Here is a 59,568-nt window from a genome sequence, read left to right as displayed (position 1 = left end):
GGCCCTCGGAGCTGCCAGGGTCTGCCACCCCTCACTTCCCCAACAGCCAATGCTTCAGCCTCAGTGGTTTCTTCAAAGAAGAGGCGACATCCACGTCGCCGCAGCAGCTGGAGGTTGGTGGAACTCTCGTTTCCTCTCGGACTCCGTTAATAATAGAGGTTAGTGACAATCTTTCGCCTCAAAGTCTTCCTAAGTTGCTGGAATGTGACTGTCATGAAGGGTTCGCAGACGCTCCAGAGATAAAGACAATTTCTACATGTGCTGGAGGAGCGATATCGACCCAGTGCTCCTCAACACCACCCATTCTCTTAATAAACGATGAAAGTATTGATCACGAGCTCATGTTTGGTGTGAAGGGTGGTGATATAACCTCTGGTCATGAGCGGTGTGACTTAAATAATGACACCCTGTCTGTACCCGGTGATCAACTTGACTGTTCCTCAGCTCATTCATCTTGTGACTCTACTACTTGCTATGAATTGTGTAAGACCAAATTATTAGGTAAACCAGAGGAGAACAATTCAAAGCAACCTCTGAGTGATGCTCTCACTCCTGTACTCAACAAGCACAATTCACCTGAGTTTTGTGTTCCAGGTCAAGAGAACAGTAATGGGAATGTGGTTTATGTTCTGAACTCTAAAAGTGAATTGTGCCCCCCAGAAGAAGATGGGGGACACATGTCTGAACCATGTAGCTCCAGCACCCCTCAGGGCGCAGTGAATGCTGAGGCTGAGATCTGGGCCTCCGATACTGTCTCTAATGATCATGTTTTACCTTCAGTTTGTGTAAATTTGGAATCATGTTCTTTTGTTTCTAAATCATTTCAGGATGGGGTGTTGGTTGGGAGTGCTACTGATATAGTAAGCTCACAGTCTGCACCACCACTGGCAGCCACAGCTCTATTAGACTGTGTTAGCTGCACCTCCATTCATAGATGACTCAGAGTCTCTGTCTAAGTCAGCTTCTGGTGGGGGGCTAGCTGGGGAATGCAGGCCTGAGACTGCCAAATACCAGGCCGAGCCGCATGATTCCTGTCAGTCAGAGCGTAATGAGGCTTCAATCCCCTCTGACAGCGTCACTTTTGATTTGTTTGTGCCTAATGTGGTCTCTGCTAAAGCTAATGGCTCTGTCAAACCAATCACAGAAGAGTTTATTCAGACTCTTGGCGTTAACCTAGTGCCAGCCATCCCATCAGAAGTAAGTGTAACTGCAGTATGTGTAAGCACAGACTCTGATCAGGTTACAAGTCCACCACATGACTGCAAAATGAACGTGAATGAGTCTTCTTTAACCAGTTGTGCCGACTTAATGGATGTCCAGGAACCTAGCCATGAACTGATTAATCATGTTTCTATGAACGGTTCAGTTATACATGCAGCTCATGTGGTCGAACTAGCCCCTTTGGTGACTGAAACCCTGTCACAGGTGGAGACTGTCACAGGAAGACAACGTGACGTTTCTTCAGAGGAAATGAACTGTACTGAGAGCCTTGGGGGTCCAACTTTCGAACAGGGTTTTTCCATAACAGTTAACTTGCTTGCTAAGAATGGCGAAACTTCCGCTAGAGCTGATGCAGAGACTGTTACTGATTCTGGGCAATATTATGGGGTAGATGCTGCCTGTGTGTCCAAGATTAATCTATGTAATTCTGGTGAGGGTGAGGCAGCCAATCTGAGTTTGTGTTTTTCTGCTTCTGAGTTAAAAGAACCAAAGACTGAGACTAAAGACTCTGTCTTTATGTTTGTGAAGGAAAATGAAAATGTGAATTTGGACAAGACCTCTGAAAGGAACACACACATAGTACTTGGCTGTGACACCACTTTTTCTCAGACTGCCATGGACATTTCTGTTCTGGGTTCTGAACCACACGGTGAACAAATGAATAATGTTTTCAGGGGCGATCTGGTGGGAAATGAATTGTGTGATGTTACATTAAATTTCCCAGAGAGTCAGCGGCATCTTTCTTCTGCCAGAGTAACGGCTCAGCCCCCTGTTCAGCTCTGTTTTGCCAGGGGTCTCCATAACTGCTCATCCTGCATCTGTAGCTGGATGCCTGGGTGTGCCACCTCGGCACCTTGCAGCACCCCCGCTGCTTCATGCCTTGTCAGCTGGAGGGCCCGAGGAGCCCATCCAGCCACCACCTGCTCTACCACCTGCGACTCCTGAAGGATATAAAAAAAACAACAACAGCAATAGAATAATATTAAACACAAAGTGAACCCGTCTTCCTTCATTAAATAGGTTCTTTTAGATGTTAAGGAGGAATTGACTTAACCAGGCTGGCGGAGAATGAAGACAACCGGACACCTGCAGCAGATGGGGAATCAGTGAACTTTTATTGAGACAGAGACAACCTCTCAACACAGCTCACATCAGGAGATTCCCAATATTTGCTGTGAGGATGGGTATATATTCTCTAAAACTTACAGGAGGGGGTTGTGAGGAAAGTGCTGCATTAGCAGAAAAACAACTCCATAAAAGGAAAGCGGCCTTGGGTGTTCTAGTCTCTTCGCTTGCAGATATCTTCCACCTGCAGGATGAGGCGATCGCTTCTTATCGCTCTCAAGGCCAAAGTCGTGAGCACACTTTTTTATTACACAGTTGCACAGTAACTTTAAAGCTGAACAATATTTAAAGCTGAATAATGTTTGATCAAATTATATTTTCTTCAAATCCCCCTTTTGACCCATCTTAAATGGGTCAACACACAAAAATAAGTAACATTCAAAGGAACACAGAGACGTGTCGAAGCCTGGCTCGAAAAACTCCTCGGGTCTTATCATTTGTCTTTATCTGTCATTGCAGATGAGGAGAAAAGAGTCCAGGCACCACCCTGCCCAGGGGTCGGCTGCAAGCAGTCTCGGTTCCCGACGAAAGCAGTAACAGCTGTCCTGCACACAAGGAATACAACGAGTCAGTGCAACCAGGGTAGTGACACAAAATTAACAGTTCCTGTAACTCAGCAACCAAAAAGCACAAGTAATGATAAAAATGTGGAGAGTACAGAGTATACTATAATAATGAAAGATATAAACGTGAAAATGTGAAAGAATAAATCAACCGTAAAATAAACCCAGAACGGTAACTGCTAAGGACATTCAAAAGTGAATATGGTAAAACGTGAGGAAGGGGTGTGGAAAAAAAACAATTTATATCCAGTGGTGGGAGTACACATTCGCTCAGGCTTAAGTCCGGAGACCCTGAGAACATCGCTTAACCCTCACAACCCGACCAGACACAGTTCAACCAGATATATCCTTCAAGAGGAAGTGGGTGAGGGAAACAATTAATAACAAACCTAATACAAAACACCACAGAGAAACAACCATTTTAGAAGAATTTAAACAAGAGAAAGACGATAATGGTCGTCACCCTCACGATCAGAGTTTTCATCATCCGTTGGCGAGGAGGTGGGAAGTTGACTAGCCAATAAAGGCATCTGCCGGGCGAGATCCTTATCCTCAGGAGTGAGAGCTGTAACAATCAGTCTCTGGAAGAGGGATCGAATGCATGGAATACAACAGCAACCGCAGGTGACTAGGATAGCAACAAAAACTGAGATGGAAACTAGGATGGAAGCTACAAGGGCCTTATATTTGCCAAACATGTTAAGCCAAGAGTCCCACATGGCAGTATCAACGCCCGAGTGTTCCTTCATTTTAACAGTAAGAGCTGTGAGACCAGTAATAGCTTTAGTGAGGGAACCATCAGGAGCTGTGTTATTGGGGATATAGGTACAGCACTCCTGACCAAAAAGGCTGCAGACTCCGCCTTTTTCTGCGAGGAGAAAATCCGTTGCGACCCTGTTTTGGAAAGCCATTAGGGAAGTGGCAGATAACTGTGCATGCACAGCTTCAAAACCATCTCGAGTGTAATTAGCCAACAGTTGCACATTAAAGTGAATGTAGTTAATTCTGTCTACATTCGCATTTATTTCAACCATCCAAAGTATCGAGGCCCATCCTGCTTTAACCTGGTCTCGCAGTTTATATTCATCGGGGACCCCACGGGGTATACCTACAGCATCAATATAGGTTGGATTATGAGCTGAACCTGGGATTAGAGAACGTTTAGAGCGGCGTTCAGAGGAGGATGGGAGGCCAACTTCGTGTACTTCTATAGAGAGATCTACTGGAGTGACTAAAACAGGTAAAATAAGAGTTATGAGAGCGCAAAGACCTGACGCATCCCGAGGGAAACCATCATATAACTTGTTATTGCCACACCACCACCACAAATCAGCCCTAGCCGTAGGTCGGAAGTTTGGTTTCATAACCGTCCTCTCAGTGCACCAAGAAGAGTTCAAGCTACCTAGTTTTACTGCATTGCCAGTCAGGTTAATACAAGTGAAATTGTTCACAGCTACATCTGAAGAAAAGAAAGGTGGTTTATTAGAGACCGAGCGTTGAGTTTTAGGAAAGTGGTTTTCCAGATATGAGCAATGACCTCGTTTTGTATTGTTCATAAGATGCAGGAGGCATGCACTATTGACTGGCGCCGGTACAACTCTTAAAGTGGGGCGGGCTCCCATACCAACTATGCAGTCGGAAGCCGTCTTGTCAGCAGCTTGTTCAGCTAGTAGTAACCAGTTGTTTGTTGCTCCAGAAATACCGGTTAGAATTTGGAAGAGGTCATCTTTAGACATTTTATTTGTGTCTACAATGCGTATTCGGCCGTTTCTCCCCCCGTTTGTATATGTCACCGGAGGGCCATTAAAGGTGGGGTTATCATCTTTAACTACAGAGCTTGGAGCTGCACCAACGCTAGGGCATATTTCCATTTGCCAATACAGGGCGGTGCGATCAGTCCAAGGGGCAAGTATAAATTGTTGACAGGAGGTCAAGGCCAGATCCTTTAGGGTAAAAATTAAGCCTGAAAGATCCGGTTTTTTTTGCTATTCTGAGCATATTTTGGTTTCTCCAGTGCAAAGCCTGACCCCTAGAGTGCTTGGACCAATCGAGGTCCGTTTCTGACACTAAACTGGACCACTTCCACTGATGCCAACCTCCCAGGGTTATATACCACACTGAGGAGGAGAGATGTACTGCAAGGTTAAAAAGATCCCCCCCTTGGTCTTTGGTGACGGGAGTGACTGGGAAGCTAGCGAAATCTATTTCAACTACCCAACTTTTATTGTTGGGGACACAGAGAGTAATCATTCTAGTCGTACTTGGGGTACAGGAGGTAACCGTGTCTCGTTTCTTTCTAACTCGATCGGGCGTGGGCAAAACTGGAGAGGAAGTGGTGGGCAAGACCCTAGGGGCTACATTTGTCAGATTGGGACTGTCAGAAGGGGGCGAAGCTTTTGAACTTGAAGGTGTCAGAAGTGTCGGGGGCCCTTCACAGATCAGGATTATGCCAATGGGAATGAGACCCAGGGCCAGGAAGCAAACAAAGACGCAACATCTTTGCCTGCCTGTCATTTCAGGGGGAAAGGGCCAAGACATGTTTACTTAGCTTGTATGTCTTCTAATACAGGATGATGGGGCACAGAAAGGTGGTCCAGTTCCCCCCACCTCGCCAAGGGCGTGTTCTAGGAGTTAAAGAGCAACAAAAAGTATCAGTGACACAACTTTAAATGAGCTTTCAGCGGTTAAAACTATTGCAATGTAAAATGTAAATCTTAAAAACTCAAGCCAATATAAAAGCAAAGTCATAAAAGATGTTAAAAATAGAAAAATAAAAATGTTTAGTTCAGTATGAAGAACACCCCCTTTTGTAACCAGCCGGCTTGTAGGTTGAGTTTTGGCTCCCTCAAGTGGTTGGTGATGCTGTTGCAGCTCCTTCTGACAGGTCCTTCTGCACCTCTCTCAAGGTTCTTCCTGGTTCGGTGGCAGCAGCGCACTGTGTGTAATGAAACCAGGTGTCACCTTTCCCTTCGAGCCTGACAGCGTGGGAGGTCCGCTCTGTTATGCGGTAAGGGCCTGTCCAGCGAGGCTCAGCCCACTTTCTCTTTGTGACTTTCAGGAGGACGTAGTCCATTCCAGGTGTAGCCGCCTCTTTCAGCTCTTGCTGGTTTCTTTCAGCGACCTGTGAGGAATACTGGGCAACAAAACTGCGGAGCATGTTATAATATGTCCTCGGATCGAGGTCTGAATCAGCTTCATCCGACATTAACAGGCGAGAGGAGGGGCCAGGAAAAGGCCTGCCATGCTCCAACTCAAATGGAGTGTAACCAGAGGTTTGATTTACTGAGCATCTTATGGACATTAATGCAAGAGGCAATGCCTTAACCCAATCTAATTTGGTCTGTGCACAGATTTTAGCCAATTTAGTTTTTAGAGTTTGATTCATCCTTTCCACTTTCCCCTGGGACTGGGGGTGGTAAACTGAGCCAAACTTATGTTTCAAACCTAATGCGGCTTCAACCCTCTGCAGATCGTGGTTCCTGAAATGTGAACCATTGTCCGACCTTATGACCTCGGGAAACCCATGCTGTGGTATATAATGATTAATCAGACACTTCACCACAGTTCTACTGTTTTCACTTGCTGTCGGCCAGGCTTCTGGCCAACCTGAAAATGCATCCACAGCCACCAGCAGGTACCTGTAACTACCTACTCTGTCCACCATGTCTGTGTAATCAATGATTATTTCTTTCCCTGGGCAAAGTGGGATGGGGAAGTACCCTGCTATTGGCTTGAAGGCGGGCTTGATTCCAAATTGGTTGCACTCCTTACAGGTTTTAACCATGTATTTTGTCATGTCTTTTAGATAAGGGTGCCACCAGGCAGCTAAGTTCCTCATCATTTGTGCAGGTCCCACATGCCCCACTCCATGTGCCTCTTCCATTGCTGTCTGTCTGACCCCTGGCGGTAGAATGGGCCTTCCATCTGGGCCACGCCACACATCTGTGTTTGTGGCCCCTCTTGTTACCCATAATGATTTTTCCTGGGGGCTGGCTTTGTCCTGTAACTCTCTGATTGTGGCTAGGCCTAGTTGTATGGGTGGTCTTTCTGGAGGGGGTGTGGCTTCTGGGTCCATTACCATAATCAGGGAGGGTAAGTAACCAGCTGTCTGCTTCGCTACTAAGTCGGCCTGTTTGTTACCTAATGCCACTAAGTCCAATCCGGCACTGTGTCCTTTGCATTTTACCACTGCCACCTTAACAGGTAACAACAGTGCTTCCGCTAATTCCCTCATTTCTATCTCATGTTTAATAGGCTTTCCGCTGGCTGTCAAAAAACCAGCTCTTAGCCACTGCTTGAGCTCCACATGCACTGCTCCCACAGCATAAGCTGAATCACTGTATATATTCACTTTCTGTCCCTTTCCCATCCTTAAGGCTTCAATCACCGCTCTCAGTTCAGCTCTCTGTGCAGACTGTTGTCCTGTCAACTGCTCTGCTTTCACTGTTTTCCATCTCATGTCTGTCTGTTCCACTATTGCCCATGCAGCCTTCAACATTCCACTTTCAGTTCTGAAACAACATCCATCTGTGAACCAATCTTTTTCTGCATCCATTAGAGGTTCTGCCTGCAAATCTGGCCTGATTTTCTCCTGTACCTGCACAACCTCTTCACACATATGTGGTTCCCCCGATCCCATGTGATCAGCCATGTTTATGCCTTCATGTGAGTAGGTGATGTGTGGTGCTTCCAAAATGGTACTGAGGCGTCTCTGCCTGAGTGAAGTGAGTGTGAAGGCCTGTGAGGAGACGTAGGCCACCACACTGTGTGATGTCAAAATTTTTAGTGGGTGGTTCATCACTATGTGTGCTGTTTTCTGAATGATTTTTGCAAGTCCAGAAACGTGTTGTGTGCACGGTGGGTGGCGTTTTTCAGTGTTGTCAAGCATTACGCTTACATATGTCAACACTTTTCTCTCTCCCCCTTTTTTCTGGAACAGGATACCATTGATATGGGTTCCAGTTCCAGAAACATCAAGATGAAAAGGCAAAGCATAATCTGGCACAGCAAGGTCAGAGGCGACAGAAAGCTGTTGTTTTAACTTTATAAACGCCTGTTCTGTTTCTGTAGTCCATGACAGGGGAGCAGACAGGTTTCTCATGCCTTGTTCATTTACCAAAGCGCGCAAAGGGGAAGTAAGGCCAACATAGTCTGGGACATAGGTCCTGCTGTAACCAGTCAGGCCCAAAAATGACAACATGTCTTTTACAGTTAGAGGTTTTGGATGGTGCAAAATGGAGTTCCTGTGTTCTGGGGACAAGGAAATACCGGACTGTGAGACCATGCGGCCTAGAAAAGAAACCTGTTTTCTTGCAATCTGTAGTTTGTTTTTGCTCACTTTAAAACCTGTGTTGGCCAGGTGGTGAAGTACCACTCTGGTGGCCTCCAAACAGATGTCAGCCGTGGGGGCAGACAGCAAAAGGTCATCCACATATTGTATTAACATACAGTCAGATGGTAGTGGGCTGGTTTGTAAAAGTTCTTTCAAACACTGATTAAACAGTCCTGGGGAGAGGGCAAATCCCTGTGGTAAGCGAGTGTAACGCCATTGTCGGCCTCTAAATGTAAATGAGAAAATGTCACGCAGTGACTCACGAAGTGGGAGGCAGAAAAAGGCATTAGCCAAGTCAATGCAGGTGAACCAGGCATGAGATGGTGGGAGGTTGGTCAAGGCAACATAAGGATTAGGCACAGGCAAAGTAGGAGTGCCAAGTAAGGCATTAATCCTTCTCAAATCATGTGCCATTCTGAACTTCCCCGTGCCTTTTTTCTCAACAGGTATGATGGGCGTGTTCCACTTAGAGCAGGAGGGCTCCAGGACACCGGCAGTGACCAAACCAGAAATTGTTTCTGCAATCCCAGCCTCAGCCTCCGGTCTGTGTGGGTACTGAGGCTGCCACAAAGGGGTAGCAGATGACAGTTGAAAAGAGACTGGCTCCACATCAACTAAACCTACATCTGTGGGTCCATGGGACCACAAACAATCTGGAAGAGAGTCGAGTAAAGGCGCAGCATCACAGTGGTCTGTGTGTTCTCTGCCATGTGACCCGCTGACCACTCTATGTTGCAGTGTTGAGGAATTAAAGCAATCATTTAAAATTTGGTATGTCTTGGTAGATGGAGAAAACAAAACCTGTGGGAGTTTTGTAGGTGTCCAGTCAGTGGCCGCAAGGGAACGTTTAACCATTCCACCCAGCTCCTTAGCCTGGTGTCCAGGATGTAAGGCCAGTGACACATGGGGAGCTGCCTCATCAGACATCATGTACCACTGTAATTGATCTGTTGTAAAAGTAACCGCTGCTGCCACTCCCTCCGGTGCCGCAAAAATGCACGACATGTTCAGAGACCAAGCCCGCCCCTCACACTGCTCTTGGAACATGTGCTGGTACCAGGTGGTGTCATGCCTGTCATAAAACAGTGTAACATGAGGTGGGTCAGGGGGAGGGACATAAGGATGCAGGAGTGAGAGCCACGGCCGCCATTGCTGAAAAGCAGTCCAAACTCCTGGTTCAGCAGGTGTTTCAACTTCCAATAATGCCCAGTAGATGTCAGCAGAGTCCGCCAAACAGGAGGAGGGTTGCAGCAGAAACTGACCACCTCCCTCTGGCCCATTAGAACAGGGAAGCACAACCCCGGTAGGGAGAGTCACAGTTAGGCCTTGTGAAGAGCAGAGTATTGTAGCTCCTAATTTAATCAACAAGTCTCTTCCCAGTAAATTCACAGGCGCCTGTTTTGAACAAACATAGCTGTGTAACAAAGTCTGATCTCCAACCGTTGTGGGGAGGGGCACGGTGTAAGGCAGAGTTTTAGGTTCCCCAGATATGCCCACCACTGTAGTCACTCTGTCAGTAAGTCTTTCACGAGCAACATCCTTAATGGTGGAGTACGTAGCTCCAGTGTCCACTAAAAAGCTGCTTCTTCTTTTATCTACAGTTATGGACAGCATAGGGTCCGCCGTTGTCCCTTCACCGTCCTGGGCAGTCTGTGGGGTGTCCTATAGCTGGGGACCACCCTCGTAGTACTCCCACCCCATCACAGGCATCTGTGGGGCCGGGGGCACTTCAACTAAAGCACCACGAGGTCCACCTCTGTGGCCAGGATGCTGATAGGGCCCACCACGGGCTCCCCTGCCTCTTCCAGCAGCCGGGTTCAAAGGGCACGCTTTAGCCCAGTGTCCAGGTTGTCCACACCGGAAACAAACATACATCTGGCCTCCCCTACCACCTCCCATCTGACCTCTTCCCCTGAAACCACCTCTGTTTCCTCCAAATGGGGAACCTCTCTGCCCATAAGGGGCCGGGGAGTGATAAGCACCATACTGGGGGGGCTGTGGATCAGTTGGCCATGGGTTCGGATACAAATCAGGGGCAACTGGACCAGGAGGGGGAGCCGCAGCGGCCACAAGCTGCTTTTTAGGCTTGTCACCTTTTCCACCCAGGTCGTTTTTAGCTTTCTGCAGCTGAACCTTCAACAGTTGCAACTGTAAATCTTCGACGCTCTCCGCTTTATCATCAGACTTAATCTGCACTTTGTTAAGATTAAAAATCAAATGTTTCTTCCAGATTGCAAAGTCACAGTCCTGCAAATCAGGATTATCCTCCATTTTCTGGCTTACTGACTCCGGAATGCCCCTCAGCACCGCCCTTCTAAACCACATGCTCTGTGAACAAGTCCTACTGGGGTGATGACCTGTATGGTTCACCCAGTCTTCAACAGCCTGATTTAGATAATGGGTGGGATTTTGCTTTCCCTCCCATTTAAATTTCTGTAAGGTGCCTTGATTTTTGGGTGGGAATTGTTTGCGCAGGGCCGGTCCAATAAACCTCAAGGCCTGCATTAGTGGCACCTCGTTCTCATGCATGGTAGTACCCGCATTTTGTTCCAGGTCCGCTGCCTGAGATCGGGATGTGCACCTAGTTATAATAGCTCTAAAATCTCCCAGTGCGAGGTCCTGTCCAGCTGTGTATTTATCCAAACCAGCCAACCAGGCATTCCCTCCCTCCATTATGTCAGGGAGTTTGTCCACTAGGGCCTGGACATCTCCGAATGAATAAGGTTGGTACACTGGTCTACGTTGCGCTTTAGTCTGGACCAGGGGAAACATGCCTGGAGGCTGAGGCACAGGGCCCTTAGATCTAGTCTGATATCCTAAACTGGGAGAGGTAGAGAGGGGTGTATTGTTAAGGTTACTGAGTTCATCATCAGTATCCTCAGTTTCTTCCCCGCCTGGTGGGTTAGCAGTGTCAGCAAAAACGTGGGCTAAACTCATCTGTGTTTCCGGATCCTGACGGCCCACCAAAGACATGGTAACTGTGACATTTGGTGAAGTGCCAGGCTCAGTTTTTGCAGTAGCGGTCAGATCTCCTTTAACAGCGACAGGAGTGCTGGCAAAGGGGTTGGACCGGGAAAGAGGGGCTGACGCAACACGATTATTCCCCTGGACCACTGACCTATGTTCATTTAAGCAGCTGCGTAATGCTGCTTCTAGATCAGTTAATTGTTGTTCAGTGGGTTCCTGTCTGTTCATTCGAACCGCAAATGGTGCGCTCGCAAATGGGTCAGTTAGGCCCTCAGATCCGGTTCCAAAACAATGGGACATAGAAGAGGGGGCTCTACTACTAGCTGAGGATGTCGCCGACAGAGAGGAGCTTCCTGGGCAAAAATGCTTGGTATCTATGGGAGTTGGAGCTACGGGCGGTTCTTCTCCAATAGTCATTATTCCACCAGAGATATTAAGTACCGGATATATGCCTGCTGAGGGAGGAGTTGAGGCAGAATAGGGAGGTGGCTGAGACCTATTTTTCTTCATGTGTGGTTTTGCAGTTTCCCATAAACACACCCAGTGATTAAATTTAGCTTTGCGGCCTGCGTGCTTATCTGCTTCCTTTCTGTGTCTCACCCCGCTCATCACACCTGCACCTGCTGCTGCTGAGTTGGCTTCTTCCTCTTTCTCTTTTGCCTGCATAGCCTTATTCTGCCAAATTATTCCCCAATTACCACTACTCCCCTCGTTCTTTCCCTTTTCTTTCATTAACCTTTCAGCTGTTTTCCTCAATGACTCTTTCTGCTTTTTTGCTTCTTTAGGCTGGTGTGTGGAGTTGATGACTGTCTCAACACATGTTAATTGTTCTCCCAATGTGCTAAGAATAACACCGGGACCCCAACCATCATCATTAGTTTCTCGATCTAATTCTCCATCCATTTTACTGTCAATGGAGGAGTGTTCTTTTATTGATTTTAAAGGAGAATTTGGGCCAGCTGGGTTTCTGCCTCTGTTAGGCACTAACAGCTGGGGCGCTGCTTTAAAGGTGAGTCAGCACTGAAATATCCCTTCAGGTGTTACCAAGCTTCTACCAAACCGGAGTCTGGCGGGTAACCTTGCCTAGAGCTTCCTGATAGGGGTGCTAGTTGGTTGTCACCTTGTTCACACGTCTCATTCACACTTCATACATTACCTGCAGTCACTCATTACCCTCCTTATGTATGTAATAAATGTGTAAAAAAAAAAAAAAAAAAAATTCTATGTGTGGTGTATTATTTTAACCAAAAGAGGAACCTAGTTCCTTTAATTGTGTAATCTGTGAACAACGGAGAACCAAACTGTCCTGCCCAGTGTTCCACAGCAAGCATTCAGCGTGTATTTATGTGTGTCCAATATCAAACAGAACATCAAAACATTTAAAACACTAAAATCATCGGGGTTTTAAGAAGAGATCCGTTTTCTCCTATTGATCAAAGGGACCCCTCCTTTGGACTCCAACCAGTACTTCTCCTTTTTAAGTTTTAGAGGATCTTTTCTAATAAAGTCCTCTGGGCCTTCCTAACCCTTCTGTAGTTTAGAGAATATTACTAAGAAATATTCTCAAGGCCTTTAACCTTTTAATTTGTTTAGAAAGGCGTTACTAATAAACCCTTTCAAGGTCCCAGACCTGCACTGAGGTATTTATCCGACACCGGAAAGCAACCCGTCGGCTGCAACCGTGGTCAGACCTCAGTTCACTCTTATCTTTATTCACTTATTCACTTATTTCTTATTCACTTATCTCTTATTCACTTGTCTGATTCTCAACAAGCCTTAAGTAAGCCAGACAATTTTGGTTATGAATTACTAGGAGTTTGGACACTAAGTATTTTTATAATGTTCAATATAGCAGAAATAAAAGGTCTGCTTACCTTGTTTTTGTGTGCACACAGCTTTTGTCCAAACTCCGTTCACTCAGACCACTGCCGATGTCCTCCCATCCGTTCCAGTTTGGCCTGGAGCGGATCCTGTTCGTGACGCCAATTGAAGGATATAAAAAAAACAACAACAGCAATAGAATAATATTAAACACAAAGTGAACCCGTCTTCCTTCATTAAATAGGTTCTTTTAGATGTTAAGGAGGAATTGACTTAACCAGGCTGGCGGAGAATGAAGACAACCGGACACCTGCAGCAGATGGGGAATCAGTGAACTTTTATTGAGACAGAGACAACCTCTCAACACAGCTCACATCAGGAGATTCCCAATATTTGCTGTGAGGATGGGTATATATTCTCTAAAACTTACAGGAGGGGGTTGTGAGGAAAGTGCTGCATTAGCAGAAAAACAACTCCATAAAAGGAAAGCGGCCTTGGGTGTTCTAGTCTCTTCGCTTGCAGATATCTTCCACCTGCAGGATGAGGCGATCGCTTCTTATCGCTCTCAAGGCCAAAGTCGTGAGCACACTTTTTTATTACACAGTTGCACAGTAACTTTAAAGCTGAACAATATTTAAAGCTGAATAATGTTTGATCAAATTATATTTTCTTCACTCCGTTGCCTGCAGCACCTACGCCGTCGCCTGGTCCAGCTTCTGCTCCGCCTACGCCGTCGCCTGGTCCAGCTCCGGCTGCCACTTCCGCTCCGCCTGGTCCAGCTCCGGCTGGTCCAGCTCCGGCTGCCACGCCACCTCGGGATCGCCGGCCACTTTCCAGGCCGGCCGCCGGACGTCATTGGTGTCGTGGACGGCCTCCTGATCTGTTGCTGCAGTCTTCCTCACGGCCGGCCTCCGGACCTGTTTTACTTTGGACTCCTGTGCTGCCGCCCGCACGGTCGGCCCCCTGAACTTTTTGAGGCTCGTATTGGCTTTGGTTTGATTTTGTCAGTTTTCCTGGACTCTCACTCCTTGTTTTTGGTTGGTCTACCTCATTCTTCACACCGGCGCACCCTGCCGTGACAAGTGGTTGTTTCCACATTTATGAAAATCAAGGTTAGTTGAATTGAATACTAACTGCGTGCTGATGAAACATGCACCCGCATGTCTGTGACACCAGTTACACGCTTGCATGTTTTCTCATAGGACCTGTAACCCCAGAGTTAAACAGTGGTGGCACTGATGATGAATTTTCATGTTTAATTGTTTTTTCCTTTTTATTTGGAGCAGTTTTAAACATCTATTAATGGGCCAAAAACGATTTGCTTCTGTACAATGCAGCGAAAAGATACATTTCAGTTTCTAAGGGCAGGTTAACTGTAGCGGAATACAGTTACTCATATTTTGTATTTTAAATGTGTAACGGCGGTACATGTATTCCGTTAGTCCCCAACACTGGCTGTGAGATTAAAACAATGAGTAAATATTCCCTGTGATCCACCATCAGAGCTACCAGTGGATGATTCTGTATTCATGAAAATCAAGGTGAGTGAAATTTAATGACTTTTGCACAGACACACAAAAGACAGATTACAGTGTGCATTCACATCTTTATTGTAGCACTGTACTAGCAGGAACAGAAGGTTCGGTGCTTCTAAGGACAGGTAATGCGTGTTGCACAAACATAAGGTAAATTGGTAGCACACGTGTAGTCATTCCATTTCTTATCTGATACTACATTGGTGTGAACACAGTGTTCATTTCCTCCCTCATTATCTGGTTGTGCTGGACTCCAGTAGACAAAACGCAGTGGACAACCATCGGACCACATCCAGGTGCCTTCTTTATGCTTGTCACTGAGTCCAATCCAGGTGAGTCCCTCTGCGTGGTCAAAGTTCTGGATCAGGTTTTTCACAAAACTCTGTTCCTCTGTACTGTGGATGGACACCAGGTTGGCTCCCTGTGACACACAGTAGAGCTCTGCATCAGCCCAGCTCATGTGTGTGGCCACATATTTGTAGCAGCGGCCATTGAAGCTGTACCAGAACGGGGGACAGCTTCCACGCAGTAGTTGAACTCTGTGGTCATCTGAAGAAGACACAGCTGTCAGAGCTCGATGAAAAACAAATAACTGTTTTTGTCAGTGTGACTGACATTTTTTTTCTTTGATCTAACCTCTGAAGAATATCAGAAAAGCACGTCTGCACAGCTGACATGGTGAAAGTTAAAAAAATGCAGAGAAGTAAGCTGCTCTTATTACGTTTATTAGCAGGTCTTTATCATAACTCTACAGTATAGTAGAACTTATCTGACACGGGGGGGAAAAAAAATCTATGTTACAATGAAACACCAAGAATTTTGTATCACTGACTGCTGAAACAGACAACAGAAAATCTTGGAGTATTTGACTAAATTGTGATTAAGATAATAAAAAAAACCCCCACAAAAATAAAGTTAAATAAAGGAGGGGAAGGAAGAGTCAGAATATAGGATGGTTACCATGTTGTAGCTTCACTTCACTGCCGTCAGAAGGAGACTCAGAAGGAGCACCCAGAGCCAGACTGAACAAGAAGAGGAGCAAGATCATGTTGGAGCTTTAAGTCTCAACCTTTGATGAAGAGCTGCTGAAGCTTCTTTGTACAGGATTTCTGCAGAGAGGTGGAGCTGCTTTCTTTTATAGCTGCCTGAGAGGGAGTTTTCACCGATCACTGTGATATCATTGACCAAATGGAACAAAACTCTCCACAGTAAACATCACTAACACCGGGCAGTAAACACCATCAGATTCTAAAGAAATTAATAATTGCTGAACAGCCACGTCCTCCTGGCAGACTCAGAAGAACGTGACTGTATTTGCTGTAATTCTGCATTCATGATATGATCAAAGGCCTTTTCAGTATAATGATTAAACAAACAGGAAAGGTCAGAGTTGTAACAAGAAGACAGCAGCTCACAAGCTCTAGTTATGGCCTTCTCTAATAAACAAATGTAGAACAAATACTCAACGTTAAAGAGGACTCAGCACCCAGAGTCACCCAAACAACCTATTGCTGTGCAACACTTTCATTTTATCAATTTAAAGTGATCCAGAAAAACAAACAAACAAATGCATGATGAAAATATCTGTTTAATATAGTATTACAGAGTCCTTAAATTTCAGTACTCCAGCCTTGCCCTTCTGTACTTCTAATATGTTTAATTAATAAACACATTAATTAGGATATATTAATATTAACATTGCTAAATTTATTGTGGAGGGACGCTACATGCCAACATAACATCAGGTTAACTGTCTAATGTTGAATTAGTGTCTTAGTTTCTAAACACAGGCATTGCGTTTTACACAAACAGAGGGATAACCACGAGAGCATGGTTCGTCATTCCACTTCTTAACAGGACCAAAGTTGTTTTGCACACAGTGTTCGTTTTTTCCCAGGTTGTTTGGCTCGCCTGTAAGCCAGTTAAAAAAGCGTACCACAGAGCCATCAGACCACATCCATCTGCCCTCTCTGTGAACATCACTGAGTCCAATCCAAGAGGCTCTCTGAGCAGGATCAAAGTTCCTGATCAAGGATCTGACAAAGTTCTCTTCCTCCATGTTGTGGATGGACACCAGGTTGGCTCCCTGTGACAAACAGTGGAACTCTGCATCAGACCAGCTCATCGCTGTAGCTACATACGTATAGCAGCGGCCGTTGAAGCTCCACCAGAACGTTGGACAGTTTCCATGCTGCAGCTTCACTGCTCGGTCATCTGAAAAAGACAGAAACAAGAAGAGGAAAAAGATCATGATTTGTTTTTTAGTGACAGAAGAAACCTGAAGAGACCTGGTGTCAGGCTGCTTTTCTCTATGTACTTCAGGGAATAGAAAGAAACATTACATATTAGCTTCACTGCATCAGCTCCCTGCTAAATCCAGATTAAAATTAAGAATCCTTCTCCTCACATACAAGGTATTAAATACTCAGGCTACGTCTTATTTTAAGAGCAATGGAGTACTTTGCTCTCAGACTGCTGGTTTACTTGTGGTTTTGAGGTTAATTAAAAGTAGAATGGGAGGCAGAGCCTTCCGCTTTAAGCCTCCTCTAATGTGTAATCAGCCATTTTGGATTAAGGACACAGATAATCAATAATCTACTTTTAATATTAAGCTTTTCTTTTTGATGAGGCCTAAAGTTCCACCAGTCACAGCAAATGGCTGCTCCTGTCTGAGCCTGGTTCTGCTGGAGGTTTGAAACGTGGAACCAAATTAATGCACGTATCCCCAATTACACTAACACATATTTATCCTGAGCAAAACAAAACAAGAAACATGATAAAGGTGCATTTAAAATCTATTATTTGCTAAATAATATTAAAAAGACAAAAAAAAAAATGGACAAAAAAAAGTTACCGAGTTGGACCTTTACTTCATTTTCATCAGAAGGAGACTCAGAAGGAGCACCCAGAGCCAGACCGAGCAGGAAGAGGAGCAAGATCATGTTGGAGCTTTAAGTCTCAAAGTGTGATGAGGAGCTGCTGAAGCTTCTTTGTACAGGATGTTCAGATTTCTGCAGAGAGTTGGAGCTGCTTTCTTTTATAGCTGCCTGAGAGGGTGTTTTCACCCCACTCTAAACAATAACACTAAAAATGAGCCAGAAAAATACATCAAATTCCAATGAACTGAGCTGATGTGTAATTTATGTTTATGGTACCACAAAGCTATATCAGCATAATGATTAATCAAACAGGGTGAATCAGATCTCTAACAGGAAGGACCAAATAGAAACTCCTGAACTGCTCCAGTAAACAAAGACAGATTGAACTCTCCCTCTCAGAAGGATCCTCTCTATGTAGTCAACCCAGACAGAGATATGTGACTCTGCTATGGCAGCCAGTAAAGTTGAAGTAAATACAAATTTTAAAATAAATTAAATAACATAATTCGGATCTTTGGTTTATAGATGGATTTTTGAATACCATCCATCCATTCGCTTCTGCTCATCCTTTTCAGGGTTGTGGGGGGCGCTGGAGCCTATCCCAGCTGTCATAGGGCGAGAGGCGGGGTACACCCTGGACAGGTCGCCAGTCTGTCGCAGGGCTAACACACAGAGAGAGAGACAACCACTTGCACTCACATTCCCTCCTGCATTCACACTTATGGGCAATTTAGATTAGTCACTTAACCTATCCCCACAAACTGCATGATTTTTGAATACATTTAGTCTTCATCAAGGTTTTTGTGATCTCACAATGCTTTATATAGACATCAATGGATATCAATAAACTCATTTATTATTTGATTGCATATTGAATATCGCCTGACTGCCTCTGTGCAAGTATGCAAAAGGAGAGAGACAGAAATACTTACTTTTTACTCTACGCAGTAATTATAGTAATAGTAGTAAGTACACTAATAATGTTTTCATGCATTCAGATTGATACACACCTGTTGGATATGTGTGATATTTATCATGATATCAAACCAGCTGTTAAATCCTTGTCACAAAAGCTACATGTCATTAGAAAACTCTGGAAAATTGTGACATTAAGCAGCTTATAAATGTATTTATAAATGTTCTCCTTGACTTTCCTTTTATTAGTGAGCTTACTTCATTTCTAACACAAGGTCCAGGACAGACATATTATTTATTTATGAGATCATCATTGAGCTCTAAGTCTTGTTTTTACAGGATTCAAGTGTGTTTTGGTAAAATTATCCACAACTCAAAGACATCACTTAACTACTTATTGACACGTGTTGAGCTCTGGCCTTTTCCAGAGAACTTCGCTGTTTGTTTGTCTGAGTATTTATTGTTTTATTATATTATAAAATCACATCATCAACAAAATGCTTAACAGAATAGGTTACTATACCAGGAAGAGGAAATAGAAGTGTGCGATCATTCTCAGTAAAAAAAACAACAACTGTCAAAACAAACCATGTGCACACTTTTTATTGTAGTGAACACATATACATGAAGTGATCGTGGGCGGCCTGTTCAGAGGCAGGTAGATAAACAATTAAAACCTTTGGTTTAGTAGATTTTTGTTTTTTATAGTATTGTAATTTGCAACTTTGAAACATATTTTTTAATTTTAACTATTGTCTCTCTTTTAATGTTTACAGTGTATGAAAAGAGCACCCCAGACAGATTGCTATTCTTAATTTATTTCTTTACTCTTGTTTTTTTGCAAACTTTATAAATGGCACAGAGTGAACATCATGACAAAAAGACTCAATATATACAATATAGAGACAGTGGAATACTGACAGGGAAACACAAAAGTTCTTTTCATTACATCTTGGACCCATGCCTGGTCGCTTGGATCTCCGACTACCTCACCGACAGACCACAGTACGTCAGGCTGAAGGACATCACGTCTGACACAGTGGTCAGCAGCACAGGAGCACCACAGGGAACTGTGCTGTCCCCTCTTCTCTTCACCCTGTACACCTCTGACTTCTGCTACAACTCTGAATTATGCCACATTCAGAAGTTTGCAGACGACACAGCCATCATGGGGTGTATCTGGGATGATCAGGAAGAGGAGTACAGAAGTCTGGTGAGGAACTTTGTCGCATGGAGTCATACAAACCACCTGCAACTCAACACCTCAAAGACTAAGGAACTGGTTGTGGACTTCGGGAGGTCTAGAGCAGGTCCACTGCCGGTTCAGATAGAGGGGGAGGAGGTGGAGGTGGTCAACAAGTACAAGTACCTCGGGCTGTGGGTGGACAATAAACTGGACTGGTCATGCAACACAGAGCACCTGTATAAAAAAGCACAAAGCCGACTGTACTTCCTCAGGAGGCTGAGGTCTTTTAACATCTGCAGGAAGCTCCTGAGGATGTTTTACCAGTCAGTGGTTGCTGGAGTACTTTTCTATGCTGTGGTGTGCTGGGGGAGCAGCACAGCAAAGAAGGACTCATCCAGGCTGGAGAAACTGATCAGGAAGGCTAGCTCTGTGGTCGGCATGAAGCTGGACACTCTGGTGACAGTGGCAGAGAAAAGGACATTAAAGAAACTGATGGACATTATGGACAATGCTGGGCATCCTCTGCACACGGCCATTAACAACCAGAAGAGTCTGTTCAGTGACAGGTTGCTTCTCCCCAAGACAAGAACTAACAGACTTAAAAACTCCTTTGTCCCACACGCCATCAAACTGTTTAACTCCTCTCTGGAGGGGAGAGGGAGGGGAAACAGGAGGACAAAGGAGGGGGGAACAACTAAGCTGTAGTGCCTCTTCACCTCACTGTGCAATACCTTTTGTGCAATACTTTTGTAAATAGTCAACAGTGCAATAGACTCAATACTTGAAATGTGCAATTCACTTGTATTTTTATTTTTTATTCCTATTTATTCTATTTATCCCCTTCGTATATTTTATTTATATTGTCTCTGTATTATATATATGTGTGTGTGTGTGTGTGTATATATATATATATAATATTCTGTAACTCTGTAACTTCTGTCGGTGCTGTGCTTTTTTGGAAATCGAATTTCCCAGAGGAACCCACCCGAGGGATTAATAAAGTTCTATCTTATCTTATCTTATCTTATCTTATTAATATTAATCTGAATAATTGCAGAGTCCAAAAATTGACCTGGGCCATAACAGAAAGGGAACAGAGGGTTAAAAACCGTGCACATCTCAATGACATCACAAAGCATTTTTACTTTACTATGTATTAAACTGGGCTTTGGCACTTTCAGGAGAACTTCACTGTTTGTTTGTCTGAGTATTTATGGTTTTATTATATTACAAAGTCACATTATCAGCAAAAAGAAAAACAGAATAGGTTACTGTACCCGGAAGAAACAGAGGTTTACAAGCCTCTCCAGTAAAAAATACAAAACAAACTCTGTGCACAGCTTTTATAATTGTGAACACATAAATGAAGTGATTGTGGCCAGCCTAGACCTTTAGAGTCAATAAAAGGAAAGACCGTCTATTTAACTTCTTTTTTACTTTGCCACTTTGAAATATTTACTGTGCATACAAATATTTAAGCTCCCTTTTGTCTATTACATTTTTAAATTCACCAAAATGAAATCCCTGCAGTAAATAAACGTTTAAACTAAAAGCAGATCATAACCACTGCTGTGCCAGCTAGGCTGTCCTTTGGCACTCATGTGGGGGGTTTGCCTCACTTTCTATTCTAAAATGTGAAGTGCAGTCTTAAAGGTTTTTTCATCTCAACTTCCACCATATCCCTTTACTAAAGTTTCTTGAACATACACAAAGAGATGGAAAGATGAGAGGCTTTCAGCTAGGGAGTACGGAAAGAGGGCATGACCCTCAGTAGCTTCAAGTCTTAAAGGATCATTTAGAAGGAAACTGGGCCATAGTTAGAAACAGGTAGAAACCAACACAGTTAAACATCAAACATCTAAAAACTATGTGACCTTATGAGAATAATGTTCTTTTGGTTTTTCCTGCGACGTTTCCATTTCCGACGTTGCCATCACATAACATGTAAACCTAGCATTCAGACAGGATTTTCTGAATGGACACACTGATTACAGTTTATGGATAGTGTTACTTTCTGTTAGTAACTTCACTGTAGCTTCACTGTTACACTTGTTTCCCTCTTATTCACACACATGTATTCTGTCTTGCTTCTGCTTTAATCCCTCTTCTCCTCAGAGCATACCCCCACCTCTCCAGGCCCTACTCCACCTGCTCCCTACTCTCACTACAGTTTACAATGTGATCTGCAAACATCACAGTCCGTAGAGCGTCCTGCCTGACCTCATCTACCAAATACGAAGGAGCAAAGAGACGATCTCTGATGTAATCACACGTCCACACTAATACCACGTACCTCGTGCTGTCTCTCTGTCCTTATAGATGTTCTGCACCACTCTCACATACTTGTCTGCCACTTCTGACTTCCTCATACAGTACCACAGTTTCTGTCTTGGCACTCTATCACATTCTGTCTCTAGATCCACCAAGACACAGTGAGCTGCACCGCAACTTCTGACCTCCTCTGTACTTCTCCATCAACACTCTCAAAGCAAACATTATCTGGTCTTTAAGTCTGACGTCATTAGCTTTTTCTGGGTCCAAACTCCGCTTCAGGTCCCAAAGTGAAACAAACACTGCAGGGTCACTGAGAGTTCCAAACTGTCTAAATTCATCTAATCTTTAATAAAATGATCAATGTGGCTGCTCTACAAGGTGTAACAAATAAGTTTAGCATCCAGGCATTCATGAAATCAGAATTTACGAAGTTTAACAGAGGGAGTTAGCTCACTAGTTTCCATCTAAAGGTGATATACCATGTTATGACAGAGGGATTTCTAAAAAATTAAAAAGTACAGCTCAGCCATCGCGTCCAACATAAATGAAGAAGTTGGACTAGCTGGTATATAACGATGTGCTACGTGATCACTAGCGAGTTGCGACACAGCTATGGTTAGCTATATATGTCATGATCCTGGGCCATGTGGGCCCAGTATTCTTAGTTTCTTGTATTTGTTGTATTTTGTTCCTTATTTAGGCCATGTTTCCTGAGTTGCCCTGTTGTGTTGTTCCCTAAGTGTTTTCCCTTCGTGACTCTTACCCCCTGTGTGCCCCTCTGTGTATTTATGAGCCCTCGTCTCTCTTTGTGTTTATTCCATGTTTCCCCTGCCCGTTATGTCTATGTTCTCCCTGTGCTCTCTCTCTCTCTCCTCCTGTCTGAACCCCCGTGTACTTCCTGTTTTACTTTGTGACTCTCGAGCCTGTATACGTCATGTTATGTTCACCCCGCCCTGTCTCGTTATGGTTATCTGTGTCAGCTGTGTCCCCGTGTGTTCCCACTTCCCTCGTTAACCCTCTGTGTATTTATGTGCTTGTCTCCCCCAGTCCAGTGTTGTGTCGTCAATGTCTCTTCCCCGAACCTGTGTGGCTTTCTGTTCCCTCGGTCTTCAGTTTATATTCCCGGTTTTGGTTCTGTTACTTTGCACTTCTGCAATAAAGCAGCATTTTTGAGTTCAGTTCCAGTCTCCGTGAGTTTTGCGTTTGGGTCCTCTTCTGCCTCCACACAGCCAGTTTATGACAGTATATAAATGCAGTGAACCTGGAGGATGAACGCTAACGTTTCTTCCACTCAGTGAAAGTTAACGCGAGGGTTCCCGATAGTTAGAGACAAATGCAACCGGCAAACTTCAGTCAGGAGAACAACGGAGATAATCCATCCACAATACAAGGTTAGTCATTAATGCTGCATAGTAAGGTTTTAAAAACTAAGCAAACATGCTACCAATGAATAGTGGAAATAAGAGCCGAGAGAGGCAGATAGTGATCAGTTCTTCAGATTAAATAGATCAAGATACAAAGATTAAAACGTGTTAAAAACACAACAGCCTTAATAAATGCAGAGTAGTTTGGACCTGGAAACAGGGTTCATACTGTCATGGACCTAACAACCTGATATCTGTAGTGCTTTTTCTTTGCATACTTCTGCTTTTCTTAAACTAGCTTCATAAACTATTTTTCATATCTTCATGGTATGGGTGATGAGCTTTATTCCCCTTTAGTTACTACAGGTCTGCACATCACCATTGTTGTTGAAAATCGGTACCAGTTTCTTCTTCATTTCCGAGGCATCCTCTCACTTTCCAAGACTGTGTTAAACATTCTGGTTAGTTAGTCCACTCCTCTCTGTATTATCATGGGTATGTTATCTGGACCAACTGCCTTTCCACTCTTCATCCTCTTCAAAGAGCAGACTAGAAACCCAACTTCAGGGTTAACGTTGGATTTTCTGTACTGAGAGGGTGTATCAGTGTTTACCAAGGTATATCGCCAAGCTAAACTATGTTTCAAATTTATTTTCCATTGATTCTTTCCTTGGTCTCATGTATAGGAATTTCTTTTACTTATGTATTAATCACATTATTTTATTGCATAATGCCTTGGTGCCACTGGATTTTAACATGTCTGACACTCATACAGTAAGACAAATGGTGGGGGTGTAGTAAGGAAGTTGGGGGAAGCAGACCACGCCACAGGAAGAGTCTTTTGTCTCTCTGAGGACTCTGGGAGGTAGCAAGGGAGTGTGAACCTTAAGGTGTGAAACAGCTGTGTACTGCCTTTTGTTCCTGAAGAAGGTATTTAACTGAGAGCCATGCTAGGCTCAGGGAGACTCTGCTGACCTGCCCCGCGGTCATGTAGGCTCTCCACAAGCTTGGTTTTCTGTTCTTTGTGTGTTTGGATTAAAGAATGTTAGCTACCGCTCGTCTGCAGGCTTTATTTAAATGGAAAACTTCCACAACACTCGGTACACTAAACACCACTAAGGCTGCAGCAGACGGGATGAAAAGCACAGCAAACATACTTTTTTTCTTTCTTTCTTTTTTTTATTGCTAGTTGTTCATTACACATTTAGGAAAATCAAGGTCAATGGAATTTTGTCAGTGTCACACAAACATATAAAAGACATATAACAGAAACATTGAAGGTTAAATGTATATTTTTGTTTTGTTTTATGTTTTAGGACAGGTTATTCGTGTTGCACAAACAGAAGGAGAAATTACAGAACATGGGAAGTCATTCCACTTCTTTACATTTGAATAGTTCATGTGACCACAGTGTTCAATTCCCTTCCAGTTGTCTGGCTGTTGTGGATACCAGTGGACAAACCGAACTGCACAACCATCAGACCACATCCATCTGCCTTCTTTATGAAGGTCACTCAGACCAATCCATGTGATTCCCTCAGTGTGGTCAAAGTTCTTAATTAAGGTTCTGACAAAGTTCTCTTCCTCCTGGCTGTGGATAGAAACCAGGTTGGCTCCCTGTGACACACAGTAGAGCTCTGCATCAGCCCAGCTCATATGTGCGGCGACATATTTGTAGCAGCGGCCATTGAAGTTGTACCAGAACATGGGGCAGTTTCCATGCAGTAGTTGAACTCTGTGGTTATCTGAAGAAGACACAGACACAGTTAGGATCAAGTGAAAAAGTACGAGTTAAAGAGATCGTGTTTTTGCAGAAATAAAGCTGGTCAGCTCTGGTATTTCAAGGGTGACACCTGGTGACAGACTGTTTTCTTTGGTCTAGTTTTCAAGCCTTCACATCTTCATTGTTAAACCCCTGAACTATTCAGAGAAGATTGGTTACATGTCTGTCATTTACAGATCAATGCTACAAATAACTGCCACAGTGAAAGTTGAAATGACTGTTACTGTACATGGCTTCACTTTGTAAGAAGTCTATTATCTAACTTTAATCTTACTTATTTATGGTGCCAAAATGAAAGATGAAAGTCTGCCCATCAATGTGAAAGTTAAAATACACAGAGAAGAAAGTGGGGCTTATTATGGTTATTAGCAGGTCTTTATCATAACTCTATGATTTAGCAGAAACCATCTGGTATGGGAAGAAAAGAAATCCATATTATAATCCTACACTAATACTTTTTGGATAACACTACCTGCTGAAACAAAAAACATCAGAAACATAAGGAAAACATAGAATGGTTACGAAGTAAAACATAGAATGGTTACCAAGTTGGAGCTTCATTTTATTGCCATCAGACGGAGACTCAGAAGGAGCACCCAGAGCCGGACCAAACAAGAAGAGGAGCAAGATCATGTTGGAGCTTTAAGTCTCAAAGTGTGATGAGGAGCTGCTGAAGCTTCTTTGTACAGGATTCGAGGCTGCTTTCTTTTATAGCTGCCAGAGAGGGTGTTTTCACTGCTGGTGTGACATCACTGGCCAGCTGGACCAAAATTATACACTGTAAACAACACTAAACATAAGCCAGAAAAAAAAAACAAATTCCAAAGAGATTAACAAAGGTTGTTTGTTTTTTGTTGTGTAGCGTATATTTATTGTACAATAAAGGTGTTATATGCATGATGACTAATCAAACCTAACTGACTAAACACAAGCCAGTAAAAAGGTAAAATTTCACACGTGCCTGTTTTTACTGTGAAATTATATTCTATTGTGTCATAAAAGGAATCGGTTACTAAAACAGATCAGACCAGAGCATCTACAGGAAGAGAAAAGAAAAAAACTCCTCAGCTCCTCTAGTAAACAGAGAGAGAACAAACTCCCCCGATGCAGCCCGATTTCTTTCTTTCTTTTTCTTTCTTAGAAAGAGAAGTAAATACAGTGTGAACTGCCAGCCATCTGAGATCTTCACAGACAGTGCTGTATGACTATGGAATTATATTTATGTCATAACAAGCACACAGCAAAAAATAATCTGAAAAAATAATTTCTGTTCATAATGAGAAGCATGCATCATTCCTAAGAAAAATGTAAATAGTTCTTTAGTCAGTTGAGTAAACTTAATTTGTAAACTTACATAAAAATATGACATGTGCTTATGTTGCTGCCTGTGAAACAGCTGTACACGTCTGGCTGCAGAGATCCACTCACTGTGGGTTCAGGAAACAATGAAACAATTACACTGTAAAACCCTCCACTAGGGTACATTAAATCACATCACTACTGATGTGTGGCATAAGTAGACATAAGTAGAACAAACAAGATGATGGTTTCTGTCACACTGACAGAACTGATGTGCACTGCTCAGGTGGGATCGAGATCCTAAGCCTGAACCTTTGGCACTGAAGATGAACACAAGAGCCTCCAATAACTTGGGAGTAACACTTAAAACCTGTAATGTAAAATGTAAACTTAGATGATTTTTTTGTTTGTTTTTTCATTTTCAGCATATGAATAATACCAAGATAATGTGTAACTTAACACGGATATAAAACTAGAACAGAGTATCTAACATGTTAGGCTGACTGTGCAGACAAACGTGTGTTTGGATTCTGGCCAACTCCTCTTCCTCCTCACTGTGGATAGACACCAGGTTGGCTCGCTGTGACTCACAGTAGAGCTCTGCATCAGCCCAGCTCATGTGTGTGGCCACATATTTGTAGCAGCGCCGATTGAAGCTGTACCAGAACAGGGGACAGCTTCCTTGCAGTAGTTTAACTCTGTGGTCATCTGAAGAAGACACAGCAGTCAGAACTTGATGAAAAAGTAAGAATGAAAGAGATCATGTTTTTGTTAGTGTGACAGACTTTTTTCTTTGATATTCTTCAGAGATGGTGCATCAGACAAGCACTTCAGCACAGTTGACACTGTGGAAGTTAAAACATGCAGAGAAGTAAGCTGTATCTTATTATGTTTACCAGCAAGTCATAATCATAACACTACAGTATAGTAGAATCCATCTGACATTGGTAAAAGAAATGTATGCTTCAATCCAACATCAAGAATTTTGTATCATTGACTGCTGAAACAAAAGATATAGAAGCATGAACAATATGTTCTTTGAGTGAAAAAACAAAAGACACAAATAAAGGAAAAAGTAGAGAAAAGAGGGCTTACCAATATATGGGACAGTTACCAAGTTTAAGCTTCACTAAATGGTACTACTGGTGCTGCTTAGGCTTCACTGTACAGGATGTTCATATTTCTGAATTCAAAGTTGAAGCTGCTGTCTTATGTAGCTCCCTGAGAGGGTGTTTTTACTGCTGGTGTGACATCATTTGCCACATGGACATAGGAGTAACATTTTCTTGGGACTTCCAGGAGAACGTGACTGTTTTTGCTGTAATTGTATATTTATGGTATGGTATATACTTCCCTACATTAAAGAGCATTAGCTCTCTTTTTAAAATAGGTTTTTCTATCAAATGTAATAAGTGAGAGTTTTGTTCTTTCCTCTGCTTGCATTTATAAATGCGATTCTACACAGCAAAATCTCCAGTGTCAAATTAACACTAGAGAGTGTCTATATGGGTCCACACCTCTGAGTGTTAAATACAACACTGTTGAGTGTTAAATTAACACTTTTGACAGTGTTATATGTTTAGAAGTAACCTAGTCAGTTTTGAAGATTAACAATGGCTAACACTGAGCAGTGCTGATTTTCTAACACTGGAATATTTCTAACATTTTGAGTTATTTTCCAGCGTCCGCTGTACACTGTGTGGGAAGAAAACTTCTTTCTACAGCGAAAAATTCAACTTCAAATGTGAGCAAGCACATAGCACGCCACCACAGGAATGTGAAATTAACAGAGAAACCCCCGGATCCCCCCACTGACATGAACGCTGGGGCACCGGGCAATCCTCCAATGGCCCCGCTCCAGGTAAACATGTGAAAACTGATTTAAGACTTGAATCTTTATTTTATCTATTTTTTTGCTTTGTTTTACTTACATCTATTTGAAAAGTGAGTGTAAACACAAAAATGATTTCATTTTATATGCTGGAATAAGCAGAAAATAGGTTTAAATGTTAAACAAATTTCTTCGAGTTAAAGACTGTTGCATATAATTTAATTTTAATCAGTAATTAGTAACTAATTACTAATTACTACTAATTACTAATAACTATTTTTAAGTAACTTGACCAACACTGATAACGATAGAAACAGAAATATACCAACAAGTTAAGAGAGTGATGGAATGAAGAAAATGAGAGAGACATGAGGACATCAGGAAATGCAGAGGATTAGTAAGGAGGGAGTGAGGGCAGCTACACTGTTCCAAAAAATAGTAATGCCAAAGTATTTTACTGTGTAGTTTACAGTTGTGTACTGTTTTTCTAGAATATCATTACATTTACATAAGTAGACTGTGATCTGACACGTCAAATGTAAAACAACATAACATCACTGTAAATGTAATAAAACACAATTTACTTGTTTGTTAAATATATTTTGTTGTACATATGCATATTTAGATAGTAAAAATACATCCAGGAATGTCTCCCATCATGCCTTGGGACATGTGCTGCTGTTTAGATGTTCTTGTTTTATTGTTTATGGTTACGTTACTTTAAACTGTTATCTTGAATGTTGTGTTTACGCCGTGGTGCAGAGTCACTGACAGTTGTTGTTTTGTAGAGAGCGTGCTGTACCATGAGTGACTTCTGTTGTGCTGTTGTTGAACCTTGAGGCATACTGTAGCACCACAAGTGTTTTATTAAGGAGCTCCCCCTACCAGCTTGGGGTTAAATAACAAGCTCAATCTCTCTCTGTGAGCTTCTTTGTTTAGATTTCTCTGCATGCAACAATGTAAAACATTGCATGGACACGCTGTGCTAATTATATATTTTGAAAAAGAAATGTAGAGGTAGGAATTGCAATTAATATAAATAACATGACGCTAAGCATCGGCCAATGAATGTGAACTAACAACAAGGTCGCGGGTAACGCTGCGACCGTAGGAAAAAACCCTAATATGAAGGTATTTTACTGTGCATTTTACAGTAATGTTCTGTTCTTGTAGAATATCATTAAAGTTACGTAAATAGACTTTGACTTCACATTTTGAATGTAAATTAACGTTAAATCACTGTAATGTAAGTCTGTGAAGGTTCTCAGTCATCCAGGTCATCGTAGTCAAAGGAGCTTGCAAAGAAAAGCGTCTGGACTTCTTTAAGTTGCTTGAAGACGTTTCACCTCTCATCCGAGAAGCTTCTTCAGTTCTAAGGTCAAATGGTGGAGAGTCCCAGATATAAACCTAGTGGGAGTAACCCCCCACAGAGGGACAAAAGGACCCCCTGATGATCCTCTAGTCGCCTGAGCCAAGGTGTGAAACTGGGTGTGGGTCCCAATCAGCCAGAGTTTCGGGTGTGTTCATTGTGAAACCTGGCCCCACCTTATCATGCGAATTCCTGAGGTCAGATGGCCCAGGATGTGAGTGGGCGTTAAGGCGTCTGGGAAGGGATCTCAAAACTAGATTATAGATGGCAGAGAGTTGGTGTCGTAAACCCCCGCCTCTGTTCAAAGATGGTCGCTCACAGTGGACATAGATGGCTTCTTTCACTCCTCTTTCAAACCATCTGTCCTCTCTGTCCAAAATGTGAACATTGGCATCCTCAAAAGAGTGTCCTTTATCCTTAAGATGCAGATGGACTGCTGAGTCTTGTCCTGTGGAGGTGGCTCTTCTGTGTTGTGCCATGCGCTTGTGTTCACAATGAACACACCCGAAACTCTGGCTGATTTGGACCCACGCCCAGTTTCACACCTTGGCTCAGGCGACTAGAGGATCATCAGGGGGTCCTTTTGTCCCTCTGTGGGGGGATACTCCCACTAGGTTTATATCTGGGACTCTCCACCATTTGACCTTAGAACTGAAGAAGCTTCTCGGATGAGAGGTGAAACGTCTTCAAGCAACTTAAAGAAGTCCAGACGCTTGTCTTTGCAAGCTTCTTTGACCACTGTAATGTAATACAACATAATTGTCATGATTATTAAATGTATCTGTCTGTACATATGCATATTTAGATTAAAATATATTCACAAATGTATCATGATCCCACAAATATCTGTCCATTATTTGAAAGATTGAACTGTTGAATTCAAATGTAATGCTATGGAAAAGTATATAACATGATCCCTATAAGCTTGTGTTACATCACATTAGTATTATTATTGTTGCTAGTTAGGCCGTTCGTGGCTCAAGAGTTGGCAGTTCGCCTTGTGATCAGAACATTGCCGGTTCGAGCCCTGGCTCGGACACTCTCCGTTGTTGTATCCGTGGTCAGGATTCTTCACCTACCGCCTACTAGTGATGGCCAAAGGGGCCGATGGTGCGATATGGCAGCCTCGCCTCTGTCAGTCTATCCCAGGGCATGCAGTCAATTATTATTCAAACCAACTGTTAACTGTATATTTCTGTACATTTACGTATTATGATTCATATTTCCACATTCATTGACCTTGTTTATAGGTAATTTCATTGTTTGATCGCGCAAAAATGTTCCTAATTTAATGTCTAAAAGCACTTGGAAAAGGCAGAATCCCATGTCAAATTAGCGCAACAAACTGTATTTTTATGGGACAGTTATTTTCTGTTATTTTATGGTCGTATTTTGGTGCCCCAGCTGCTGGAATATTACCTTTTTTAAAGATGTTTTTTGTATCAGTGTAGTGGAAAGGCAGCTGGTCCAGATGACATAACTGTGGAGGTAGGGAGTTTTTAAGGAAATAGTGCAGTGGGCAGAAAGGAAATGGAAAAGGTAAAGATATGATTTGTGAAACAGCAAAGAAGAAACTGATGAAACTCCAGTCTTCCCTTCCATAAATTTTGAGATGAAAATGATGAGTAAATATTTCCTTCGAGTGCAGCTGCCAGTGGTTAATATGAAAATCAAGATTAGTGGAATTTTGAGACTGTCACACAAACACACAAAAGACAGATAGCATAAACAGTGCAGGTTTAATGTACAATTAGGTATCACAGTGTTCATTTGTTCCATCGTTGTCTGGTTGTCCTGCATGCCAGTAGACAAAACTCACTGCACACCCATTAGACAACATCCATCTGCCTTCTTTATGGAGGTCACTCAGTCCAATCCAGTTGTATCGCTCAGCATGGTCAAAGGGATATTAGCTTTCATTGCTGGATTGTTGTGTGACTCGGATTGCCTGGATCCCTGAGAGGATTCCTTGTCATGAGCAGAGATGGGCAGTAACGCTGCTCATCTCAGTAACTCAGTAACAGTAATGCATTACGCGTTACTGTAATCCGATTACTTTTTTCAAGTAACAAGTAAAGTAAGGGATTACTATTGCAAAAACGGTAATTAGATTACCGTTACTTTCCCATAGGAACACTGCGTTACTGCGTTACTAAAACCGTGATTTTTTTGCGAGAATGTCTCACGACAGTGATGTAGGCAAGTGCGACGTTTGTGACAACAGCTGTGTGCAGATCAACAATGGATCATATATCGAGTACGGGAGAGAGTATGAGCATGCAGCGTTTAAAGCGCGGAAGTACTGACCTTACTTTAAGTTTGATTCCATAAAAAGTGACAAAAACATTAGCGTCCATCGTGCGTGGGAAGAAAACTTCTTTTTAGAGCGAAAAAAACCCCCTAAACTTCCAAGTAAGCAGCTACGACGTAATGAGAAATTCACAGAGAAACTCGCGGATTCTTCCACTGACCGCTGCAGCACACCTGCACCAGGGTAAACCTCCGCCTACCCCACTCCTGCTTTACAGGTGAAAATAGAGCAAAAGGACCGCTGAGTCTTTGACTTTATTTATTTTCTGCTGTGTTTTACTTGCATCTATTTGAAAGACTGAGTGTAAACACACACACAAAAAAATATTTTATGTGCTGGAATGTGCAGAAAATAGGTTTAAATATTCAACTAATTTCTTCAAGTCAGAGAATGGTGCATATAATTTAAATTTTGCTTGATGGATAAAGTCAAAAGATTAAAACTAATAAAAAAAGTAAAAAAAAAAAAGACTTTTCCATTTGATTACATTTTGTATGATGGATTATGCAGAAAAAGTAGAATTGGGATGAAAGATCTATCGCTTTATCACCTCTTCAGGTTGTAAATTGTGTTTTTAAAAAGTAACTAAGTAATTAATTACTTTTGAAAATAAGTAATCAGTAAAGTAACAGGATTACTTTTTGGGGGAAGTAATCATTAATTAGTTACTGATTACTTTTTTCAAGTAACTTGACCAACACTGGTCGTGAGTGATTGGAGAGTGGCTGGCAGCAAGCAGTGAGTGACCGAAGAGGAAGGAGTGTTTTCCCCCTGTCCTCCCCACCTTGGATCCCCTGGAGCCCATACTCCTGTCACCTTTGTATATAGCACTATTCCCCGAACTGTCTGTACACACACCTGGTGAAAAGTGTAGTAAATGCCACTGTGATCTTCTCAAGTTCAAGAGTCCTGCGTGTGAGTCCTCAGTGAACCGTGACACTGAATATCAGATAAGCATGTCTGCACAGTTGACACTGTGAAACATGCAGAGAAGTAAGCTGCTCTTATTGTGTTTATAAGCAGTCTTTATAATAACTCTACGGTACAGTAGAACCCATCTGACATGGGGAAAACATTTGTGTTACAATCCAGCACCAAGAATTTTGTATCACTGACTGCTGAAACATAACAAGCAGAAAATCCTGGAGTGTTTGACTAAAATGTAATTAAAATATAAAAAAAAAAAAACCCACACAAATAAAGTTAAAATACAAGAAGGGAGGGAAGAGTCAGAATATAGGATGGTTACCAAGTTGTAGCTTCACTTCATTGCCATCAGAAGGAGACTCAGAAGGAGCACCCAGAGCCAGACTGAACAAGAAGAGGAGCAAGATCATGTTGGAGCTTTAAGTCTCAAAGTGTGATGAAGAGCTGCTGAAGCTTCTTTGTACAGGATTTCTGCAGAGAGTTTGTCCTGCTTTCTTTTATAGCTGCCTGAGAGGGTGTTTTCACTAATCACTGTGATATCATTGGCCAAATGGAACAAAACTCTCCACAGTAAACATCACTAACACCAGGCAGTAAACACCATCAGATTCTAAAGAAATTAATAATTGCTGAACAGCCACGTCCTCCTGGCAGACTCAGAAGAACGTGACTGTATTTGCTGTAATTCTGCATTCATGATGTGATCAAAGGCCTTTTCAGCATAATGATTAAACAAATATGGAAGGTCAGAGTTGTAACAGGAAGAGAGCAGCTCACAAGCTCTACTTACTGCTCTAATAAACAAAGACTGAAAAAATTCTCAACATTAAAGAGGACTCAGCACCCAGAGTCGCCCAAACAAGAAGAGGAGCAAGATCATGTTGAAGCTTTAAGTCTAGAAAACTAGAGCTATAAAACTAGAACAGAGTATTTAACATGTTATTTGTCATACACAGTGTTGGGACTAACGCGTTATTAAGTAACGCGTTACAGTAACTACGTTATTATTGTGGTAACGAGCACGGTAACTAGTTATTATGCCAAAACCAGGAACGCGTTACTCGTTACTGGGATTTAGATAGGGTCGTTACTCGTTACTTCGTGTGGTGGCTATCGCGGAGTTTCCACAGATTCAGTAACATTAGCAAGTGGTGGAGGCCAGCAGGTGGATGAAGGAAAAGGGACGCAGAAGGAAAAGAGACCCGAGGCGGCCGCCGGTCCAAGTGTGAACTGAACTTCAGGTAAGAAGTTATGACCTGCAGTCTCTCTGGGTCAGATATAAACCAAGCTTAGGTGGAGTTTATTTTCGTTATTCTGACTTTTTCCGTACTGCGTGCTAGCTAGCATGACGGAGTTTCTATACAGCTGGGTGGTGCTATGAAGTTCATGATGTTGAACTTTATTTTGTTCATAAGTTATTAGAGTTGCCAACCGTCCGCCTGGTATTCAGAGAAAATATTACGCGTTTCTTATTGAGGTGAAAAGGAACAGTTTGTCCCGTAATTCAGCTACAATGAAAAAGGCACAAAGCTGGAGTTATTCTGTGTTTACGCTGCACAGCTGCCTCTTCTTCTCTCATCCTCTCCCCTCCCTCTCCCGTTTCTACTTCAATCATGAAAACTGATCAGTGATCAGCTGATCGTCTTTTCTCTCTTGTTTGTTTATCGCTCACTTTGCGCCGAAAGAGGAAACCAGCGGATATTGCGCTAAACAACAGCAGCACGTTTAAGCTTGATCAGCTGTTGTTAGAATTTATTTAATATTAATTTCTAGTATCAGCTGATGTTTGCTGGAGCCACAGCTGCAAAAAAGCTGCTGGTCATGATATGGTTTGGTTATCTGGTGAGAGGGAAACATGAAGATGAAACCAGGAGATGTCCTTACTGAACCATCAGAGCTGAACAGGTGATGGAGAAACAGGTTTACCTTTTAGGTGACATGAATGAGTTGAAGGGAAGTTATGAACTGTTTCTGAGAGACAAATAACCCCAGGATCCTTTTCTAAGTAGCTGACAGCTGGTAACTGTGCAGGTGCGGATCTAGCAAAGTGTTGCCAGGGGGGCATGTAGGGCATTAACAGGGAAAGGGGGGCACAAAGAAATACTTTTCTTTCTTATTCTCATTTAAAATGTCTCGCTTTTAAAAAATAATTATCTGAATCTTACAACAAACGATTGATAGATTGATGCATATATACCATAAAAACCGTGTACATCACTGACACAACAGTGTTTATTTTCATTCAAAGGCTTTATGATTTTTCCTATAATGGTGGGCTGGTCTCTAGTCAAAATGCCCAGGACGATTTTTTTGTCCCAGTCCAGCCCTGTATGCAGCTCATCTGCAGTCTGGTGTTACCTACATCTTCCTATTCAGAAGGCAGAATTTCCGAGTTCTGAGTACAATCGAAAGCACCACGACTGCAGTTTTTGTGTTGGATGTAAAAGGTGCACATGACGCTGTGACGTAGGCTAGAATCATGGCAGCAGTCAATGACGGTCCAGGCGTGGGATTTCTCTCGTGGAAATATGCACATTATCTTTTCCTTTCTATTGGTAGGTGGCACAGTGCACTTGTGGCAAGTAAGCAAGCTAGAAGACTGGCAAAGTTATGGAAGAAACATATTAACAAGAGAATTCTGAGTAAAATCATAGTTACTTTCCCTAGTAACTAGTTACTTTGAAAGTAACGAGTAACTTGAAGTAACTGAGTTACTTTTGAGAGAAGTAACTAGTAATGTAACTAAGTTACTATTTTAAAGTAACTTACCCAACACTGGTCATACACAAATGCTTCCAACAACGCTCATCGTAATGGATGTAAAAGTAAGACACCTGATAATTAAAGCATCTGACATCAGGACCTTTTTCTTCTGCTGCACTCAAGTGGCCATAATGTTCATAACAGGTACTTAAATTCCAGCTGTGAAGATTCAAATTTGTAAACATTAATACTTCAAAAAACAACTGAAAAACATTTTCTGAGTTACTGTTTTGTGAATGTTGTTAAGTCTCATTAAGCTGACTGTGCAGACAAACGTGTGCTTGGATTCTGGCCACTCTGTCATGCACCGGTTACTTTTATCATATTTTGATAGCAGGGTGTGTTAGAGACACTGGCTCTAATGTCCTCTAAGCACTGATTTGCTGAACTGCAGCCTTTGTCTTCAGGGAAAACATTGTGCACCTTTTCTCACCTTTTTGAAGATTTTTAGTTTTTCTGGAGCTATTAAGTGTGTGTAGTGTGAAAGCAAGAGTGCCCCCCCCAAAAAAAGAAACATGACTTAACCTGGCTGCATATTATACAATAGTCTGTTCATACACATAACTACACAATAGAGGTACTGATCATTAAATTTCATGTTTTGTTAGTAACGTCTTTGTTTGTTTGTTTTTATCTTGGAAAGACCTCAGAAAGCTTCTGTAACTAAAGGCACAGTGAGCATGTAGAATATTATTATTATATAATCCGAATCCTTTTCAGAACATGTTTGTTACCAAAAATCATTTTACATTCTTATTATAAATTATCACTCAGTTTTGAGCTCATCAGGAGGTGTGTAAATTTATTAGTATGACTGATTAGGCATTCATGTTAAAGTTCAGTGATTTGCTATTTATATACAGACATAAACGTTTACATTGCTTTCTGTATCGTGCCACATGCATGTCACCATAGCATGTCCTTGCTGAATTAGTATCTTAATTTCTAAGCACAGACTTTGTGCTTTAAACAAACAGAGGCACAACTAGAAGAACATGGCCAGTCATTCCACTGCTTAATTGTACGATAGTTTCTTGTAACACAGTCTTCATTTCCTCTATTGTTTGGCTCGCCTTTTTTCCAGTTAAAAAAGTCTACCACAGAGCCATCAGACCACATCCATCTGCCCTCTCTGTGGATGTCACTGAGTCCAATCCAGGTGGCCCTCTCATCAGGGTCGGAGTTCCTGATCAAGGATCTGACAAAGTTATCTTCCTCCATGTTGTGAATAGACACCAGGTGGGCTCCCTGTGACAAACAGTAGAACTCTGCATCAGACCAGCTCTTTGGTGTAGCTACATACTTATAGCAGCGGCCGTTGAAGCTCCACCAATACGTGGGACAGTTTCCTCTCAGGAGCTTCACTGCTCGGTCATCTGAAAAAGACAGAAACAAGAAGAGGAAAAAGATCATGATTTGTTTTTTAGTAACAGAAGAAACCTGATCTGTACTGCTAATATCCTAAAGGTGAGACCTGGTGTCAGGCTGCTTTTCTCTATGTACTTCAGGGAATACAAAGAAACATTACATATTAGCTTCACTGCATCAGCTCCCTGCTAAATCCAGATTAAAATTAAGAATCCATCTCCTCATATACAGTGTATTAAATACTCAGGCTACGTCTTATTTTAAGAGCAATGGAGTACTTTGCTCTCAGACTGCTGGTTTACTTGTGGTTTTGAGGTTAATTAAAAGTAGAATGGGAGGCAGAGCCTTCCGCTTTAAGCCTCCTCTAATGTGTAATCAGCCATTTTGGATTAAGGACACAGATAATCAATAATCTACTTTTAATATGAAGCTTTTCTTTTTGATGAGGCCTAAAGTTCCACCAGTCACAGCAAATGGCTGCTCCTGTCTGAGCCTGGTTCTGCTGGAGGTTTGAAACGTGGAACCAAATTAATGCATGTATCCCCAATTACACTAACACATATTTATCCTGAGCAAAACAAAACAAGAAACATGATAAAGGTGCATTTAAAATCTATTATTTGCTAAATAATATTAAAAAGACAAAAAAAAATGCACAAAAAAAAGTTACCAAGTTGGAGCTTTACTTCATTTTCATCAGAAGGAGACTCAGAAGGAGCACCCAGAGCCAGACCGAGCAGGAAGAGGAGCAAGATCATGTTGGAGCTTTAAGTCTCAAAGTGTGATGAGGAGCTGCTGAAGCTTCTTTGTACAGGATGTTCAGATTTCTGCAGAGAGTTGGTCCTGCTTTCTTTTATAGCTGCCTGAGAGGGTGTTTTCACCCCACTCTAAACAATAACACTAAAAATGAGCCAGAAAAATACATCAAATTCCAATGAACTGAGCTGATGTGTAATTTATGTTTATGGTACCACAAAGCTATATCAGCATAATGATTAATCAAACAGGGTGAATCAGATCTCTAACAGGAAGGACCAAATAGAAACTCCTGAACTGCTCCAGTAAACAAAGACAGATTGAACTCTCCCTCTCAGAAGGATCCTCTCTATGTAGTCAACCCAGACAGAGATATGTGACTCTGCTATGGCAGCCAGTAAAGTTGAAGTAAATACAAATTTTAAAATAAATTAAATAACAAAATTTGAACCTTTGGTTTATAGATGGATTTTTGAATACCATCCATCCATCCATTCGCTTCTGCTCATCCTTTTCAGGGTTGTGGGGGGCGCTGGAGCCTATCCCAGCTGTCATAGGGCGAGAGGCGGGGTACACCCTGGACAGGTCGCCAGTCTGTCGCAGGGCTAACACACAGAGAGAGAGACAACCATTTGCACTCACATTCCCTCCTGCATTCACACTTATGGGCAATTTAGATTAGTCACTTAACCTATCCCCACAAACTGCATGATTTTTGAATACATTTAGTCTTCATCAAGGTTTTTGTGATCTCACAATGCTTTATATAGACATCAATGGATATCAACAGTGTTGGGTAAGTTACTTTAAAATAGTAACTTAGTTACATTACTAGTTACTTCTCTCAAAAGTAACTCAGTTACTTCAAGTTACTCGTTACTTTCAAAGTAACTAGTTACTAGGGAAAGTAACTATGATTTTACTCAGAATTCTCTTGTTAATATGTTTCTTCCATAACTTTGCCAGTCTTCTAGCTTGCTTACTTGCCACAAGTGCACTGTGCCACCTACCAATAGAAAGGAAAAGATAATGTGCATATTTCCACGAGAGAAATCCCACGCCTGGACCGTCATTGACTGCTGCCATGATTCTAGCCTACGTCACAGCGTCATGTGCACCTTTTACATCCAACACAAAAACTGCAGTCGTGGTGCTTTCGATTGTACTCAGAACTCGGAAATTCTGCCTTCTGAATAGGAAGATGTAGGTAACACCAGACTGCAGATGAGCTGCATACAGGGCTGGACTGGGACAAAAAAATCGTCCTGGGCATTTTGACTAGAGACCAGCCCACCATTATAGGAAAAATCATAAAGCCTTTGAATGAAAATAAACACTGTTGTGTCAGTGATGTACACGGTTTTGATGGTATATATGCATCAATCTATCAATCGTTTGTTGTAAGATTCAGATAATTATTTTTTAAAAGCGAGACATTTTAAATGAGAATAAGAAAGAAAAGTATTTCTTTGTGCCCCCCTTTCCCTGTTAATGCCCTACATGCCCCCCTGGCAACACTTTGCTAGATCCGCACCTGCACAGTTACCAGCTGTCAGCTACTTAGAAAAGGATCCTGGGGTTATTTGTCTCTCAGAAACAGTTCATAACTTCCCTTCAACTCATTCATGTCACCTAAAAGGTAAACCTGTTTCTCCATCACCTGTTCAGCTCTGATGATTCAGTAAGGACATCTCCTGGTTTCATCTTCATGTTTCCCTCTCACCAGATAACCAAACCATATCATGACCAGCAGCTTTTTTGCAGCTGTGGCTCCAGCAAACATCAGCTGATACTAGAAATTAATATTAAATAAATTCTAACAACAGCTGATCAAGCTTAAAAGTGCTGCTGTTGTTTAGCGCGACATCCGCTGGTTTCCTCTTTCGGCGCAAAGTGAGCGATAAACAAACAAGAGAGAAAAGACGATCAGCTGATCACTGATCAGTTTTCATGATTGAAGTAGAAACGGGAGAGGGAGGGGAGAGGATGAGAGAAGAAGAGGCAGCTGTGCAGCGTAAACACAGAATAACTCCAGCTTTGTGCCTTTTTCATTGTAGCTGAATTACGGGACAAAATGTTCCTTTTCACCTCAATAAGAAACGCGTAATATTTTCTCTGAATACCAGACGGACGGTTGGCAACTCTAATAACTTATGAACAAAATAAAGTTCAACATCATGAACTTCATAGCACCACCCAGCTGTATAGAAACTCCGTCATGCTAGCTAGCACGCAGTACGGAAAAAGTCAGAATAACGAAAATAAACTCCACCTAAGCTTGGTTTATATCTGACCCAGAGAGACTGCAGGTCATAACTTCTTACCTGAAGTTCAGTTCACACTTGGACCGGCGGCCGCCTCGGGTCTCTTTTCCTTCTGCGTCCCTTTTCCTTCATCCACCTGCTGGCCTCCACCACTTGCTAATGTTACTGAATCTGTGGAAACTCCGCGATAGCCACCACACGAAGTAACGAGTAACGACCCTATCTAAATCCCAGTAACGAGTAACGCGTTCCTGGTTTTGGCATAATAACTAGTTACCGTGCTCGTTACCACAATAATAACGTAGTTACTGTAACGCGTTACTTAATAACGCGTTAGTCCCAACACTGGATATCAATAAACTCATTTATTATTTGATTGCATATTGAATATCGCCTGACTGCCTCTGTGCAAGTATGCAAAAGGAGAGAGACAGAAATACTTACTTTTTACTCTACGCAGTAATTATAGTAATAGTAGTAAGTACACTAATAATGTTTTCATGCATTCAGATTGATACACACCTGTTGGATATGTGTGATATTTATCATGATATCAAACCAGCTGTTAAATCCTTGTCACAAAAGCTACATGTCATTAGAAAACTCTGGAAAATTGTGACATTAAGCAGCTTATAAATGTATTTATAAATGTTCTCCTTGACTTTCCTTTTATTAGTGAGCTTACTTCATTTCTAACACAAGGTCCAGGACAGACATATTATTTATTTATGAGATCATCATTGAGCTCTAAGTCTTGTTTTTACAGGATTCAAGTGTGTTTTGGTAAAATTATCCACAACTCAAAGACATCACTTAACTACTTATTGACACGTGTTGAGCTCTGGCCTTTTCCAGAGAACTTCACTGTTTGTTTGTCTGAGTATTTATTGATTTATTATATTATAAAATCACATCATCAACAAAATGCTTAACAGAATAGGTTACTATACCAGGAAGAGGAAATAGAAGTGTACAATCATTCTCAGTAAAAAAAACAACAACTGTCAAAACAAACCATGTGCACACTTTTTATTGCAGTGAACACATATACATGAAGTGATCGTGGGCGGCCTGTTCAGAGGCAGGTAGATAAACAATTAGAACCTTTGGTTTAGTAGATTTTTGTTTTTTATAGTATTGTAATTTGCAACTTTGAAACATATTTTTTAATTTTAACTATTGTCTCTCTTTTAATGTTTACAGTGTATGAAAAGAGCACCCCAGACAGATTGCTATTCTTAATTTATTTCTTTACTCTTGTTTTTTTGCAAACTTTATAAATGGCACAGAGTGAACATCATGACAAAAAGACTCAATATATACAATATAGAGACAGTGGAATACTGACAGGGAAACACAAAAGTTCTTTTCATTACATCTTGGACCCATGCCTGGTCGCTTGGATCTCCGACTACCTCACCGACAGACCACAGTACGTCAGGCTGAAGGACATCACGTCTGACACAGTGGTCAGCAGCACAGGAGCACCACAGGGAACTGTGCTGTCCCCTCTTCTCTTCACCCTGTACACCTCTGACTTCTGCTACAACTCTGAATTATGCCACATTCAGAAGTTTGCAGACGACACAGCCATCATGGGGTGTATCTGGGATGATCAGGAAGAGGAGTACAGAAGTCTGGTGAGGAACTTTGTCGCATGGAGTCATACAAACCACCTGCAACTCAACACCTCAAAGACTAAGGAACTGGTTGTGGACTTCGGGAGGTCTAGAGCAGGTCCACTGCCGGTTCAGATAGAGGGGGAGGAGGTGGAGGTGGTCAACAAGTACAAGTACCTCGGGCTGTGGGTGGACAATAAACTGGACTGGTCATGCAACACAGAGCACCTGTATAAAAAAGCACAAAGCCGACTGTACTTCCTCAGGAGGCTGAGGTCTTTTAACATCTGCAGGAAGCTCCTGAGGATGTTTTACCAGTCGGTGGTTGCTGGAGTACTTTTCTATGCTGTGGTGTGCTGGGGGAGCAGCACAGCAAAGAAGGACTCATCCAGGCTGGAGAAACTGATCAGGAAGGCTAGCTCTGTGGTCGGCATGAAGCTGGACACTCTGGTGACAGTGGCAGAGAAAAGGACATTAAAGAAACTGATGGACATTATGGACAATGCCAGGCATCCTCTGCACACGGCCATTAACAACCAGAAGAGTCTGTTCAGTGACAGGTTGCTTCTCCCCAAGACAAGAACTAACAGACTTAAAAACTCCTTTGTCCCACACGCCATCAGACTGTTTAACTCCTCTCTGGAGGGGAGAGGGAGGGGAAACAGGAGGACAAAGGAGGGAACAACTAAGCTGTAGTGCCTCTTCACCTCACTGTGCAATACCTTTTGTGCAATACTTTTGTAAATAGTCAACAGTGCAATAGACTCAATACTTGAAATGTGCAATTCACTTGTATTTTTATTTTTTATTCCTATTTATTCTATTTATCCCCTTCGTATATTTTATTTATATTGTCTCTGTATTATATATATGTGTGTGTGTGTGTATATATATATATATATAATATTCTGTAACTCTGTAACTTCTGTCGGTGCTGTGCTTTTTTGGAAATCGAATTTCCCAGAGGAACCCACCCGAGGGATTAATAAAGTTCTATCTTATCTTATCTTATCTTATCTTATCTTATCTTATCTTATCTTATCTTATCTTATTAATATTAATCTGAATAATTGCAGAGTCCAAAAATTGACCTGGGCCATAACAGAAAGGGAACAGAGGGTTAAAAACCGTGCACATCTCAATGACATCACAAAGCAATTTTACTTTACTATGTATTAAACTGGGCTTTGGCACTTTCAGGAGAACTTCACTGTTTGTTTGTCTGAGTATTTATGGTTTTATTATATTACAAAGTCACATTATCAGCAAAAAGAAAAACAGAATAGGTTACTGTACCCGGAAGAAACAGAGGTTTACAAGCCTCTCCAGTAAAAAATACAAAACAAACTCTGTGCACAGCTTTTATAATTGTGAACACATAAATGAAGTGATTGTGGCCAGCCTAGACCTTTAGAGTCAATAAAAGGAAAGACCGTCTATTTAAGTTCTTTTTTACTTTGCCACTTTGAAATATTTACTGTGCATACAAATATTTAAGCTCCCTTTTGTCTATTACATTTTTAAATTCACCAAAATGAAATCCCTGCAGTAAATAAACGTTTAAACTAAAAGCAGATCATAACCACTGCTGTGCCAGCTAGGCTGTCCTTTGGCACTCATGTGGGGGGTTTGCCTCACTTTCTATTCTAAAATGTGAAGTGCAGTCTTAAAGGTTTTTTCATCTCAACTTCCACCATATCCCTTTACTAAAGTTTCTTGAACATACACAAAGAGATGGAAAGATGAGAGGCTTTCAGCTAGGGAGTACGGAAAGAGGGCATGACCCTCAGTAGCTTCAAGTCTTAAAGGATCATTTAGAAGGAAACTGGGCCATAGTTAGAAACAGGTAGAAACCAACACAGTTAAACATCAAACATCTAAAAACTATGTGACCTTATGAGAATAATGTTCTTTTGGTTTTTCCTGCGACGTTTCCATTTCCGACGTTGCCATCACATAACATGTAAACCTAGCATTCAGACAGGATTTTCTGAATGGACACACTGATTACAGTTTATGGATAGTGTTACTTTCTGTTAGTAACTTCACTGTAGCTTCACTGTTACACTTGTTTCCCTCTTATTCACACACATGTATTCTGTCTTGCTTCTGCTTTAATCCCTCTTCTCCTCAGAGCATATCCCCACCTCTCCAGGCCCTACTCCACCTGCTCCCTACTCTCACTACAGTTTACAATGTGATCTGCAAACATCACAGTCCGTAGAGCGTCCTGCCTGACCTCATCTACCAAATACGAAGGAGCAAAGAGACGATCTCTGATGTAATCACACGTCCACACTAATACCACGTACCTCGTGCTGTCTCTCTGTCCTTATAGATGTTCTGCACCACTCTCACATACTTGTCTGCCACTTCTGACTTCCTCATACAGTACCACAGTTTCTGTCTTGGCACTCTATCACATTCTGTCTCTAGATCCACCAAGACACAGTGAGCTGCACCGCAACTTCTGACCTCCTCTGTACTTCTCCATCAACACTCTCAAAGCAAACATTATCTGGTCTTTAAGTCTGACGTCATTAGCTTTTTCTGGGTCCAAACTCCGCTTCAGGTCCCAAAGTGAAACAAACACTGCAGGGTCACTGAGAGTTCCAAACTGTCTAAATTCATCTAATCTTTAATAAAATGATCAATGTGGCTGCTCTACAAGGTGTAACAAATAAGTTTAGCATCCAGGCATTCATGAAATCAGAATTTACGAAGTTTAACAGAGGGAGTTAGCTCACTAGTTTCCATCTAAAGGTGATATACCATGTTATGACAGAGGGATTTCTAAAAAATTAAAAAGTACAGCTCAGCCATCGCGTCCAACATAAATGAAGAAGTTGGACTAGCTGGTATATAACGATGTGCTACGTGATCACTAGCGAGTTGCGACACAGCTATGGTTAGCTATATATGTCATGATCCTGGGCCATGTGGGCCCAGTATTCTTAGTTTCTTGTATTTGTTGTATTTTGTTCCTTATTTAGGCCATGTTTCCTGAGTTGCCCTGTTGTGTTGTTCCCTAAGTGTTTTCCCTTCGTGACTCTTACCCCCTGTGTGCCCCTCTGTGTATTTATGAGCCCTCGTCTCTCTTTGTGTTTATTCCATGTTTCCCCTGCCCGTTATGTCTATGTTCTCCCTGTGCTCTCTCTCTCTCTCCTCCTGTCTGAACCCCCGTGTACTTCCTGTTTTACTTTGTGACTCTCGAGCCTGTATACGTCATGTTATGTTCACCCCGCCCTGTCTCGTTATGGTTATCTGTGTCAGCTGTGTCCCCGTGTGTTCCCACTTCCCTCGTTAACCCTCTGTGTATTTATGTGCTTGTCTCCCCCAGTCCAGTGTTGTGTCGTCAATGTCTCTTCCCCGAACCTGTGTGGCTTTCTGTTCCCTCGGTCTTCAGTTTATATTCCCGGTTTTGGTTCTGTTACTTTGCACTTCTGCAATAAAGCAGCATTTTTGAGTTCAGTTCCAGTCTCCGTGAGTTTTGCGTTTGGGTCCTCTTCTGCCTCCACACAGCCAGTTTATGACAGTATATAAATGCAGTGAACCTGGAGGATGAACGCTAACGTTTCTTCCACTCAGTGAAAGTTAACGCGAGGGTTCCCGATAGTTAGAGACAAATGCAACCGGCAAACTTCAGTCAGGAGAACAACGGAGATAATCCATCCACAATACAAGGTTAGTCATTAATGCTGCATAGTAAGGTTTTAAAAACTAAGCAAACATGCTACCAATGAATAGTGGAAATAAGAGCCGAGAGAGGCAGATAGTGATCAGTTCTTCAGATTAAATAGATCAAGATACAAAGATTAAAACGTGTTAAAAACACAACAGCCTTAATAAATGCAGAGTAGTTTGGACCTGGAAACAGGGTTCATACTGTCATGGACCTAACAACCTGATATCTGTAGTGCTTTTTCTTTGCATACTTCTGCTTTTCTTAAACTAGCTTCATAAACTATTTTTCATATCTTCATGGTATGGGTGATGAGCTTTATTCCCCTTTAGTTACTACAGGTCTGCACATCACCATTGTTGTTGAAAATCGGTACCAGTTTCTTCTTCATTTCCGAGGCATCCTCTCACTTTCCAAGACTGTGTTAAACATTCTGGTTAGTTAGTCCACTCCTCTCTGTATTATCATGGGTATGTTATCTGGACCAACTGCCTTTCCACTCTTCATCCTCTTCAAAGAGCAGACTAGAAACCCAACTTCAGGGTTAACGTTGGATTTTCTGTACTGAGAGGGTGTATCAGTGTTTACCAAGGTATATCGCCAAGCTAAACTATGTTTCAAATTTATTTTCCATTGATTCTTTCCTTGGTCTCATGTATAGGAATTTCTTTTACTTATGTATTAATCACATTATTTTATTGCATAATGCCTTGGTGCCACTGGATTTTAACATGTCTGACACTCATACAGTAAGACAAATGGTGGGGGTGTAGTAAGGAAGTTGGGGGAAGCAGACCACGCCACAGGAAGAGTCTTTTGTCTCTCTGAGGACTCTGGGAGGTAGCAAGGGAGTGTGAACCTTAAGGTGTGAAACAGCTGTGTACTGCCTTTTGTTCCTGAAGAAGGTATTTAACTGAGAGCCATGCTAGGCTCAGGGAGACTCTGCTGACCTGCCCCGCGGTCATGTAGGCTCTCCACAAGCTTGGTTTTCTGTTCTTTGTGTGTTTGGATTAAAGAATGTTAGCTACCGCTCGTCTGCAGGCTTTATTTAAATGGAAAACTTCCACAACACTCGGTACACTAAACACCACTAAGGCTGCAGCAGACGGGATGAAAAGCACAGCAAACATACTTTTTTTCTTTCTTTCTTTTTTTTATTGCTAGTTGTTCATTACACATTTAGGAAAATCAAGGTCAATGGAATTTTGTCAGTGTCACACAAACATATAAAAGACATATAACAGAAACATTGAAGGTTAAATGTATATTTTTGTTTTGTTTTATGTTTTAGGACAGGTTATTCGTGTTGCACAAACAGAAGGAGAAATTACAGAACATGGGAAGTCATTCCACTTCTTTACATTTGAATAGTTCATGTGACCACAGTGTTCAATTCCCTTCCAGTTGTCTGGCTGTTGTGGATACCAGTGGACAAACCGAACTGCACAACCATCAGACCACATCCATCTGCCTTCTTTATGAAGGTCACTCAGACCAATCCATGTGATTCCCTCAGTGTGGTCAAAGTTCTTAATTAAGGTTCTGACAAAGTTCTCTTCCTCCTGGCTGTGGATAGAAACCAGGTTGGCTCCCTGTGACACACAGTAGAGCTCTGCATCAGCCCAGCTCATATGTGCGGCGACATATTTGTAGCAGCGGCCATTGAAGTTGTACCAGAACATGGGGCAGTTTCCATGCAGTAGTTGAACTCTGTGGTCATCTGAAGAAGACACAGACACAGTTAGGATCAAGTGAAAAAGTACGAGTTAAAGAGATCGTGTTTTTGCAGAAATAAAGCTGGTCAGCTCTGGTATTTCAAGGGTGACACCTGGTGACAGACTGTTTTCTTTGGTCTAGTTTTCAAGCCTTCACATCTTCATTGTTAAACCCCTGAACTATTCAGAGAAGATTGGTTACATGTCTGTCATTTACAGATCAATGCTACAAATAACTGCCACAGTGAAAGTTGAAATGACTGTTACTGTACATGGCTTCACTTTGTAAGAAGTCTATTATCTAACTTTAATCTTACTTATTTATGGTGCCAAAATGAAAGATGAAAGTCTGCCCATCAATGTGAAAGTTAAAATACACAGAGAAGAAAGTGGGGCTTATTATGGTTATTAGCAGGTCTTTATCATAACTCTATGATTTAGCAGAAACCATCTGGTATGGGAAGAAAAGAAATCCATATTATAATCCTACACTAATACTTTTTGGATAACACTACCTGCTGAAACAAAAAACATCAGAAACATAAGGAAAACATAGAATGGTTACGAAGTAAAACATAGAATGGTTACCAAGTTGGAGCTTCATTTTATTGCCATCAGACGGAGACTCAGAAGGAGCACCCAGAGCCGGACCAAACAAGAAGAGGAGCAAGATCATGTTGGAGCTTTAAGTCTCAAAGTGTGATGAGGAGCTGCTGAAGCTTCTTTGTACAGGATTCGAGGCTGCTTTCTTTTATAGCTGCCAGAGAGGGTGTTTTCACTGCTGGTGTGACATCACTGGCCAGCTGGACCAAAATTATACACTGTAAACAACACTAAACATAAGCCAGAAAAAAAAAACAAATTCCAAAGAGATTAACAAAGGTTGTTTGTTTTTTGTTGTGTAGCGTATATTTATTGTACAATAAAGGTGTTATATGCATGATGACTAATCAAACCTAACTGACTAAACACAAGCCAGTAAAAAGGTAAAATTTCACACGTGCCTGTTTTTACTGTGCAATTATATTCTATTGTGTCATAAAAGGAATCGGTTACTAAAACAGATCAGACCAGAGCATCTACAGGAAGAGAAAAGAAAAAAACTCCTCAGCTCCTCTAGTAAACAGAGAGAGAACAAACTCCCCCGATGCAGCCCGATTTCTTTCTTTCTTTTTCTTTCTTAGAAAGAGAAGTAAATACAGTGTGAACTGCCAGCCATCTGAGATCTTCACAGACAGTGCTGTATGACTATGGAATTATATTTATGTCATAACAAGCACACAGCAAAAAATAATCTGAAAAAATAATTTCTGTTCATAATGAGAAGCATGCATCATTCCTAAGAAAAATGTAAATAGTTCTTTAGTCAGTTGAGTAAACTTAATTTGTAAACTTACATAAAAATATGACATGTGCTTATGTTGCTGCCTGTGAAACAGCTGTACACGTCTGGCTGCAGAGATCCACTCACTGTGGGTTCAGGAAACAATGAAACAATTACACTGTAAAACCCTCCACTAGGGTACATTAAATCACATCACTACTGATGTGTGGCATAAGTAGACATAAGTAGAACAAACAAGATGATGGTTTCTGTCACACTGACAGAACTGATGTGCACTGCTCAGGTGGGATCGAGATCCTAAGCCTGAACCTTTGGCACTGAAGATGAACACAAGAGCCTCCAATAACTTGGGAGTAACACTTAAAACCTGTAATGTAAAATGTAAACTTAGATGATTTTTTTGTTTGTTTTTTCATTTTCAGCATATGAATAATACCAAGATAATGTGTAACTTAACACGGATATAAAACTAGAACAGAGTATCTAACATGTTAGGCTGACTGTGCAGACAAACGTGTGTTTGGATTCTGGCCAACTCCTCTTCCTCCTCACTGTAGATAGACACCAGGTTGGCTCGCTGTGACTCACAGTAGAGCTCTGCATCAGCCCAGCTCATGTGTGTGGCCACATATTTGTAGCAGCGCCGATTGAAGCTGTACCAGAACAGGGGACAGCTTCCTTGCAGTAGTTTAACTCTGTGGTCATCTGAAGAAGACACAGCAGTCAGAACTTGATGAAAAAGTAAGAATGAAAGAGATCATGTTTTTGTTAGTGTGACAGACTTTTTTCTTTGATATTCTTCAGAGATGGTGCATCAGACAAGCACTTCAGCACAGTTGACACTGTGGAAGTTAAAACATGCAGAGAAGTAAGCTGTATCTTATTATGTTTACCAGCAAGTCATAATCATAACACTACAGTATAGTAGAATCCATCTGACATTGGTAAAAGAAATGTATGCTTCAATCCAACATCAAGAATTTTGTATCATTGACTGCTGAAACAAAAGATATAGAAGCATGAACAATATGTTCTTTGAGTGAAAAAACAAAAGACACAAATAAAGGAAAAAGTAGAGAAAAGAGGGCTTACCAATATATGGGACAGTTACCAAGTTTAAGCTTCACTAAATGGTACTACTGGTGCTGCTTAGGCTTCACTGTACAGGATGTTCATATTTCTGAATTCAAAGTTGAAGCTGCTGTCTTATGTAGCTCCCTGAGAGGGTGTTTTTACTGCTGGTGTGACATCATTTGCCACATGGACATAGGAGTAACATTTTCTTGGGACTTCCAGGAGAACGTGACTGTTTTTGCTGTAATTGTATATTTATGGTATGGTATATACTTCCCTACATTAAAGAGCATTAGCTCTCTTTTTAAAATAGGTTTTTCTATCAAATGTAATAAGTGAGAGTTTTGTTCTTTCCTCTGCTTGCATTTATAAATGCGATTCTACACAGCAAAATCTCCAGTGTCAAATTAACACTAGAGAGTGTCTATATGGGTCCACACCTCTGAGTGTTAAATACAACACTGTTGAGTGTTAAATTAACACTTTTGACAGTGTTATATGTTTAGAAGTAACCTAGTCAGTTTTGAAGATTAACAATGGCTAACACTGAGCAGTGCTGATTTTCTAACACTGGAATATTTCTAACATTTTGAGTTATTTTCCAGCGTCCGCTGTACACTGTGTGGGAAGAAAACTTCTTTCTACAGCGAAAAATTCAACTTCAAATGTGAGCAAGCACATAGCACGCCACCACAGGAATGTGAAATTAACAGAGAAACCCCCGGATCCCCCCACTGACATGAACGCTGGGGCACCGGGCAATCCTCCAATGGCCCCGCTCCAGGTAAACATGTGAAAACTGATTTAAGACTTGAATCTTTATTTTATCTATTTTTTTGCTTTGTTTTACTTACATCTATTTGAAAAGTGAGTGTAAACACAAAAATGATTTCATTTTATATGCTGGAATAAGCAGAAAATAGGTTTAAATGTTAAACAAATTTCTTCGAGTTAAAGACTGTTGCATATAATTTAATTTTAATCAGTAATTAGTAACTAATTACTAATTACTACTAATTACTAATAACTATTTTTAAGTAACTTGACCAACACTGATAACGATAGAAACAGAAATATACCAACAAGTTAAGAGAGTGATGGAATGAAGAAAATGAGAGAGACATGAGGACATCAGGAAATGCAGAGGATTAGTAAGGAGGGAGTGAGGGCAGCTACACTGTTCCAAAAAATAGTAATGCCAAAGTATTTTACTGTGTAGTTTACAGTTGTGTACTGTTTTTCTAGAATATCATTACATTTACATAAGTAGACTGTGATCTGACACGTCAAATGTAAAACAACATAACATCACTGTAAATGTAATAAAACACAATTTACTTGTTTGTTAAATATATTTTGTTGTACATATGCATATTTAGATAGTAAAAATACATCCAGGAATGTCTCCCATCATGCCTTGGGACATGTGCTGCTGTTTAGATGTTCTTGTTTTATTGTTTATGGTTACGTTACATTAAACTGTTACCTTGAATGTTGTGTTTACGCCGTGGTGCAGAGTCACTGACAGTTGTTGTTTTGTAGAGAGCGTGCTGTACCATGAGTGACTTCTGTTGTGCTGTTGTTGAACCTTGAGGCATACTGTAGCACCGCAAGTGTTTTATTAAGGAGCTCCCCCTACCAGCTTGGGGTTAAATAACAAGCTCAATCTCTCTGTGAGCTTCTTTGTTTAGATTTCTCTGCATGCCACAATGTAAAACATTGCATGGACACGCTGTGCTAATTATATATTTTGAAAAAGAAATGTAGAGGTAGGAATTGCAATTAATATAAATAACATGACGCTAAGCATCGGCCAATGAATGTGAACTAACAACAAGGTCGCGGGTAACGCTGCGACCGTAGGAAAAAACCCTAATATGAAGGTATTTTACTGTGCATTTTACAGTAATGTTCTGTTCTTGTAGAATATCATTAAAGTTACGTAAATAGACTTTGACTTCACATTTTGAATGTAAATTAACGTTAAATCACTGTAATGTAAGTCTGTGAAGGTTCTCAGTCATCCAGGTCATCGTAGTCAAAGGAGCTTGCAAAGAAAAGCGTCTGGACTTCTTTAAGTTGCTTGAAGACGTTTCACCTCTCATCCGAGAAGCTTCTTCAGTTCTAAGGTCAAATGGTGGAGAGTCCCAGATATAAACCTAGTGGGAGTATCCCCTCACAGAGGGACAAAAAGGACCCCCTGATGATCCTCTAGTCGCCTGAGCCAAGGTGTGAAACTGGGCGTGGGACCCAATCAGCCAGAGTTTCGGGTGAGTTCATTGTGAAACCTGGCCCCACCTTATCATGCGAATTCCTGAGGTCAGATGGCCCAGGATGTGAGTGGGCGTTAAGGCGTCTGGGAAGGGATCTCAAAACTGGATTATAGATGGCAGAGAGTTGGTGTCGTAAACCCCCGCCTCTGTTCAAAGATGGTCGCTCACAGTGGACATAGATGGCTTCTTTCACTCCTCTTTCAAACCATCTGTCCTCTCTGTCCAAAATGTGAACATTGGCATCCTCAAAAGAGTGTCCTTTATCCTTAAGATGCAGATGGACTGCTGAGTCTTGTCCTGTGGAGGTGGCTCTTCTGTGTTGTGCCATGCGCTTGTGTTCACAATGAACACACCCGAAACTCTGGCTGATTTGGACCCACGCCCAGTTTCACACCTTGGCTCAGGCGATTAGAGGATCATCAGGGGGTCCTTTTGTCCCTCTGTGGGGGGTTACTCCCACTAGGTTTATATCTGGGACTCTCCACCATTTGACCTTAGAACTGAAGAAGCTTCTCGGATGAGAGGTGAAACGTCTTCAAGCAACTTAAAGAAGTCCAGACGCTTTTCTTTGCAAGCTTCTTTGACCACTGTAATGTAATACAACATAATTGTCATGATTATTAAATGTATCTGTCTGTACATATGCATATTTAGATTAAAATATATTCACAAATGTATCATGATCCCACAAATATCTGTCCATTATTTGAAAGATTGAACTGTTGAATTCAAATGTAATGCTATGGAAAAGTATATAACATGATCCCTATAAGCTTGTGTTACATCACATTAGTATTATTATTGTTGCTAGTTAGGCCGTTTGTGGCTCAAGAGTTGGCAGTTCGCCTTGTGATCAGAACATTGCCAGTTCGAGCCCTGGCTCGGACACTCTCCGTTGTTGTATCCGTGGTCAGGACTCTTCACCTACCGCCTACTAGTGATGGCCAAAGGGGCCGATGGTGCGATATGGCAGCCTCGCCTCTGTCAGTCTATCCCAGGGCATGCAGTCAATTATTATTCAAACCAACTGTTAACTGTATATTTCTGTACATTTACATATTATGATTCATATTTCCACATTCATTGACCTTGTTTATAGGTAATTTCATTGTTTGATCGCGCAAAAATGTTCCTAATTTAATGTCTAAAAGCACTTGGAAAAGGCAGAATCCCATGTCAAATTAGCGCAACAAACTGTATTTTTATGGGACAGTTATTTTCTGTTATTTTATGGTCGTATTTTGGTGCCCCAGCTGCTGGAATATTACCTTTTTTAAAGATGTTTTTTGTATCAGTGTAGTGGAAAGGCAGCTGGTCCAGATGACATAACTGTGGAGGTAGGGAGTTTTTAAGGAAATAGTGCAGTGGGCAGAAAGGAAATGGAAAAGGTAAAGATATGATTTGTGAAACAGCAAAGAAGAAACTGATGAAACTCCAGTCTTCCCTTCCATAAATTTTGAGATGAAAATGATGAGTAAATATTTCCTTCGAGTGCAGCTGCCAGTGGTTAATATGAAAATCAAGATTAGTGGAATTTTGAGACTGTCACACAAACACACAAAAGACAGATAGCATAAACAGTGCAGGTTTAATGTACAATTAGGTATCACAGTGTTCATTTGTTCCATCGTTGTCTGGTTGTCCTGCATGCCAGTAGACAAAACTCACTGCACACCCATTAGACAACATCCATCTGCCTTCTTTATGGAGGTCACTCAGTCCAATCCAGTTGTATCGCTCAGCATGGTCAAAGGGATATTAGCTTTCATTGCTGGATTGTTGTGTGACTCGGATTGCCTGGATCCGTCCCTGTTTACCCTGAGAGGATTCCTTGTCATGAGCAGAGATGGGCAGTAACGCTGCTCATCTCAGTAACTCAGTAACAGTAACGCGTTACGCGTTACTGTAATCTGATTACTTTTTTCAAGTAACAAGTAAAGTAAGGGATTACTATTGCAAAAACGGTAATTAGATTACCGTTACTTTCCCGTAGGAACGCTGCGTTACTGCGTTACTAAAACCGTGATTTTTTTGCGAGAATGTCTCATGACAGTGATGTAAGCAAGTGCGACGTTTGTGACAACAGCTGTGTGCAGATCAACAATGGATCATATATCGAGTACGGGAGAGAGTATGAGCGTGCAGCGTTTAAAGCGCGGAAGTACTGACCTTACTTTAAGTTTGATTCCATAAAAAGTGACAAAAACATTAGCGTCCATCGTGCGTGGGAAGAAAACTTCTTTTTAGAGCGAAAAAAACCCCCTAAACTTCCAAGTAAGCAGCTACGACGTAATGAGAAACTCACAGAGAAACTCGCGGATTCTTCCACTGACCGCTGCAGCACACCTGCACCAGGGTAAACCTCCGCCTACCCCACTCCTGCTTTACAGGTGAAAATAGAGCAAAAGGACCGCTGAGTCTTTGACTTTATTTATTTTCTGCTGTGTTTTACTTGCATCTATTTGAAAGACTGAGTGTAAACACACACACAAAAAAATATTTTATGTGCTGGAATGTGCAGAAAATAGGTTTAAATATTCAACTAATTTCTTCAAGTCAGAGAATGGTGCATATAATTTAAATTTTGCTTGATGCATAAAGTCAAAAGATTAAAACTAATAAAAAAAGTAAAAAAAAAAAGACTTTTCCATTTGATTACATTTTGTATGATGGATTATGTAGAAAAAGTAGAATTGGGATGAAAGATCTATCGCTTTATCACCTCTTCAGGTTGTAAATTGTGTTTTTAAAAAGTAACTAAGTAATTAATTACTTTTGAAAATAAGTAATCAGTAAAGTAACAGGATTACTTTTTTGGGGAAGTAATCATTAATTAGTTACTGATTACTTTTTTCAAGTAACTTGACCAACACTGGTCGTGAGTGATTGGAGAGTGGCTGGCAGCAAGCAGTGAGTGACCGAAGAGGAAGGAGTGTTTTCCCCCTTTCCTCCCCACCTTGGATCCCCTGGAGCCCATACTCCTGTCACCTTTGTATATAGCACTATTCCCCGAACTGTCTGTACACACACCTGGTGAAAAGTGTAGTAAATGCCACTGTGATCTTCTCAAGTTGAAGAGTCCTGCGTGTGAGTCCTCAGTGAACCGTGACACTGAATATCAGATAAGCATGTCTGCACAGTTGACACTGTGAAACATGCAGAGAAGTAAGCTGCTCTTATTGTGTTTATAAGCAGTCTTTATCATAACTCTACGGTACAGTAGAACCCATCTGACATGGGGAAAACATTTGTGTTACAATCCAGCACCAAGAATTTTGTATCACTGACTGCTGAAACATAACAAGCAGAAAATCCTGGAGTGTTTGACTAAAATGTAATTAAAATATAAAAAAAAAAAAACCCCCACACAAATAAAGTTAAAATACAAGAAGGGAGGGAAGAGTCAGAATATAGGATGGTTACCAAGTTGTAGCTTCACTTCATTGCCATCAGAAGGAGACTCAGAAGGAGCACCCAGAGCCAGACTGAACAAGAAGAGGAGCAAGATCATGTTGGAGCTTTAAGTCTCAAAGTGTGATGAAGAGCTGCTGAAGCTTCTTTGTACAGGATTTCTGCAGAGAATTTGTCCTGCTTTCTTTTATAGCTGCCTGAGAGGGTGTTTTCACTAATCACTGTGATATCATTGGCCAAATGGAACAAAACTCTCCACTGTAAACATCACTAACACCAGGCAGTAAACACCATCAGATTCTAAAGAAATTAATAATTGCTGAACAGCCACGTCCTCCTGGCAGACTCAGAAGAACGGGACTGTATTTGGTGTAATTCTGCATTCATGATGTGATCAAAGGCCTTTTCAGCATAATGATTAAACAAATATGGAAGGTCAGAGTTGTAACAGGAAGAGAGCAGCTCACAAGCTCTACTTACTGCTCTAATAAACAAAGACTGAAAAAATTCTCAACATTAAAGAGGACTCAGCACCCAGAGTCGCCCAAACAAGAAGAGGAGCAAGATCATGTTGAAGCTTTAAGTCTAGAAAACTAGAGCTATAAAACTAGAACAGAGTATTTAACATGTTATTTGTCATACACAAATGCTTCCAACAACGCTCATCGTAATGGATGTAAAAGTAAGACACCTGATAATTAAAGCATCTGATATCAGGACCTTTTTCTTCTGCTGCACTCAAGTGGCCATAATGTTCATAACAGGTACTTAAATTCCAGCTGTGAAGATTCAAATTTGTAAACATTAATACTTCAAAAAACAACTGAAAAACATTTTCTGAGTTACTGTTTTGTGAATGTTGTTAAGTCTCATTAAGCTGACTGTGCAGACAAACGTGTGCTTGGATTCTGGCCACTCTGTCATGCACCGGTTACTTTTATCATATTTTGATAGCAGGGTGTGTTAGAGACACTGGCTCTAATGTCCTCTAAGCACTGATTTGCTGAACTGCAGCCTTTGTCTTCAGGGAAAACATTGTGCACCTTTTCTCACCTTTTTGAAGATTTTTAGTTTTTCTGGAGCTATTAAGTGTGTGTAGTGTGAAAGCAAGAGTGCCCCCCCCAAAAAAAGAAACATGACTTAACCTGGCTGCATATTATACAATAGTCTGTTCATACACATAACTACACAATAGAGGTACTGATCATTAAATTTCATGTTTTGTTAGTAACGTCTTTGTTTGTTTGTTTTTATCTTGGAAAGACCTCAGAAAGCTTCTGTAACTAAAGGCACAGTGAGCATGTAGAATATTATTATTATATAATCCGAATCCTTTTCAGAACATGTTTGTTACCAAAAATCATTTTACATTCTTATTATAAATTATCACTCAGTTTTGAGCTCATCAGGAGGTGTGTAAATTTATTAGTATGACTGATTAGGCATTCATGTTAAAGTTCAGTGATTTGCTATTTATATACAGACATAAACGTTTACATTGCTTTCTGTATCGTGCCACATGCATGTCACCATAGCATGTCCTTGCTGAATTAGTATCTTAATTTCTAAGCACAGACTTTGTGCTTTAAACAAACAGAGGCACAACTAGAAGAACATGGCCAGTCATTCCACTGCTTAATTGTACGATAGTTTCTTGTAACACAGTCTTCATTTCCTCTATTGTTTGGCTCGCCTTTTTTCCAGTTAAAAAAGTCTACCACAGAGCCATCAGACCACATCCATCTGCCCTCTCTGTGGATGTCACTGAGTCCAATCCAGGTGGCCCTCTCATCAGGGTCGGAGTTCCTGATCAAGGATCTGACAAAGTTATCTTCCTCCATGTTGTGAATAGACACCAGGTGGGCTCCCTGTGACAAACAGTAGAACTCTGCATCAGACCAGCTCTTTGGTGTAGCTACATACTTATAGCAGCGGCCGTTGAAGCTCCACCAATACGTGGGACAGTTTCCTCTCAGGAGCTTCACTGCTCGGTCATCTGAAAAAGACAGAAACAAGAAGAGGAAAAAGATCATGATTTGTTTTTTAGTAACAGAAGAAACCTGATCTGTACTGCTAATATCCTAAAGGTGAGACCTGGTGTCAGGCTGCTTTTCTGTATGTACTTCAGGGAATACAAAGAAACATTACATATTAGCTTCACTGCATCAGCTCCCTGCTAAATCCAGATTAAAATTAAGAATCCATCTCCTCATATACAGTGTATTAAATACTCAGGCTACATCTTATTTTATGACCGATAGAGTGCTTTGCTCTCAGACTGCTGGTTTACTTGTGGTTTTGAGGTTAATTAAAAGTAGAATGGGAGGCAGAGCCTTCCGCTTTAAGCCTCCTCTAATGTGTAATCAGCCATTTTGGATTAAGGACACAGATAATCAATAATCTACTTTTAATATGAAGCTTTTCTTTTTGATGAGGCCTAAAGTTCCACCAGTCACAGCAAATGGCTGCTCCTGTCTGAGCCTGGTTCTGCTGGAGGTTTGAAACGTGGAACCAAATTAATGCATCTATCCCCAATTATACTAACACATATTTATCCTGAGCAAAACAAAACAAGAAACATGATAAAGGTGCATTTAAAATCTATTATTTGCTAAATAATATTAAAAAGATAAAAACAAAAAAGAAAACCCCCACAAAAAATAAACTACAATGAGTAAATGAAGGAAAAGAGGAGCCAGAATGTGGGACAGTTACCAAGTTGTAGCTTCACTTCATTGTCATCAGAAGGAGACTCAGAAGGAGCACCCAGAGCCAGACCGAGAAGGAAGAGGAGCAAGATCATGTTGGAGCTTTAAGTCTCAAAGTGTGATGAGGAGCTGCTGAAGCTTCTTTGTACAGGATGTTCAGATTTCTGCAGAGAGTTGGAGCTGCTTTCTTTTATAGCTGCCTGAGAGGGTGTTTTCACTGATCACTTGTGATATCATTGGCCAAATGGAACAAAACTCTCCACTGTAAACATCACTAACACCGGCCAGTAAACACCATCAGATTGTAAAGAAATTAATAATTGCTGAACAGCCACGTCCTCCTGGCAGACTCAGAAGAATGTGACTGTATTTGCTGTAATTCTGCATTTATGATGTTATCAAAGTCCTTTTCAGTATAATGATTAAACAAATATGGAAGGTCAGAGTTGTAACAGGAAGAGGAGCAAGATCATGTTGGAGCTTTAAGTCTCAAAGTGTGATGAGGAGCTGCTGAAGCTTCTTTGTACAGGATGTTCAGATTTCTGCAGAGAGTTGGTCCTGCTTTCTTTTATAGCTGCCTGAGAGGGTGTTTTCACCCCACTCTAAACAATAACACTAAAAATGAGCCAGAAAAATACATCAAATTCCAATGAACTGAGCTGATGTGTAATTTATGTTTATGGTACCACAAAGCTATATCAGCATAATGATTAATCAAACAGGGTGAATCAGATCTCTAACAGGAAGGACCAAATAGAAACTCCTGAGCTGCTCCAGTAAACAAAGACAGATTGAACTCTCCCTCTCAGAAGGATCCTCTCTATGTAGTCAACCCAGACAGAGATATGTGACTCTGCTATGGCAGCCAGTAAAGTTGAAGTAAATACACATTTTAAAATAAATTAAATAACATAATTCGGACCTTTGGTTTATAGATGGATTTTTGAATACCATCCATCCATCCATTCGCTTCTGCTCATCCTTTTCAGGGTTGTGGGGGGCGCTGGAGCCTATCCCAGCTGTCATAGGGCGAGAGGCGGGGTACACCCTGGACAGGTCGCCAGTCTGTCACAGGGCTAACACACAGAGAGAGAGACAACCATTTGCACTCACATTCCCTCCTGCATTCACACTTATGGGCAATTTAGATTAGTCACTTAACCTATCCCCACAAACTGCATGATTTTTGAATACATTTAGTCTTTATCAAGCTTTTTGTGATCTCACAATGCTTTATATAGACATCAATGGATATCAATAAACTCATTTATTATTTGATTGCATATTGAATATCGCCTGACTGCCTCTGTGCAAGTATGCAAAAGGAGAGAGACAGAAATACTTACTTTTTACTCTACGCAGTAATTATAGTAATAGTAGTAAGTACACTAATAATGTTTTCATGCATTCAGATTGATACACACCTGTTGGATATGTGTGATATTTATCATGATATCAAACCAGCTGTTAAATCCTTGTCACAAAAGCTACATGTCATTAGAAAACTCTGGCATCATGACATTGAGCAGTTTATAAAAGTATTTTTGGTCACATCTTATTAATATTAATCTGAATAATTGCAGTACCAAAAAACAGACCTGAGCTACAACAGAGAGGATGATTAATGTAGCTTTGTTTTTGGCAACAACAATAATATCCAGTCAGCCTCCCCCCTCCTTATTTCATGTTTTGGTTTGGTCCAGGTGCACGTGCTCCCAGCTGATGCTGAGCCTAGAACTGGACCTCAGCAGGAGAAAGAGACAGTAGGATGGGTCCAGTATAAGTAAGCTCTGCTTTTCAAAAAAGAAAAGCAAAACAGCTGGAAATTAAACTCATAGTGAAGTCCATATGAATGAAACTGCTTGTCTTTCCTAGTGTTTGTTAGCTT

General features: G+C 41.4%; 4 protein-coding genes and 3 pseudogenes across 4 annotated transcripts; all 7 read right to left on the bottom strand.

Moving 5' to 3' along the window:
- Window positions 1-9,903: 9,903 nt before the first annotated feature.
- Window positions 9,904-12,414, bottom strand: LOC146643981 (uncharacterized). Its single transcript, XM_085395826.1, has one exon. The coding sequence runs from the start codon at window positions 12,109-12,111 to the stop codon at window positions 9,904-9,906; it is 2,208 nt and encodes a 735-aa protein (XP_085251952.1). The 5' UTR covers window positions 12,112-12,414.
- Window positions 12,415-14,653: 2,239 nt separating this feature from the next.
- Window positions 14,654-15,657, bottom strand: LOC146643980 (C-type lectin mannose-binding isoform-like). The gene is made up of 2 exons (XM_085396046.1): window positions 15,525-15,657; window positions 14,654-15,113 (listed from the first exon to the last, which is right to left on the bottom strand). The coding sequence occupies exons 1-2, from the start codon at window positions 15,610-15,612 to the stop codon at window positions 14,680-14,682; spliced, it is 522 nt and encodes a 173-aa protein (XP_085252172.1). The 5' UTR covers window positions 15,613-15,657; the 3' UTR covers window positions 14,654-14,679.
- A 687-nt stretch (window positions 15,658-16,344) lies between these two features.
- LOC146643979 (ladderlectin pseudogene) lies at window positions 16,345-16,815 on the bottom strand (annotated as a pseudogene).
- A 7,615-nt stretch (window positions 16,816-24,430) lies between these two features.
- LOC146643978 (lactose-binding lectin l-2-like) lies at window positions 24,431-33,112 on the bottom strand. Its single transcript, XM_085396160.1, has 2 exons — window positions 33,025-33,112; window positions 24,431-24,927 (listed from the first exon to the last, which is right to left on the bottom strand). Exons 1-2 carry the CDS (start codon window positions 33,110-33,112, stop codon window positions 24,488-24,490), a joined length of 528 nt encoding a protein of 175 aa, XP_085252286.1. The 3' UTR covers window positions 24,431-24,487.
- Window positions 33,113-36,410: 3,298 nt separating this feature from the next.
- LOC146643977 (ladderlectin pseudogene) lies at window positions 36,411-37,591 on the bottom strand (annotated as a pseudogene).
- An 8,786-nt stretch (window positions 37,592-46,377) lies between these two features.
- Window positions 46,378-47,679, bottom strand: LOC146643976 (lactose-binding lectin l-2-like). Its single transcript, XM_085395963.1, has 2 exons — window positions 47,458-47,679; window positions 46,378-46,874 (listed from the first exon to the last, which is right to left on the bottom strand). The coding sequence occupies exons 1-2, from the start codon at window positions 47,543-47,545 to the stop codon at window positions 46,435-46,437; spliced, it is 528 nt and encodes a 175-aa protein (XP_085252089.1). The 5' UTR covers window positions 47,546-47,679; the 3' UTR covers window positions 46,378-46,434.
- An 8,858-nt stretch (window positions 47,680-56,537) lies between these two features.
- Window positions 56,538-57,775, bottom strand: LOC146643975 (ladderlectin pseudogene; annotated as a pseudogene).
- Window positions 57,776-59,568: the final 1,793 nt, after the last annotated feature.

The sequence above is a fragment of the Rhamphochromis longiceps genome, linkage group LG22, assembly GCF_057381845.1.
Source record: "Rhamphochromis longiceps isolate RC_006_pf linkage group LG22, R_longiceps_female_GT1.1, whole genome shotgun sequence".
Classification (NCBI taxonomy): Eukaryota; Metazoa; Chordata; class Actinopteri; order Cichliformes; family Cichlidae; genus Rhamphochromis; species Rhamphochromis longiceps.
This window is presented reverse-complemented; position numbering and strand designations above follow the sequence as displayed.

Bases quoted from the DNA above. Each gene is read 5' to 3' on its own strand.
- LOC146643980 (XM_085396046.1), bottom strand. From the start codon at position 15,612: ATGATCTTGCTCCTCTTCTTGTTCAGTCTGGCTCTGGGTGCTCCTTCT. The intron at 15,114-15,524 runs GTAACCATCCTA...TGTCTTCTTCAG, and splicing joins TGAAGTGAAGCTACAACATG to ATGACCACAGAGTTCAACTA.
- LOC146643981 (XM_085395826.1), bottom strand. From the start codon at position 12,111: ATGGATGGAGAATTAGATCGAGAAACTAATGATGATGGTTGGGGTCCC.
- LOC146643976 (XM_085395963.1), bottom strand. From the start codon at position 47,545: ATGATCTTGCTCCTCTTCTTGTTTGGTCCGGCTCTGGGTGCTCCTTCT. The intron at 46,875-47,457 runs GTAACCATTCTA...TGTCTTCTTCAG, and splicing joins TAAAATGAAGCTCCAACTTG to ATGACCACAGAGTTCAACTA.
- LOC146643978 (XM_085396160.1), bottom strand. From the start codon at position 33,112: ATGATCTTGCTCCTCTTCTTGTTCAGTCTGGCTCTGGGTGCTCCTTCT. The intron at 24,928-33,024 runs GTAACCATCCTA...TGTCTTCTTCAG, and splicing joins TGAAGTGAAGCTACAACTTG to ATAACCACAGAGTTCAACTA.